Here is a 61290-nt window from a genome sequence, read left to right on the forward strand (position 1 = left end):
GTTTTCTTTCCCCTCTCGTTGTCATGTCGGTTGGCGTTCTCGGAGCAAGACATCAAGACAAAGATGGTGATTGAATCAACATTCATTTGAAGTGCAACCTGGATCGTGAAGATTGCGTTAGTTGCGTTCCCCCTTCATCTTACCCTACGCTTGAATCTCGGGTCGAGATTCTTGTTTAGTGGGGGTGAGCTATCACATCCCTAGTTCTGGTATGCAGTAGGCTAGCCCTTCATGTGTGCATCATGTTTAATTTTTTCAAATGAACTTGAAATGGGGATGCTTAAACCCTAGCACCAAATGATTTCAACTAGGGTCAAAAAATAATCTTTTTCATTGAACTCAAAATGCCCTCTAAAAATGTTCAACATTTCTAGTTTGAGGTGAAAGCATCTACAAAAAATGGTTTATATTTTTGCAGGACATATTGGGCTCTGAATTAAGTCGTACCCTATTTGCATTTGGGCATTTAAATGCTATAAAATATTTTAAATGCTCAAATAATCATAAACAAAAATGTTTACTGTTGGATATATTCTAAACAGTAGCCATGATTAGTTTCATGATTTTTGGATATGTTTAAGTATTTTTAATAAAGCCACACAGTTATAGAAAAATAGAAAATAGTAATTAAAATAGAGAGAGAGAAGGACTACCTGGCGCTTACCTACAGCCCAGATCCCCACTACTGTGCGGCCCAGCCCACCAGGCACCCCCCCCCCCTGTCGCCTTCCTCGTGCCAGTAGGCAGAGGAGGGACACCGCGACGCCGCCGAGCTCGCCACGCCACCAGGCTGCCTGCCTGCGTCGCCTGGCCACCGCGACGCCTCGCGTCATCTCCTCGGCGCCGCCCCGACCCCCTGGACCCCCTCGCGCTCTCCCTCTCCCTCGTTCCCCTCCTCTATCTCGCTCTCACACGCACGGCCGAACGCCGCCGCCGCCATTCGCCATAGCCGTAGCCGCAACCATCCCCGAGCCTCTCCGACATGCCCATGAGCTCCGCCTCGTCCCTCTCTTCCTCCTCACCGAGCCGCCCGACGCCGGAAGCCCCTGGACATCACAAGCACCGCCGATCCCCTCGTCGGCCACCGGAGATTGTCGCTGTCGATTTGCTGCCTCTGGTGCCTCCCCGACCTCGCTGGCCCTCCCGTTTAACTCACCGTGAGCCCCTTTTCCTCTCCCCTCTTCTCTCAAGCTCGCGCTCGTCCCCTAGCTTCATTTTGCACCGTGGCCGAGAGCATCTCGCCGCCAGCCATGGCATAGACGTGGCCACAGCCGCGCAAGCTCGCAACCGAGCGTGCCACCGTGATCAGCATGTTCCCAGGAGTCGACCGTGACCACCCGCAGCTCCTCTCGTTCCCTGCATCGCCTAACCCGCCGTGGGCCGAGCTCCGGCCACCGCGACCGAGCCCCTCGCCGTCGCTACCGACCACCCCAGCCGCTAACTTCAGTCCCGTTGGATGCGGAAGAGCGCCAGCTACGCGTAGAGCCTCTCCGCCGCTCGTTTGGCCGCCGGAGACGCAAACCCGAGCCGTTCCGCCGTGTCTGGCCTCGCCGGCGTCGAGTCGCCGGCGGGTTTGACTCGTTTGACCGCGGTTGACCACTGGTTTGACCTTCCCTGACATGTGGGCCCAAGCCCCTAATTAGTTAACTCGAGATTAATTAGAGCTAACTAATTTAGTTAACTAAACTAGACACTGACATGTGGACCCCGCCCTGCTAACAGCCTGGTTAGGGTTAGTTTAGCACTAACTAACTCAGTTAGTCGACCGAGTCACTGACCAGTGGGTCCCCAGGTCAGGTTTGACCTGGATGGCGCCTTTGACCTACTGAGGTCACCCCGACGTCAGGCTGACGCAGTAATTTATTTTTCTGGATTTATTTTTATACAGGAAATTCCAGAAAATACCCAAAACTTCTAAAAATCATAGAAATTCAATCGTAGCTCCAAATCAAATAATTTATATATGAAAAATTATCAGAAAAATCCAATCTATCCATTTGTACCATTTTCATGCATGTTAGAACAACTTATAGCTGCTTTTTATCACAAATCATATAAATGGCATTTAAACCTTCACATATGGAGTTTGAATTTGAATCTTGGATTCAAACCAACTTCATTTAATCTGGTTTTAGTTGCATTAGCACAAACCATAGCATATTGCCATGTCACATTGATGCATCATATTGTTGCATTGCATTGATTGTGTTCTCTCTTGATTGCCGGTGTTTGTCCCCTCTCGATAGACGTGGTTCCGACGATGAGATCGATGACACCGATGAAGAGCTATTTTATCTTCAGAAGTGCTAGGCAAGCAAAACCCCCTTGTTCATTCCGATAAAATCCCACTCTCTCGCTCTTGCTCTCTTTTACTGCATTAGGACAACAACGAGATATTTGTTATTTGCTGCGGTAGCTGAACCCCTTTATCCTTTGCATGACCTGTCATTGCCACAGTAAATAGATGAAACCCACTAGCATGAGTAGGAGTTATTTGAGCCCTGATGTGCCTACTCATCCATGTTTGTTTGTCATGCCTGCTACTGCTTAGAGTTGAGTCAGGTCTGATTCATCGTGGATGAATTGGAGGTGTGTGAACATGTCCTATTGTTGAGAGCTAAGTGTGTGAACACGATTTGGTAAAGGTAGCGGTGAGAGGCCATGTAGGAGTACATGGTGGGTTGTCTCATTGCAGCCGTCCTCAGGAACTGAGTTCTGTGTTTGTGATCCATGATCAGTTACTACCACACATTGGGCTCCGGGCACTCCAAGCTCTCTCGACTTATTAATCAACTTGATCTCTGTCCAGGAGTTGCAACTAGTTTCTGGTGTTTGTAGGTAGTGTTAGTAGTCTACCAAGTGGCACCCGGTACAGGTGGGCTTGGGACAGACTAGGCACAGTGGCCTGGTGTACCAAGTGGCACCCGGATGGTGGGCTTGGGAACCCTGCACACATCGTTTGGGGCCGTGAGCGACACCCCGGCCGGATCTCCTTTCAGATGGAACCCGAATAGGCGATAAACCTGGACGAGAGACTTGTGTGGTTAGTCAGGTCGTGGCCGACACCCTCGCTGGGCTTCCGCTTGAAGGTTGCCGAGTACATGTCGTGTAAACGGCGGTAAGTGGTGAGAGCGTGTGTGAAGAAGTACACCCCTGCATGGTTAACATTATCTATTCGAATAGCCGTGTCCGCGGTAAAGGACTTCTGGGTTGCCTATACAGTTCATAGACAAGTGAAAGTGGATACTCTAAAATACGCAAGATAAGCGTGAGTGCTATGGATGGCATTCTCGTAGGGAGACGGGAGCGGATCCATAGTGGTGTATTGATATGGTGAATATGTGGACTCGTGTGCGCCACCTCAAAAGAGTTACTTGCAGTCGTAGTTCAGGATAGCCACCGAGTCAAAGCTGGCCTGCTGCAGTTAAACCCCACCATCCCTTTGTTGATAATGATGCATATGTAGTTAGTTCTGATGTAAGTCTTGCTGGGTACATTTGTACTCACGTTGCTTGACTTATGTTTTTGCAGAGAGACTTCAGTCTTGCTAGTAGTACCGCGTGGACTTTGACGTTTAGCTTGTTACCTCAGCTACGATCTTGTGCCCTCGGCAGGATCTGGTAGATAGTCAGGCTTCTCAGCCTTTTTCATTTGTAGATGTCTGTACTCAGACATGTTAAGCTTCCGCTTGTGCTTTGACTTGTATGCTCTGAATGCTGGGTCGAGAGACCCATGTTTGTAATATCTCGCTCCTCGGAGACTATTGAATATACTTGAGTCGTAGAGTCATGTTGTGATGCCATGTTGTATGCGCGAGGGTGTCGGCCACGACCCCAAACGATGTGAGCAGGGTTCCCAAGCCCACCATCCGGGTGCCACTTGGTACACCATGCCACTGTGCCTAGTCTGTCCCAAGCCCACCTGTACCGGGTGCCACTTGGTAGACTACTAACACTACCTACAAACACCAGAAACTAGTTGCAACTCCTGGACAGAGATCAAGTTGATTAATAAGTCGAGAGGGGCACTTAAGCATTCCAATGCGTGGTAGTAGCTGGTCATGGATCACAAACACAGAACTCGGTTCCTGAGGACGGCTGCAATGAGACAACCCACCATGTACTCCTACATGGCCTCTCACCGCTACCTTTACCAAATCGTGTTCACACACTTAGCTCACACACAGTAGGACATGTTTACACACCTCCGATTCATCCCCGATGAATCAGACCTGACTCAACTCTAAGCAGTAGCAGGCATGACAAACAAGCATGAATGAGTAGGCACATCAGGGCTCAAACAACTCCTACTCATGCTAGTGGGTTTCATCTATTTACTGTGGCAATGACAGGTCATGCAGAGGATAAAGGGGTTCAGCTACCGCAGCAAGTAACAGATGAATCGTTGTTGTCCTAATGTAGTAAAAGAGAGCAGGAGCAAGAGAGTGGGATTTTATCGGAATGAACAAGGGGGTTTTGCTTGCCTGGCACTTCTGAAGATAGTATAGTTCTTCATCGGTGTCATCGATCACAACGTCGGAACATCGTCTACCGAGAGGGGACAAATACCGGCAACAGAGAAGAAATACAATCAATGCAATGCACAATATGATGCATGAATATGACATGGCAAAATGAGTGTGTTTTGGCTAATGCAACTTAGAACAGATTAAATGAAGTTGGTTTGAACCAAGGGTTCAAATTCAAACTCCATATGTGCTTATTTAAATGCCAATTATGCAAATTGTCATATATAGCAACCTTAGGTTGTTCAAACATGCATGAAAATGGTACAGATGGATAGATTGGATTTTTCTAATCATTTTTCATATATAAATTATTTCATTTGGAGTTACGGTTGATTTTATATGATTTTTAGAAGTTAGCACTATTTTCTGGAATTTCCTGTATAAGAATAAATCCAGAAAAAGGAGTTACTGCGTCAGCACTATGTCAGGGTGACGTCAGCATTAACCAAAGTCAAATCTGACTGGTGGGGCCTATTGGTCAGTGACACGGTGCTGGTCAGAGACACTGACATGTGGGACTGGTCAACGGCCACGTCATCAAAGTCAAAGCTGACACGTGGGTCCAGGTTGGATTAGTTCTAACTAATTTTTGTAGCTGGCTAATTGAACCGGTGGGGCCCATGTGTAAGTGGGTCAGGGGGTTAATTAGTGGGTGATTAGCCCTAACTAAGTGGCCACGTCAGCGCACCGGCGGTTAGCCGCCGGTGACCGAACAGGGTGGCGGAGGTGCTCGGGATTCGTCGTTCGGCGACCGTTCGACTCGGGGTTTGGCCCTACGGGCTGCTGGACGTGCGCCGCATCCAACGGAGCATGCGGCTAGGCGAGAGGAGGCCGGAAACGACGACTGCAACGACGGCTGGCGGCGGCCGGAGTTTGGCTTTGCACGGGCGAGGCGCTGCGCTTGGCTAACGGGCGAGCTAAGCGGCGGGGCGGATTGCTGGGAGCTCCAGAAGCACACTGGTGCCACTGGACTGGGCGGAGGTGCTCAGGAGCGAGGACCTCATCGGACATGGCGGACGGCGGGCTTCGGTCGTCAGTGAAGTAGGAGCTACAGCGTGAAAACGGAACAACGGAGAGGAGGGTTCGAGGGAGAGGCTTACGGCGGTTGCAACGATGCAGACGGCGAGCTCGGAGAAGGCCAGGAGCGGTCGGGGCGGCAAGATGGATCTCCGGTGACCGAGGAGGAAGAAGGGGTCGGGGACGATGAAGCAAGGCACGTCTGCTCGCGTGGCTTGACGGAGATGATGTAGAGGTCGACGGAGGAGCTCCTTGGCGCGTCGAGGAGGCGAGGGGAGCATGGTGGCTGCAAGCTTCACGGTGGCGAGCGCTCGGCAGCGTCGGCCATGGCGATCAAAGGAGAGGGAGAGGGCGAGGGGGGAGGTGTCCAGTGGGGTCGGGGCGTCTCCGTGGCGTGCGAAGGGAGCTCAGGAGCACGAGGCAGACAGGCAGGGAGGAGGTGGAGGCCTCGGGCGCGCAGGCGTTGACACGCCTCTGCCTACTGGCAGAGGCTGAAGACAGCGGTGCCCCTGGTGGGCTGGTGTTGACGCTGGAATGCGTCACACGAACACGTCGATGTGTACCCGCGGTGCCGAGGGAGATGCTCCGCAACTCACACCACGGGAGGCCGACTTCCAGCGCGATATGCAAGACAGCAAGCCGGCGCTTTTGGGACCCGAAACCCCACACGCCCGGGAGGGACCCCGTCTGGGCGCGCGACAGCTATGGGCTGCCCTAGGTGGACCTGATCGCCCCTAGGGCCTCGAGGTTCGCCGCCCTGCAATGAAGAAGAACGAACGAAGAACGAGAAAGAAGAAGAACAAGGGTTAAGGAGAAAAGATAAAAGATAAAAAGTGGTAGATTGATTGATCGATTGTGTGTTGTTCAATCGGCCGTCACCCGCAACATATATAAGAGGCGGATGGACTTCCCGTACAAGAAAAGGATTCATCTAGGCTTTCCTTACAATAAAATTGCATCAATTCACGTCCAAAACCCTAGTCAAATTCGGACTGGTTTTATCCGAACTTTCCAAAACGGTTCGGTTTACAACATGGCTGCACCTTGCGGGTCATGTTTGAGGCAGTAAACGACCTCGGATGGAAACGAGTCCAAAAGCAATCTTGACCGTTTCGACGAGAAGAAAAACTTTCATGTTGAAAGATTTTTTATCAGAGGTCATCTCGAGGATCAAATAGCTCGCGCGAAACGGACTGTGACGCAAAACATCCGTCACTCGCGCTACCCATCAGACATGGCGTCTGGTGGGGCGCGCCACACTTTGCCTCTTGGCAGGGCTACATTCCGATGGCTCTAACTTTTGCATACGAACTCGGATTTGAACGATTTTTATATCGAAATCGATCGTTTCGACGAGACAAAGACAATCCATGTAGATCATTTTTCCATACGAGGCTGTCTTGACGGCGTAATGAGCCGAATAGTGTTTTGAATACAAAATCTCAGTATTTCAAACACAACTTCGGCCTTCGAGATGAGATCGGATGGCGATGACCCAAACTTCAAAGATGTTTATATCGACAACACGGAACTTTTTTATGTAGATCACTTCTTCATTTGAGGGCATATTAATTAAGTTCTTGACCGTGCCAAAATCTGGTGTCAACACATGCCCCCCTGTTTTTCGGCAAAGCTAGCGTGCCGAAAAATAACTTGTACCATGTTTGTTCTCAGGACGATGTCAACACTCCATCGGCCATTTACAGTTTCTTAGGACGATAATTATATATCGGCCATGTTTATGCTAAGGGCGATAGTTATTTATCGGCCATGTCTTTCTTAGGACGATAGTGAATATATCGGCCATTGCCTATCTAGGCTTCTTGCCACACACTTGGGTGATATTTCTTTAAATATTTGCCATTGAGAGCTCGAGGTAATAATATGCCTTGTACGGATTCCACCAAATATGAGTTTCCGGGAACCACTCTTGTAATCTTAAAAGGACCTTCCCAACTTGAAGACCACTTCCCGAATTTTCTATCTTTTGAACCAATTGGTAGAATCACCTTCCACACAAGATCGCCAACTTGAAAATTTTTCAACTTGACCTTCTTATTGTAAGCTCTTGCCACCCTCAACTTATCTCTCTCTATGGCATTCAAAGCAGACAGACGTTTATCGGCGACCTCATCAATATTGTCCATCATCAAGTTATAGAAGTCCACCGCCGATAAATCATTTTGTTTGGCTATTCTCAAAGCATTCAAATTCACTTCCACTGGTAAAACGGCCTCCTGACCATATACGAGCTCATATGGAGTCACCTTTGTAGCACCATGCCTTGAGATCCTATGTGCCCACAAAGCTTCGGACAATAGCTCATGCCATCTCCTTGGATTATCCTCAATCTTCTTCTTGATGAGCTTGATTAATATTTTATTACTAGACTCAGCTTGTCCATTGGCTTGGGCATAATATGGAGAGGAATTGAGCAACTTTATCTTATATGGTTCGGCAAATTCTCTGACTTGATGTGACATAAAGGATGAACCTTGATCCGTAGTTAATGTTTGAGGAATGCCGAATCTATGAATAATATGCTCAGTTATGAATTGAATTACCTCTGTATGCGTCATATTTTTGAGTGCTATTGCTTCAGACCATTTAGTGAAATAATCAGTCGCCACCAACACGAACCGATGCCCCTTTGAATAAGAAGGATGAATCTCTCCAATAAAGTCTAATCCCCAACCTCTAAAAGGCCACGGCTTGATAATAGGATGTAACATAGCAGCGGGAGCCAACTGAATATCACCAAACTTTTGACAAGCTTCACACCCTTTATAATACCGGAAGCAATCATTAACCATCGTCGGCCAATAAAACCCAGCACGTCGTAATAGCCATTTCATCTTGGGAGCCGACTGACGAGTGCCACAAATACCTTCATGGACCTCTCCCATAGCAACTCTCGCTTGGTCCTCGTCCAAGCACTTTAAAAGAACATCATCAACCGTTCGGCGATAGAGACCATCATCTCTCATTGTGTATTTGAAAGCCATACGCCGAACAGTCCTGTCCACCCTTTTACTAGGATCACACAAATAATCAATAATGGGTTTCCTCCAGTCTTGACTTTCTCCTGCATTAAATTTTTCATTAGTGGCCGAAACGGTGGGCTCCGGTTCGGCCTCCCCTACGTTGGCAAGACTAGACATCGGCCTTTGAGAAATATGAAACATGCCACGATCAACATGATAGCCGGATGCTTGTTGTGCCAACTCATTTGCTCTCCAATTGTCATGTCTAGATATATGAGCAATGCTAAAATAATCCAAATCTGAAATTATATCTAGACATTTATCAAGATAAACATTAAGTGATTCGTCAAAACATTGAAAGACTTTGGATATTTGTTGCACTACTAATAACGAATCACCAAAAGCCTCAATATGTGTAGCACCTATGGCAAGCAACATCTCTAAGACGAATAACAATGCTTCATATTCGGCTTGATTATTTGTGCAAAAGTATTCTAAGCGGCATGAGGCTTCAAAAACAGCACCATGAGGAGATATATAAACAATACCAACACCTTGGCCATTGATACACACTGAACCATCAAAATATAATCTCCATGGTACTAATGAGACAAGGTTTATATCAATATCATGCTTGTCATCAATCCGATGCTCAACAATAAAATTAGCAACAATTTGGCCTTTCATGGATTTCAGAGATTCATAAGCCAAATCATATTCAATTAAAGCATAAGCCCACTTGCCAATTCTACCACTAAGAATTGGCCTATGCAACATGTATTTGATGACATCAGTTTGACAAGCTATAATGCAAGTACTAGGCACTAGATAATGTCTCAATTTTGTGCAAGCATAATATAAGCATAAGCATAGTTTCTCAATAAATGTATACCTTGTCTCGGCGTCCAAAAACCGTCGGCTCAAATAAGTAATAGCATGCTCCTTTCCTTCGGTCTCTTGAGTCAAAACAGCACCAATAACACCTTCCTCCGCTGCAATGTAAAGTCTAAATGGCTCCCTGTGCCTGGGCGCTTTCATAACTGGAGGAGTGCACAAATATTTCTTAATCATATCAAATGCCTCTTGCTGTTTTGCCCCCAAGTAAAATCAACATCATTCTTTAACCGAAGGATAGGAGTAAATGCATCAACCTTCCCTGATAGATTGGCTATGAACCTCCTCAAATAATTGACCTTGCCAAGGAATTTTTGCATATCTCTCTTGCATGTTGGAGCCCCTACTTTCTGTATAGCTTCTATCTTTTTGGGATCAATTTCCACGCCATCTTCATGAATAATGAAACCCAGAAACTTCCCAGCCGATACACCAAAGGCACACTTCAAAGGATTCATTTTCAGCCCATATTTCTTCATTCTTTCAAAAGCCAAACGCAAATCGGCTAAGTGAGATTCAGAAGCATCCGATTTGACAACAATATCATCAATATAAACCTCAAGTATAACACCAAGTAAATCATGAAAAATTAAATTCATAGCCCTTTGATACGTGGCACCGGGATTTTTTAATCCAAAGGTCATCACTGTCCACTCAAATAAACCAAGAAAACCGGGACATCGAAAAGCCGTTTTGGACATGTCCTCTTCGGCCATAAAAATCTGGTTATACCCCACATTACCATCAAGAAAGCTAATGACCTTATGTCCAGAAGCATCATTAATAAGCATATCGGCTATTGGCATGGGATACTCATCTTTAGGTGTAGCTCTATTCAAATCTCTGAAATCAATGCACACCCTCAACTTGCCAGAGCCTTTCTTCTCTACTGGTATAATGTTAGAAATCCACTCGGCATACCTGCAAGGTCTAATAAAATTAGCTTTAAGCAAACGACCGATCTCTTCCTTGATCCAGTCATACGTTTTTGGATTAAACTTTCTGGCCGATTGCTTGTATGGTCTAAAACCGGCCTTTATAGGTAACCGATGCTCCACTAGCTCTCGGCTTAAACCCGGCATCTCATGATATTCCCATGCAAAGCAACAAACATATTCTTTCAATAGCTCGGTCAACTTAGCCTTATGATCGGCTCTTAAATTTTCGTTTACAAATGTCGGCCTAGGAATTGAACCATATCCTATATCTATCTCTTCTAATGGATTGGCCGATGTAAAACCTTGTCCTAACTTATCCATGTCATCTAACTCCTCTATGGACTCATACATATCGTTCTCATTGGACCGATATTCTACAAGACGCTTTTGTAACCACTCTGAGTTAGGATCCATTTAAATACATCATACCTTGGAGCCGATTATCGCCAACCGGCTTTAAAGAAACGGGCACGAAACCACTTTTTGTGGCGCTAAGAAAATCATATTTTGATAAGTCACGCCCCGTCAAGCAAGTAGCATTGGGATGTTGCCAATCCACCGATGCATCGGCCAAAGCGACACAAGCCGAATTATCCGCATGAATGACTTCTACTTCATCATCAACCCATTGAATCGAAAAATGGTGCATAGTAGATGGCACGCATTGGTACGCATGAACCCAATCGCGGCCTAATATCACATTGTAGTTACCTTGCACCTCGGCGACAAAGAATGCGGTAGCCAAAGTTTTGCTTCCCACCGTAAGCTCCACATACATCACACCTTTGGCTTCAGTTTTTGCTTTGCCTTCAAATCCATTAAGCACCATGTTGGTCTTTATTAACTCTTCATCATGCAGACCCAATTTTTTGAAGACCGAATATGGCATAAGATTCACCACAACACCACCATTGACAAGCATTCTAGCAACCGGCGATCCATTAATATGACCTTTAAGGAACAATGGCTTCAAGTGCGTCACCGGTTCTTTTGGCTTCTCGAATATAGCATTTTTAGGACCAAAATCTAGCTGAGCTACTTCCCCTTCTTCATCTATAGCACGAAATTCAGCGGGTAAGTAATACACCATATTAATATCCATACCTTCATGAACTGGTGTAGACTCATAATCAAGCATTTCATCTCCTTCCGCAAGCATGTCCACTGACTCCGAAATATCTTCAAGGGAAGAGGAAGTAGTAGGCAAAGTGGACGATGTAATAGTAGCCGCATCGTCCTCCGTTGGTGGTGTAGGTGTTGCTATGATCAATGCAGAAGCTGCAATGTTTTCCTTTTGCTTTGGCCTCCACACTTGTTTTGGGGGTACCATGGGACGGCTTTCATTGAATAATTTATCCCTTAGATTTTCTGCTTCTTGTTCCTCCTTCTCATGACTCCTCATGCGCTGCAATCTCCTTTTTTGCGCCTTAGTCAAACCGGAAGGACACCACTTAGGCTGAGTATATTTTGGATCCCTCGACTTGGCCTTGCTTATGCTAGCTTCCTGATCATTAGCCATGGGGCCTTGCTGGACCGTAGCCACATCTTTATTAGAATCAGCCGGATTATCAACAATAATCGGCTCTTTGATTATCAATTCTTTAGTGCCTATCATAATAGTTTCACCACTAGCATTCTTCTCCTTTTGCTTGCTAGGCTCTAAAATTTCAGCACTTGGTGATTTGGCACGCCACACTTGCCGGTTGACCCTTTTTTGATTATCTTGCATTGGCCGATTGACACCATTGTTCAAACAGCCTCGTGTGGGATAAGAAAGTCTCTCATGAATGGGCCTCCTTGGTTCTGCCCAACCCAGATGAAAAGCATAAGGGGCCATTGGGGGCTGCCCCCATCCCCCATTGAAGCCTCCCATGTAGTATGGCGCATAGGGAGGCGGCACCATCCATGGTCCTGGTGCCCATGACCCATATGGCCTTGCGTGATGATGAGATTCTTCCCTCGGAGGTGATCTCAAGTGCTTCAAATTTGATGACCGGTTAGAGCTAGAACCGGCCGCTTGATTGGCATACTTGGACAACAGCATATCAAAAGTTGGCTTGGCTCTCTTGCGCTGCACTTTAGCTTCATTCGTCTTCCACTTGCCAACCTCTGGACTCTTGGGCTTAACAAATTTGACATGAGTGTTCTCTTGCACTTGTGGTTGCCCCCCGAGTGTAGGATTCTTGATGGTGATTTTGATTATCTCCTTGCCACCGGGTTGCTTGTCAAGCACAACCTGTCTCCCCAAGACCTTGTCGTCCTCCTTGTCTTTCCTGGGCTCACCAACAATGACATTAGCTTTATTAGCAGATTCGGCAACCTCCGGCCAAATGAGTAGTTTCTTCCCCTCCAACTCCATGGTATTCATTGGAAAGGGCTGTTTATCAACTTGCATCTCAGAAAAGTTCAATCGTCCGTCATTAATGGCCGATTGTATCTTCCGTCGAAAAACATTTCAATCATTAGTAGCATGAGAAAGAGAATTATGATACTTGCAATAAGCGCGCCGTTTCAGCTCTTCAAACGGCGGTAAAGTATGAGATATTCTAATAATCTTAGCCTGCAGCAAAGCATCAAATATTCTATCACACTTAGCAATGTTAAAAGTAAACTTCATCTCTTCATCACGATTCTTATGAATCGGTTTCAGATCATTGCAAGTAAAGGGTTTGGCCTTAGACGGACAAACAAATTCAGTAGCAAAAACATCACCCTCGTCGTCCGAGTGATCACTATCATATTCCACCATATTCATCTTTGGACGATCGGTTTTGTATCTATGCACTTCTCTGAGGTCTTTGTTTCGGCTTTCCTGAGCCAAAGCCCTTTGTAAGACTTGGTTGATATTTAAGAACTCATACCCTTCTAGCTTTTCTCTAATGGGAGTCCTCAAACCACTCAGCACTAGGTCTGCTAAGTCTCTCTCGGTTATCACCAAACTAAAACACCGGTTTTTTGTTTCTCTGAATCTCTTGACGTAATCGGAGACCGATTCATCATGCTTCTGTTTAACCGATGTTAGATGTGATAACTTGAGTTCGTTGTCGCCGCTATAAAAGTGATCATGAAATTTCTGCTCTAGCTGCGACCAAACCCGAATGGAACCATGTGGTAAAGAAGAAAACCATGAAAATGCGGTACCAGTTAATGATAAAGGAAATAAACGCACTTTCAATTCATTCAATGAGCCTGCCTCACCCAATTGTGCTAAATATTGACTAACATGCTCCCATGTGGTTTTTGTGCCTTCTCCACTAAATTTAACAAAATCTGGAATTTTATATCCTGGAGGGCACTGGATGGCATCAAAGTACTCGGGGTACGGCTTTTGGTAAATCCGATTCCGAGGTAACTCAACTCCAAAATTCTCTCGAAGCATCTTAGCCATCTCCTCTCTAAGATTAGCTAGACCATCATCCATCGTGGACGATGAAGCTTGTGGCAGTGGCATAGGAGGAGTAGGGTTACTAGTTGTAGGTAGGAATTGTGGCATGTATGTCGACCCATAATTTAGTAGTGGTCGAGTGGTTGTAGCTGTAGGTAGGGTTTGGTTCGGTGTTGCCACCGAACCTGGCATGCTTATAATAGGGTTGATGGGTGCAGTCACAATCTGATTTGTTTGGGTAGGATAATAAGCCATCGGCACGGGAGGCGCCGATGCAATAGGTAAAGCCAGATTAGGGTTTTGCACACTAGCAGCTACACCATCATTACCACTAGACGATTGAGATGTATTCTTCTGAGCATTAGTATTTTCTACGAAAGTTTGATAGACTAGATTGTTACCATCAGCAATACGACTTTCAATCTCAGCCCACTGCTCAGGAGAAAAGGCAGTACTTACAGAGGGTTTAACCTGCTCGGCTTGAAGAGGAGGGAACTTGATTTCTTCAATCGGAGTGATGTTGCCTTGGCAATCCTTCTTGAACTTTGCAAGGAACTCCTTCAAGTTCGTCTCCTCGCGCACCTTCTTGTACTCCTCATAGACTTGGCGATGATCGGCCGATATCTCATCAAGACTGGGCTTAATGATGTTATCGGCGTCTACCTCAGATGGCTTGGGAAGATCAGACATGGTGGATGATAAGGATTGATCTTGAGTCCCCAGCGGAGCCGCCAAAAAGTGTGTTCGCACATGAACACGTCACCATGTACCCTCCATGCCGGGGGTGATGCACCGCAGCTCACGTCGAAGGAGACCCGACCGGAAGCGCGGTACGCAGGCAATCCGGCAGGTGCTTTTGAGGATCCGAAACCCCACACGCCCGGGAGGGACCCCGTCTAGGCGCGCGGCGGCTATGGGCTGCCCTAGGTCAACCTGATCGCCCCTAGGGCCTCGAGGTTCGCCGCCCTGCAATGAAGAAGAACGAACGAAGAACGAGAAAGAAGAAGAACAAGGGTTAAGGAGAAAAGATAAAAGATAAAAAGTGGTAGATTGATTGATCGATTGTGTGTTGTTCAATCGGTCGTCACCCCCAACATATATAAGAGGCGGCTGGACTTCTCGTTCAAGAAAAGGATTCATCTAGCCTTTCCTTACAATAAAATTGCATCAATTCACGTCCAAAACCCTAATCAAATTCGGACTAGTTTTATCCGAACTTTCCAAAACGGTTCGGTTTACAACCTGGCTGCACCTTGCGGGTCATGTTTGAGGTAGTAAACGACCTCGGATGGAAACGAGTCCAAAAGCAATCTTGACCGTTTCGACGAGACGAAAAACTTTCATGTTGAACGATTTTTTATCAGATGTCATCTTGAGGGTCAAATAGCTCGCGCAAAATGGACTGTGACGCAAAACATCCGTCACTCGCGCTACCCATCAGACATGGCGTCTGGTGGGGCGCGCCACACTTTGCCTCCTGGCAGGGCTACATTCTGATGGCTCTAAATTTTGCATACGAACTCGGATTTGAATGATTTTTATATCGAAATCGATCGTTTCGACAAGACGAAGACAATCCGTGTAGATCATTTTTCCATACGAGGCTGTCTTGAGGGCGTAATGAGCCAAATAGTGTTTTGAATACAAAATCTCAGTATTTCAAACACAACCTCGGCCTTCGAGATGAGATCGGATGGCGATGACCCAAACTTCAAAGATGTTTATATCGATAACATGGAACTTTTTTATGTAGATCACTTCTTCATTTGAGGACATATTAATTAAGTTCTTGACCGTGCCAAAATCTGGTGTCAACAGCTGAGCCGCCAAGTGGACTGGCCAGGTGGGCTGCCCAGGTGAGTGCTAGGTAAAACTCTCTCCCTCTTAAAATTTGTTTCTGTTTTCTATTGTTTGCCTCTGTTTTGATTTAGTTTAACACCAAATTATTTTTATATAATTCTAAAAATATTTTTGGGCACTTTTTAAATTATTCCCAACAGCCCTCAACTAGTTTCAGAATTATTAGAGCATTTAAAATATTTATAGGATTTAAATGCCCCAATTCAAATACAATATGAGTTAATTCAATAATCCAAATGTCATGGAAAAATGTGCAACATCTCTGGTTACTGTTTCCAGTATTTCCAAAAATGGTGAACATTTTTGAAGGCCATTTGGATTCACTGAAAATATTTTTAGGTTGAACCTATTTGAATTCCATTTGGTACTAGGGTTTGGACATCCCCATTTCAAGTTTCTATCAAAGTTTAAACATGATGCACACATGAAGTTAGCCTAGTGCAATGCCAGAAGCTAGGGATGTGACACACTCACTGTTCATCCAATCGATCGGCTTCAGTTAGCAGCAGCAGCAAAGGAATCGCTCCACCGGGTTCAGTTAACAGCCATCGATCGATCGCTCGGGTTCAGTAACGCGTAGCCTGTAGTGCAATTGCTCGGGTTCAGTTAGAGCCCAATGTCTCGCTCGGGTTCAGTTAGAGCCAACGCCACGCACACACGCGCGTACGTGTACGAGAGAAACGCGCATCGCTCGGCCCCCAACCTCCCACCGTAACCGGCAACTCCATGAAATTTTCCTCCCCCTCGCTTCTACCACAGTTTTTTCCGTCATGGACGGCCCAAAGAATGTCATGCAGCTGCGTCTCTGGCCCGCCCAGGACGAAAAGCCCATTTTCTGTCATGATTTTTTGTCATAGAAGTAGGAGCCCACCACATCTATGATGATACCGGGTTTTGTCACAATTATCGTCATAGAAGTGTCATATGTATGACAGAAAAAATTCGTTCGGCCCAAAATGTCACGGATGTGTCTTTTTTTGTAGTGATGTGAGAAGTCGTCGACTGTTGTTTTACCATGGTGAAAACCAAAAGATTTCCCGCTCCTCGGCTGGCTCCCTCTGCCTTCCCGTAGATTGCATTGCCTTTTAGCCATTTCGCCCCCTTTGCTTCCTCTCCCCATTGCTTCTACCTGGTGCCATGGCGGTGCAGCAGATCACGGAGTCCGAGGTGAGGCACCTGACACAGGAGCTCCAGGCCAAGGATGCGGAGCTCAGGGCCAAGGACGTGGAGCTCCGTGAGCTCAAGGAGGAGAGGAGTGCCATGCTCCTCCATTATGTGCGGCAGTTCACGGAGCTTCAAAAGCGACAGGCGTCCACCACAAAGATGCTCGAGGCATCGGCGGCGTTGCTGCAGAAAGCGGGAGGTACGATAGGCCGTCAGGGGAGCTGGCTGGAGCGCGAGCGGGCCGATCGTGACGAGGTCCAGGATCGCCTCAGCCACTTGGTGAACCAAGTTGCCACATAGGTGTTGTGGTTGCGCGATGCCTACCGTCGTGTCAGCGCGACCATGCCGGCCGTCAGGCTAAACCCGTTCGACCACCTAGTCGACTTCAACGAGCTGCGGCTTCCTGACCTGGTCTCCTTCTTTACCTATATCTTCGAGGAGCTAAGCCGTCTCCGCGCGATGGTGGGGGCAGAGCTGGACAAGGAGGGGTTGCAAGCTACCGTCGCCGTTGCCGGGCGAATCCTTTTAGGGCTCCGTCACCGGAATCCATTCGTGCCATTGGACGTCGTCTTTGATGAGCTGGCTCCCATCGATTGGGAGTGGGCTTTGTGGGCGGTTGCACCCTGCATCACCAACGTCGTGCGCCTCGAGAAGCAGATGGACTTCGGTAGTGTTTAGGCGCCCTCTGCATGGGCATGTCCATATCTCGGTGCAACATGACCGTTGGATCAAACTCAGATGGTGCAGATCAGTCACTGTAGCACAAAGCGTGTGGGTGTGTTTGGTTGCATTCTCATCTCAATATAGTTGTTTCCTCTTCGTGTATTTGTGTTAACCTACTAGTGTGGACTCATGCACCCTTCATGCACTCTACCAAACACCCAAAAGTGGGTGAAGAAGGGAACTTTTGCTCCCATCTCGTGCACCCTTCATACACCCTGCCTAACACTATTCGTGCTTCATATGGTTCATGTTTCGTGGAGTACTGTAGCACCATACTCTCTATGCGTTGTAGACCTAGTTCTGTTAACATTGATCTCACCGTTCATTCTCGACCGGACAGTCGAAAAAGTGTTACTATGTTACTACATTACTGTTCATATAGTTGGCATGCGCACAACATCATTTGTTATCGTCATATCTTACTACACTAGCAACAAGATTATGTAGTACTGACGTATGAACCACTGCACATGCCTAGTAGTAGGAGCACTGTGTATGTTCAAGTGGCTGCCGTGGTTCACACTCCTCCGTCGTAATAGTGGAAACGCTTGTTGTAATCATTTTTTCTTCAAAAAAATAGTGGGCACGCTCTACTGTGCGGATTCTCCTCCAGCCATGCACTAAATTACTCACTTTCGCCAACGTGTGGGACAGCCAGCATCGGGGTCCACCAGCCATGCACTAAATTACTCCGTAGTAGAGTGATGGTAGACTACCCCGATCGAAGCGCCGCAGTAATGCCCAATGAGCCGTCAAATCACAAAAACCCCTTCTTTCTAGCAGTAAGTTGGACGGACAAAGCAACCATCATCTCACTCTTCTCTCTCAGCTTCCTCTCTTGAAGAAAACCCCCACTCGCTTCGCTTCTCCCTCATCTCGTTCCTCATTTCACTCTTCTCTCTCAGCTTCCTCTCTTGGATGGACGCCGGAGCACCGGCCGACATGATGTCTATGGCTCTGGCCAAAACCGTCGAGGCTCATGGTACGAAGAAGCGCAAGCAGCCCGCCGAGGCAACCGTGGACAAGCTCGAAGCCATCGCCCTGTCCAAGCCCCCCTCTCCTGGATCCCTCATTAAGAAAGTCCAAGTAATATCTCTTCTTGACGATCTTTTTCTCGATCTTGATCATGTTTTTTCATCTAACACGCAGTACTAGTACTAGTAGTACAACTTTTTGGGTGATCTTGCATGTGATTTTTGTGTGCCAAATGATGGTTCTAAATTCCTCTTTTGACCAAAACATGTGAGAGGTTGACACTAATTTCTTATAGATTATTTTCAACTACTCCCTCTGTCCCAAATTTCTTGTCTTAGATTTGTCTAGATACGGATGCATCTAATACTAAAATGTGATACATCCGTATCTAGACAAATCTAAGACAAGAATTTTGGGACGGAGGGAGTACTTTATGAACATCAATGCGACCTTTGAAGAGGGTATATTTGCCTCAGTAACTTGTGTTATTTATATTGCAAGTAATCCCTCTGCTCTCATGCCTTTGAAGACATGTTCTAGTGTCTTTGTTCACTCATTTCTGTGCGTATATGGAGTATAATATCGAAAATCATCTTATATTTCAGAACGGAGGTAGTGATAAAATATGCTTTCTATTTGAAGTAGAACCAGGTCCGCGGTGGAGATGAAGTTCTCAAAGTCATGCCGTGTGAACTGGAAGACCTGAGGATGAGTTCTACTGCTAAACTATCCAGCTGTTGTGTCCTTGTCGCCACGTGTCCTGAACTAGTGTTTTCCTGTAGCATTGTTGTCAGGCGTGTTCTCGAGGCTGTACTTGACCACAACAATTTCCTGTCTATGCCTTCGATTATGAAGGGTGTGGTTCTTGTAAAGCTTCCCAACAAATCTGATGCAGCATGTCTTCATCATCATGTTTATGAGTGGAAAGACCACTCTGTTAGGTTCTCCAAGGTTGACGAGATGGTGATGGTGCATGTAGACATCTCTCACGAAGTCCATGGCCTAGTCAGTTATGCGGGGTTCATCCCGTAGGTCGGTGGCAAAAATAGTCTGCAGAGTTTACTTAGTGCAACTTTGCTTGTCTGTAGTAAGTACTATTGTTCAATACTTGATTTGTGTTTGTGAACCCTGTATTGTTTATTAGTACTGCCGCTTTTGGTGTGTGGTCAGTCCTGAGAATGGTCTATGTTAATGTATGTCCACTCAATTCAGTCTGTATATTTTGAAGTATCCAGATCATCTTTTTGTGAGGACGGTTTATCATTTATGGTTACACTCCAATATCTATATGCATTGCAGGGTTTATTGCACCCACCAGGATTTCCAGTCCCATGGATGTTCGGTCCATACTATTTGTCACGACCTTTGGACTGTCCTGCTTGTGGGAGTAGGTGGGGCCCCTGCATGCCACCCGTAGTTGGACGATCAATCTTTTGTTTAGTACTTCAACATAGTGATTTCCTGGTAAGGATTCACTCATGTCACATCAAGTAAATCTTACTGATTTAGTGTCTAAATCTTATTGATTTAATGTCATGTTTTCTTTCTTTTCCTCCAATTTTACGATGCAGGTTTTTCCATGTGACATTCATCACAAAATAAACCATTTGGTTTGCTCTACGATGGCTATTTTTGCTGGTTTCACTTCTTATGGTGTGTCAGTAACGAAGGCACTGTCCATCACTTATATTACTGGAAAAAATTGGATCAGTTTGTTGTCTGAGTACAAGCTGAATCCCTATGATGAACTGCAGTTTGGTTTAACAAAAGCGCCACAATTAGTCCTTCTCGCGTTTAAAAGAAATGAAGAAAAAAACTGGATCACGGTCACGGATCCTAGTCAAGTTAGAAAGCTGATCATAGCATACCAGACACGATCACCGCTGTCTCGCACATCGGTACCACCTTCAGCAACGGATCGAGCACCGGCAGTTGCTCTAGCACTGACAGCGGCAGCAGCTCAGTCTGATCCAGCTGAGGATTGGGCACCGACTGCGGGCTGATCTACCGAAGGATCGGGCATTGACATCGGCACCTGCTCCGACACCGGCACCAGCTCTACAAGGAGCACCATCTCCGGCAGCAGCAGCGGCTTCGGCACCTGCACCAACACTTGCACTTGCATCTGCTCCGGCCCATGCAGCGGCAACCGAACGAGCAGCTGCACCGGCAACAGACTGGGCTGCGGTTCACACTTCATATACCAAAGTCCTTACAAAAACCGACATGTCCGCCTTCTTGGTAAGCATTGGCCGCCCAAGTGCTTCGTTCTTTTTTCTTTCCATGTTGTTTCACATGATTCACTGTGTTGATCTAACTATTTGGGTATGTCTTCTTGTTTGCAAACAGAGAATTCCTAGAGCAACAAGGGAGTCGTTCAACAATTTGGGCGACCGCGGCCAAGTTTCTCTTACCATGCACGGCCTTGGTGTGAATGAACCTGCTCAATATACTGTAAGTACAAAGGATTGTCGCATGATGATTGATGCTAAAGGATGGTCAAGGTTCAAATCTAAATCATATATTGATGTAGGGATGATGTCAAAATCGAACTTTCTCGGCAAGGAGAGCTGGTCCAAATCAACTTCGAAATTCTTCAGTAGCAGCACGCAACTGCCGAACTGATCTATCCTCCGAGAGATTTTGATGTAATAATCTGGCATGGTGAAACAAGTGTCCTATGTGTATAAGTAGTACGACAGTATTATTTATCACATGGTATATCGTTGATAGAATTGCAACTCTCATTGATGGTTAGGAACTATCGTTCGATTTCATTCCAACAGCTGCTGAGCTTTATTCAATTTTGTGTATTTGCCTTGTGATAGCATCTAAAACCAGCACCGTACCGATCGCTTGCAATATGAAAAGCGCTGAGGTAGAACACATGGGCCCCCAAACATGCAGGGTGGGCCTACGGCCCAAAGTCCAGAACCGTGAGCCTGTCTGAGTATTATATTCTCAGCTGAACCCCCATAATGCCCTTGCATTGCACGTAACATCAAGATGCATTTGTATGAGTATTTTATCTTGTGAGAGAAAAGGATGAACGAGGGAAGGCCTTATTTGCAAATGTGGAGAGGTGTGTGGGTACCTTTTTGCAAAATTGCCATAGTTTCCTTCCTATCCGTCAGATATAAATCGGACGGCCTATATTGCAGGATGGCAGGCACACCATCATCACCAACTCATCTATAATGTGTTAAAAACAACTCTGTTTTTATAATTATATATGTTATATATATATTCCCCTTGATTTTTCTTATGTATAAAGTTGTGACATAGAAGATTTGTATATTTCTTTACACAGGGAGTATCTCTCTGTCAAAAATATATTTATGTGTAACTAGTTACTCCTGTCTTTCTACTTCCTTTCCTGATATGTGGGGCATCCGGCAACGGGGTCCACGTGCCATATGCACAAATTAGAGTGCACAACTGCATGGTAGACACACCCCGGTCGTAGCGCCGCAGTAATGCCTAATGAGCCGTCAAATCACAACCCCCCCTTTCCAGCTTTAGCAGTAAGCTGGACGGACGAAGCGGCAATATTTCACTGGGCCTGAATGACTGAATCCCCTTCTCCCTCGTCTGCTTGTTCAGAGAAAACCCCCTCTCGGCAATTGATACGTCTCCAACATATCTATAATGTTTGATTGTTCCATGCTATTATATTATCCATCTAGGATGTTTTATATGCATTTATATGCTATTTTATATGATTTTTTGTACTAACCTATTAACCTAGAGCCCAGTGCCAGTTTATGTTTTCTCCTTGGTTTTGAGTTTTACAAAAAAGGAATACCAAACCGAGTCCAATTGACGTGCCAATTTTTGATGATTTTTTGTGAACCAAAAGAAGCCCCTGGAGTGAAAGAGTTGGGCCAGGAGAGTCTCGGGCTGCCCACAAGGGTGGGGGGCGAGCCCACCCCCTGGGCGCGCCCCCTACCTCGTGGACAGCCCGGAGACCCCCCTGACGTGAGACCTACGCCAAAAATTCCTATAAATATTGAAACCTCCAGAAAATAACCTAGATCGGGAGTTCCACCGCCGCAAGCCTCGGTAGCCACCAAAAACCAATCGGGACCCTGTTCTGGCACCCTGCCAGAGGGGGGATCCCTCACCGGTGGCCATCTTCGTCATCCTGGCTCTCTCCATGACAAGGAGGGAGTAGTTCACGCTCGGGGCTGAGGGTATGTACCAGTAGCTATGTGGTTGATCTCTCTCTCTCTCCCTCTCTCTCTCTCGTGTTCTTGATTTGGCATGATATTGATGTATCGCGAGCTTTGCTATTATAGTTGGATCTTATGATGTTTCTCCCCCTCTACTCTCTTGTAATGGATTGAGTTTTCCCTTTGAAGTTATCTTATCAGATTGAGTCTTTAAGGATTTGAGAACACTTGATGTATGTCTTGCATGTGCTTATCCGTGGTGACAATGGGATATTCACGTGATCTACTTGATGTACATTTTGGTGATCAACTTGTGGGTTCAGTGACCTTGTGAAATTATGCATAGGGGTTGGCACACGTTTTCGTCTTGACTCTTCGGTAGAAACTTTGGGGCACTCTTTGAAGTTCTTTCTGTTGGTTGAATAGATGAATCTGAGATTGTGTGATGCATGTCGTATAATCATGCCCACGGATACTTGAGGTGACAATGGAGTATCTAGGTGACATTAGGGTTTTGGTTAATTTGTGTCTTAAGGTGTTATTCTAGTACAAACTCTATGATAGATCAAACGGAAAGAATAGATTCATGTTATTTTACGACGGACTCTTGAATAGATCGGTCAGAAAGGATAACTTTGAGGTGGTTTCGTACCCTACAATAATCTCTTCATTTGTTCTCTGCTATTAGTGACTTTGGAGACTCTTTGTTGCATGTTGAGGGATAGTTATATGATCCAGTTATGTTATTATTGTTGAGAGAACTTGCACTAGTGAAAGTATGAACCCTAGGCCTTGTTTCATAGCATTGCAATACCATTTGTGCTCACTTTTATCATTAGTTACCTTGATGTTTTTATAATTTCAGATTACAAAAACCTATATCTAGCATCCATATTGCACTTGTATCACCATCTCTTTGCCGAACTAGTGCACCTATACAATTTACCATTGTATTGGGTGTGTTGGGGACACAAGAGACTCTTTGTTATTTGGTTGTAGGGTTGTTTGAGAGAGACCATCTTCATCCTATGCCTCCCACGGATTGATAAACCTTAGGTCATCCACTTGAGGGAAATTTGCTACTGTCCTACAAACCTCTGCACTTGGAGGCCCAACAATGTCTACAAGAAGAAGGTTGTGTAGTAGACATCAGCGATTGCATAGGGTTTTCTCATGGAGAACCAGGTACGAATTCTTCATCCATCCCAGATAAATCCAAGTCCCTTGGTCGCGAGTAATCCTAGGATGGCAGCCGCCGCCGTTGATGCATTTTTCTTCCTACTGAATCTAGTGTGTTTCATTTGCAGTGCCCAAAGTGCGAGGACCCTACAGGTTTCTGCGCCCTTGGCGAGACGCCACACTTGTTCCTTCTCATCCTAACACAGGATTTTAAAACGCGCACAGTATGTTCCAAGAATCCTCTTTTCTATTCGGGAGGGTGAGGGTTTTTTGAACATGTTGTCGACTAATTTAGAAATTTGGATTGCTATATTTGGATAAAAGGTACTACTAGTACGATGGTCAACACTGACGTGAAGGAGGAAGTTATTTCTAGATTTGGATAGGGAATACATTGTGTTCTCATATTATTTTTCCTGCAGTGCATTATTTGCTCTGCCAGAACACATGTACTCAAGATGCTCGGCCTTGCCATAACTGAATACACCAGTTTAATGGTCACAGTGAAGACAAGCCATGGATATAAGTTCCGAGTTGGGTTCATGAACCAAGAAGAACGCTGCTTTTTTTATGGCCGAACTTGGATAAACTTTCTCAAGTGTTACACACTGAAAGTTGGCGCACGAATGTTGATGGAAATAGCAGAACCTGGTCTCATCTTCACTATGATCTTCCACCCCGACGTTGTTCCAATTGTTCATCCATGTTAGTTTTGTATCTGGTTCTTGCTTGTTGCCTCGATTACTTCTTAATCCACCTATTCTGTCTAACCAATCACAATTTAACTTTAGAAGTAGCAACGAATCTCTCATGAAGATGCCACTTCTAACTAATATTTTCTTATAATTGGTGGCACGTGTAGGTTTTTTCAGAGTTAAGCAGGCTGCTCGTTTGTTATTCTGTAATAACTTGACTATTACTGAAGGCACTGAAGTTGACTGGGACGACATCCACAAGTTTCTACACTTTGTTGATCGTCTTGAGGTCCTTGTGGGGCATTTCAATGGTGGAAGGCCACGTGGGATATGTGTGCCACTGCTGCACTCGTTGAATAGGTCCAACTGTGTCAAGAAACTTATGGTACGAGCTGTTTTCTGTTATATATGTTGTTCATAAACTATTGCTTATACACAGTTTTACAGCTGTGATCTTCTTGAAAAAGAAACTGCCCAGTTCTATTGTTTCTATACAGATGCCTGACCATGGTCGGGTCAGACTTGCACTTGGTCACAACATGATGTTTATGTCGACCTACTCCATTCCCCTTGGAGGTGAAAAGATACTTATTCATGAGTGGTCTCAAATAATGAAGGCCCGTCCATCTTGGAGAATAGGACAGAAGATTATGTTCCTACTTTTCCATGGCTCTAAAGCGAATATCCTATTTATTGACCACATTGCGAGATGAAGCCGCTTTCAGAAGGTTGTGGATGCGCGGGGTGGCGCCTGGGCCTTGTCCTGGGGCTTGGCGGCCTCACCCTTGGTTAACTGTAGGCAAAGTAGCACTGTTCGAGGCGTGCTTTGTACGGTTGAATCTATATAAGTACTCATACTACTTTCAGCTATGGTTGTTAAGTGCCCCTGCTGGTTTCAGCTAAGGTTGTTAAGTACTCCTGCTGCTTTTATAGTCTGTCGTGTTTCTTTAGTCTTGTCTTCCTCCAGCCGCCAAAACCAAACCAGCGCTAGCGGGACCGCCTGCTTCCACCACCCATGGCTGGCTGCGCCTCAGCGCATGCATCACCGCCCCACCGTCTCCTAAATCGTTAACGCCGACGTCCGAGGCCTCGTCGTCGTCTTCCGTGCGCTTTGGTGCACTCGCCGCGGTGCCGCCCTCTCGCGTTGTCAGCATGGTCAACAAACAACAGGAATCGACAGAAGTACGTGGAGAGGATGACAGTAGGGGCCCACCATGTCAGCATATGGAAAAATAAAATGCTTCATCCTAGTGTTTTCCTGACATCTGGGACCCACGACATTGTGAACGTATATAGTCAATAGACAAGAGAACAACACAAGATCGGCTGACACCTGGGACGTAGCTGCTCGAGCAGTATTTTTTTTGTTATTGTTGATACGGAGCAGGGTTTGAACTGGGTTGTGGCCCGTCTAGCCCAGGCTTATATTTTATGTCCACCATGTGACCAGCCCAGCTATTTTTTCTTTGTGAAAATGAGCCCAATTTATTTTTTTGAAGAATACCCAATCCAGACCTACTTATTTTTCTACGCCCTAATGGGATGCAACTCTTTCAAGACGCCTGCAAATCTTGAAAGTAATATGAAATGGGTTGTAAATATAAAAACAGATGACAAATTGGCAATTACTTTATAATTTCTGAATTTTTTCACATTTTCAGATTCCTATTTCACTGGGCATTAACCTAATTTAAATATATCTTCAAAGTACTTTAAATCTAGCTCGATATTTCGGTATTAAAAAAAGTTTGGAACCCACAGAAATATGCGAAATTGTCCCTCGCCAACCAAAAAAAACTGGACTGCAATAAATTGCATAAGAAGTTGCAATGAGCTATATATAAATTATTAAAAAAAGAGGGAATGATCTGACTTGTGAGCCCATTAAGTTGACGTGTATGCAAGATTTTTTTAGTTATTATATACGTCAACAAATGATTCTAGCAGACGTAACCGTTGGATGTCAATCCAACGGCCATCGTGTTTCTTCAATCTCTGATCTTCTTGCTCCAGCCGCCAAATCCAGCACCGGCGGGACCGCCTGCTCCCGCCTCCCGTGGCCGGCTGTGCTGCCGCGCAGGCCTCACCGCCCCCTACTACTCCCACCATTGGCCAGGGCATCCCTCTACTCACCCACACCCCCAGTTATTCTGCGGCGACGGCAGCCTCACACCGCAATCGAACCAATGAACCCTTGTACTCCTCTCCGCGCGGGCTTCCACTACCGCGTCTTCCCTGGCTCTGCGTCGTCCCCTTCCTAGGCCTCGCCGTCGTCCACTGCCTTGGTGCTCTCGGCGCGGCGTGGTCAATGTGGTTAACGACCGACTTCCATCAGAAGAGTATTGTACGTGGAGAGGCTGACAACTGGATCCATGGCAGCCGCAAGGAAGTGCCTCCTTATTACGCGCAAAATAATTAGTCCTCCACCTGACAGCAGGGACCCACCGGACGGGCCACCGTATTTCGTGAAAAAAACATTTCCCCCTGACTGCTCGGACCCACCGGACGGGCCACCGTATTGCGTGAAAGAAAGTTCCCCCCACTGTCAGCTCGGACCCACCGGAAGTGCCTCCTTATTACGCACAAAAAAATGAATAGTCCCCCTGCTAGCTGGGACCCACCTTAGTGGGAGGATGACTTGTGGGCCTACTAAGTTGACGGGGACAGAGGGCTTTGTAAACTTAGTCAATATGAACGATTCTAGCTCCAGTGACCGTACGATGTCCATCCAACGGATGTAGTGCTTCTTCAACCTCTCGTCTTCTTGCTCCAGCGGCCCAAACCAGCGCCGCTCGTGCCACGTGCTCCTGCCTCCCGTGGCCGGCTGTGATGCCACGGAGGCCTCACCGCCCCCTACTACTCCCACCGCTGGCCAGACCATCCCTCTACTCACCCACACCGCCTGTTATTCTGCGGCGACGGCAGCCTCACACTACAGCCGAACCAGTGAACCCTCATACTCCTCTACGCATGGGCGTCCACTGCCGCATCTTCCCCGGCTCTGCGTCGTCCCCTTCCTCGGCCTTGTCATCGTCCACCGCCTTGGTGCTCTCGACGCGGCGTGGTCAACATGGTCAAGGAACGACTTCCATCGGACGTGGACTGTACATGGAGAGGCTGACAGCTGGGTCCACGGCCACATCAAGGAAGTGCCTCCTTATTACACGGAAAATAATGATTCCTCCACCTGACAGCAGGGACCCACCAGACAGGCCACCATATTTCACGAAAAAACATTTCCCCCTGACTGCTGGGACCTATCAGCTACATCTTCGCACACAAGGAAGTGCGTCCATATTACGGGCAAATAAATGATTCACCCCCTGACTGTTGGGACACACCAGCTACATCTTCACACGCAAGGAAGTGCCTAGCAGTCGGGACCCACCTGGTCAAAGCGTACGTAGCATTGTCATTATGGTCGCGAACGTGTACGTACATACTGGTCAATGTAGAGGCGCACATGTGTTGTAGTAGAGGTGCGCACGTAGCATATACACGTATGTACAGCGGCCAGGGTGCAAGAAAGTAAATATGGCCACGTACGTACGTACTGGTGGGGTCTCGAACACCTACTCATGCATACGTACGGCCAGGGCTCGTGTACATGGCTGGGTCGGAACGAAGAAACTGCATCGTCATCGTGTTCATGGGGAACCAACCGGCTGGGTCGGAACGGAATGCATCATCATGTTCATCGGGAGGGCTTGGAGGGGACAGCCGATGGAAATGAGACCTGGCATACCGCAGAACTGAGGAAATGGCCTTGTGTTCGACCGGCCACGTTCGAAACAGGATCCTGTTCATCAGAAGGGGTCTGGAGTACCGCAAAACGGAGGAAATGGACTTGTGTTGGACATCCTACGGTCAAAACGGGGTCCTGTTGATCGGGAGGGGTGTGGCGTACCGCAAAACAGAGGAAACAGACTTGTGTTGGAGCGCTACGGTTGAAACGGGGGTCCTCTTCATCGGGAGGGGTGTGGCGTACCGCAAAACAGGACTCCATGGGATACTGTTCATCTCCACCGTCAACCTCCTCCAGCCTCCACAGGTTACTGTTAATACACCATCGACCTCCTCCAGCCTCCACCTGCGACTGTTCATCCATGGGCTCCTGTTCATCCAGCCTCCACCGCGCGCTACTCCACCGGCTACTGTTCAACCAGCCCTCTCCATGGGCTCCTGTTCAACCACCCCTCCACGGGCTACTGTTCATCCAGTCCTCCACTCTCTACTATTCATCCAGCCCTCCATGGGGTCATCCTGTTCATCTAGCCCTCCACGGGTTCCTATTCATCTAGCCCCAACCGGCTCGATCGATCAGGGTCCTGTTCATCCAGAGGCAACACCACGGGGTCCTGTTCATCCACCCCCACCGGGAACTGTACATCCAAACTCCTCCTGCAACACTCACTGTTCATCTAGAGGCAGCATCGAACCGCTTCAGTTAGCAGCAGTAGCGAAGGAATTGCTCGATCGGGTTCAGTTAACAGCCATCGATCGATCGCTCGGGTTCAGTAACGCGTAGCCTGCAGTGCAATCGCTCGGGTTCAGTAGGTGAACGCCTCGCTCGGGTTCAGTTAGAGCCCAACGCCTCGCACCCACGCGTGATACGTCTCCAACGTATCTATAATTTTTGATTGTTCCATGCTATTATATTACCCGTTTTGGATGTCTATGGGCTTTACTTTACACATTTATATCATTTTTGGGACTATCCTACTAACCGGAGGCCCAGCCTGTATTGCTGTTTTTTTGCCTATTTCAGTGTTACGAAGAAAAGGAATATCAAACGGAGTCCAAACAGAATGAAATCTTCGGGAGCGTGATTTTTGGAACGAACGTGATCCAGAGGACTTGGAGTGCAAGTCAAGAAGCAGTCGAGGCGGCCACGAGGGTGGAGGGCGCGCTCCCCTATCTCGTGGGCCCCTCGGGCGTCCACCAACCTACTTCTTCCTCCTATATATACCCATGTACCCCAAGAACATCAAAGGCGACCACGAAAAACTATTTCCACCACCGTAACCTTCTGTATCCGCGAGATCCCATCTTGGAGGCTTCGGCGGCGCTCCGCCAGAGGGGGAATCGACCACGGAGGGCTTCTACATCAACACCATAGCCCCTCTGATGAGTTGTGAGTAGTTTACCACAGACCTTCGGGTCCATAGTTATTAGCTAGATGGTTTCTTCTCTCTTTTTGGATCTCAATACCATGTTCTCCTCGATCTTCTTGGAGATCTATTCGATGTAACTCTTTTTGTGGCGTGTTTATCGAGATCCGATGAATTGTGGGTTTATGATCAAGTTTATCTATGAGAAATATTTGAATCTCCTCTGAATTCTTTTATGTGTGATTAAGTTATCTTTGCAAGTATCTTTGAATTATCAGTTTGGTTTGGCCTACTAGATTGATCTTTCTTGCAATGGGAGAAGTGCTTAGCTTTGGGTTCAATCTTGCGGTGTCCTTTCCCAATGACAGCAGGGGCAGCAAGGCACATATTGTATTGTTGCCATCGAGGATAAAAAGATGGGGTTTATATCATATTGCATGAGTTTATCACTCTACATCATGTCATCTTTCTTAATGCGTTACTCTGTTCTTATGAACTTAATACTCTAGATGCATGCTGGATAGCGGTTGATGTGTGGAGTAATAGTAGTAGATGCAGGCAGGAGTCGGTCTACTTGTCACGGACGTGATGCCTATATACATGATCATGCCTAGATAATCTCATAATTATTCGCTTTTCTATCAATTGCTCGACAATAATTTGTTCACCCACCGTAATACTTATGCTATCTTGAGAGAAGCCACTAGTGAAACCTATGGCCCTCGGGTCTATATCTTATCATATAAGCTTTCAATCTACTTTTATTTGCATCTTTACTTTTCCAATCTATTTTATAAAATACCAAAAACATATTTATCTTATCATACTATCTCTATCGGATCTCACTTTCGCAAGTGGCCATGAAGGGATTGACAACCCCTTTATTGCGTTGGTTGCGAGTTCTTTGTTTGTTTGTGTAGGTGCGTGGGACTTCTGAGGAGCCTCCTACTGGATTGATACCTTGGTTCTCAAAAACTGAGGGAAATACTTACGCTACTATTGCTGCATCACCCTTTCCTCTTCAAGGAAAACCAATGCAAGCTCAAGACGTAGCAAGAAGGATTTCTGGCGCCGTTGCCGGGGAGGCTTCCACCAAGTCAAGTCAAGATTTGACCTCCTGCCAACGTGCGATTTCTGGCGCCGTTGCTGGGGAGGCTTCCACCAAGTCAAGTCAAGATTCGACCTCCCGCCAACGTGTGATTTCTGGCGCCGTTGTCGGGGAGGTCTTCGCTCAAGTCAAGACATACCAAGTACCCATCACAAACTCATCTCCCTCGCATTTACATTATTTGCCAATTTGCCTCTCGTTTTCCTCTCCCCCATTTCACCCTTGTCGTTTTATTCGCCCTCTCTTTCCTAATATTCTCCTCTCTCTTTTGCTTGTCCTTTTTGCGTGTCTACTTGCTCCTATGGCTTTGCCTAAGAACACCGACCTTCATCTTAGAAGGTTGGAAGAGATTGAATCAAACGTTAGAAGTTTTATGACTTTATAATTTGAGCATAATAATTTCTTCAGAAAAGAGCTTAAAGAACAAAAAAAGTTTGTTGGGGTTTATTAACAAAGAGCTTGATGATATGTCTAAAGAATTTTATGGTTTGAATGCCCAAATTACTCGGCTTGAAAATTCTATAGCCCGAATTTCTGATAAGCAAGCTACCTTAGTCAATAAGATGGCTGCCAAACCAGAAAAGTTAGGTGAAAATAATGATGAAGATCTTAAAGTTATTGATGTGTCCCCTATTAGATCTTTGATTTGCAATATGAATCTTAATAATAATGGGACTGGAGATGAGTCAACTTTAGTTAAAAGGCGTCCCAATGATTCGGAGTTTTTAGATCTTGATGCTAAATTTGGTAAAAATGGGATTGGAGAGGTCAAGATTTTAAATAGCATTGAACCCACTATCTTGTATTTCAAGGAATTTGATTATGATAATTGTTCTTTAGAAGGTTGTATTTCCTTGTTGCAATCCGTTGTGAATTCTCCTCATGCTTATAGTCAAAATAAAGCTTTTACCAAACATATTGTTGATGCCTTGATGCAATCTTTTGATGAAAAACTTAATTTGGAAGTTTCTATACTTAGAAAACTTAATGATGAGTGGGAACCTACTATAAAGATTAAAATTAAAGATCATGAGTGTTATGCTTTATGTGATTTGGGTGCTAGTGTTTCCACGATTCCGAAAACTTTATGTGATATTCTAGGTTTCCATGATCTTGATGATTGCTCTTTAAATTTGCACCTTGCGGATTCCACCATTAAAAAGCCAATGGGAAGGATCAATGATGTTCTCATTGTTGCAAATAGAAATTTGGTGCCCATAGATTTTATCGTTCTTGATATAGATTGCAATCTTTCTTGCCCTATTATTCTTGGTAGACCTTTCCTTAGAACGATTGGCGCGATTATTGATATGAAGGAAGGGAATATTAGATTCCAATTTCCATTAAGGAAAGGCATGGAGCACTTTCCAAGAAAGAAAATTAAATTACCTTATGAATCTATCATGCGATCTACTTATGAATTGAGTGCCAAAGATGGCACTACTTGAATCTATCCTCGCTTTTATGCCTAGCTAGGGACGTTAAACGATAGCGCTAGTTGGGAGGCAACCCAATTTTATTTGTGTTTTTGTTTTTGTTCCTGTTTAGTAATAAATTTTGCATCTACCTTCTGTTTAGATTTGTTTTATATTTTAATTAGTGTTTGTGCCAAGTAGAACCTATAGGATAACCTATGGTGATAGTTAATTTGATTCTGCTGAAAAACAGAAACTTTGCGCGCATGAAATTAGTTTTGTTAAATCATAAAAACGTGATTTTGCGTTGATTCTTTTTTCTGTAGATCAATAGACAAATTTCCCATGACTTACTATTTTGGTAGGATTTTTAGAGTTCCATAAGTATTCCTAGGTTACAGATTGCTACAGACTGTTCTGTTTTTGATAGATTCTATTTTTCGTGTGTTGTTTGCTTATTTTGATGCATCTATGGCTAGTATTAAGTGGTATGAACCGTAGAGTACTTGGAATACAGCAGGATTAACACCAATATAAATAAAGAATGAGTTCATTACAGTACCTTATGTGCTGGTTTTGCTTTCTTTCACTAACGGAGCTTATGAGATTTCCTGTTGAGTTTTGCGTTGTGAAGTTTTCAAATTTTGGGTAAAGATTTGATGGACTATGGAATAAGGAGTGGAAAAAGACTAAGCTTGGGGATGCCCATGGCACCCCAAGATATTCAAGAATAGCCAAAATCCTAAGCTTGGGGATGCCCCGGGAAGGCATCCCCTCTTTCGTCTTCGTTCATTGGTAACTTTACTTGGAGCTATATTTTTATTCGCCACATGATATGTGTTTTGCTTGGAGCGTCTTGTATGATATTAGTCTTTGCTTTTTAGTTTACCACAATCATCCTTGCTGTACACACCTTTTGGGAAGAAGCCCACTTGATTAGAATTTATTAGAATACTCTATGTGCTTCACTTATATCTTTTGAGCTAGATAGTTTTTGCTCTAGTGCTCCACTTATATCTATTAGAGCACGACGGTGGCTTAATTTTGAAGAAATTGTTAGTCTCTCATGCTTCACTTATATTATTTTGAGAGTCTCTTAGAACAACATGGTATTTGCTATGGTTATAAAGTTGGTCCTAGAATGGTAGGCATCAAAGTTGGGTATAATAAAAACTATCATAGAAAGTGAATTGGATGCTATGATCAATTTTATGCTTGATAATTGTTTTGAGATATGGAGGTAGTGATATTAAAGTCACGCTAGTTGGGTGATTATGAATTTAAAGAATGCTTGTGTTGAATTTTGTGATTCCCGAAGCATGCATGTATGGTGAACCGCTTTGTGATGAAGTTGGAGCACAATTTTATTTATTGATTGCCTTCCTTATGAGTGGCGGTCGGGGACGAGCGATGGTCTTTTCCTACCAATATATCCCCCTAGGAGCATGCGCATAATACTTTATTTTTGATGACTTGTAGATTTTTGCAATAAGTACATGAGTTCTTTACGACTAATGTTGAGTCCATGGATTATACGCACTCTCACCCTTCCACCATTGCTAGCCTCTCTTGTGCCGCGCAACTTTCGCCGGTGCCATACACCCACCATATACCTTCCTCAAAACAGCCACCATACCTAGCTATTATGGCATTTCCATAGCCATTCCGAGATATATTGCCATGCAACTTTCCACCGTTCCGTTTATTATGACACGCATCATCATTGTCATATTGCTCTTTGCATGATCATGTAGTTGACATCGTATTTGTGGCAAAGCCACCTTCATAATTTTCATACATGTTGCTCTTGATTCATTGCATATCCCGGTACACCGCCAGAGGCATTAATATAGAGTCATATCTTGTTCTAAGTATTGAGTTGTAATCTTGAGTTGTAAGTAAATAAAAGTGTGATGATCTTCATTACTAGAGCATTGTCCCAGTGAGGAAAGGATGATGGAGACTATGATTCCCCCACGATGAGACTTCGGACTTTATAAAAAAAAGAAAGGCCAAAGAAAAAAAAGAAAACAAAAAAAGAAAACAAAAAAAGGAAGAAAAGAAAGAGAAAAAAAGAAAAAAATGAGAGAAAAAGAGAGAAGGGACAATGCTACTATCCTTTTTACCACACTTGTGCTTCAAAGTAGCACCATGATCTTCATGATAGAGAGTCTCCTATGTTGTCACTTTCATATACTAGTGGGAATTTTTTATTATAGAACTTGGCTTGTATATTCCAATGATGGGCTTCCTCAAAATGCCCTAGGTCTTCGTGAGCAAGCGAGTTGGATGCACACCCACTTAGTTTCTTTTGTTGAGCTTTCATACATTTATAGCTCTAGTGCATCCGTTGCATGGCAATCCCTACTCACTCACATTGATATCTATTAATGGGCATCTCCATAGCCCGTTGATACGCCTAGTTGATGTGAGACTATCTTCTCCTTTTTTGTCTTATCCACAACCACCATTCTATTCCACATATAGTGCTATGTCCATGGCTCACGCTCATGTATTGCGTGAAAGTTGAAAAAGTTTGAGATTACTAAAGTATGAAACAATTGCTTGGCTTGTCATCGGGGTTGTGCATGATTAAATACTTTGTGTGATGAAGATAGAGAAACAGCCAGACTATACGATTTTGTAGGGATAACTTTCTTTAGCCTTGTTATTTTGAGAAGACATGATTGCTTGCTTAGTATTCTTGAAGTATTACTATTTCTTATGTCAATATGAACTTTTACTTTTAATCATTTGGATATGAACATTCATGCCACAATAAAGAAAAATACATTGATAAATATGCTAGGTAGCATTCCACATCAAAAATTCTATTTGTATCATTTACCTACTCGAGGACGAGCAGGAATTAAGCTTGGGGGTGCTTGATATGTCTCCAACATATCTATAATTTTGATTGTTCCATGCTATTATATTACCCATTTTGGATGTTTATGGGCTTTACTTTACACATTTATATCATTTTTGGGACTAACCTACTAACGGGAGGCCCAGCCCATATTGCTGTTTTTTTGCCTATTGCAGTGTCTCGAAGAAAAGGAATATCAAACGGAGTCCAAACGGAATGAAACCTTCGGGAGCGTGATTTTTGGAACGAGCGTGATCTAGAGGACTTGGAGTGCAAGTCAAGAAGCAGTCGAGGCAGCCATGAGGCTGGAGGGCGCGCCCACCCCTACAGGGCGCGCCCCCTATCTCGTGGGCCCTTCAGGCCTCCACCGACCTACTTCTTCCTCCTATATATACCCACGTACCCCGAGAACATCAAAGGCGACCACGAAAGACTATTTCCACCACCGTAACCTTCTGTATTCGTGAGATCCCATCTTAGAGCCTTCATCGGTGCTCCGTCGGAGGGGGAATCGACCATGGAGGGCTTCTACATGAACACCATAGCCCCTCCAATGAGTTGTGAGTAGTTTACCACAGACCTTCAGGTCCATAGTTATTAGCTAGATGGTTTCTTCTCTCTTTTTGGATCTCAATACCATGTTCTCCTCGATCTTGTTGGAGATCTATTCGATGTAACTCTTTTTGCAGTGTGTTTGTCGAGATCCGATGAATTGTGGGTTTATGATCAAGTTTATCTATGAGAAATATTTGAATCTCATCTGAATTCTTTTATGTTTGATTAAGTTATCTTTGCAAGTCTCTTCGAAATATCAGTTTGGTTTGGCCTACTAGATTGATCTTTCTTGCAATGTGAGAAGTGCTTAGCTTTGGGTTCAATCTTGCGGTGTCCTTTGCCAGTGACAGCAGGGCAGCAAGGCACATATTGTATTGTTGCCATTGAGGATAAAAAGATGGGGTTTATATCATATTCCATGAGTTTATCCCTCTACATCATGTCATCTTTCTTAATGCGTTACTCTGTTCTTATGAACTTAATACTCTAGATGCATGCTGGATAGCGGTCGATGTGTGGAGTAATAGTAGTAGATGCAGGCAGGAGTTGGTCTACTTATCACGGACGTGATGCCTATATACATGATCATGCCTAGATAATCTCATAATTATCCGCTTTTCTATCAATTGCTCGACAGTAATTGGTTCACCCACCGTAATACTTATGCTATCTTGAGAGAAGCCACTAGTGAAACTTATGGCCCCCGAGTCTATCTCTTATCATATAAGCTTTCAATCTACTTTTATTTGCATCTTTACTTTTCCAATCTATATTATAAAATACCAAAAACATATTTATCTTATCATACTATCTCTACCAGATTTCACTTTTGCAAGTGGCCATGAAGGGATTGACAACCCCTTTATTGCGTTGGTTGCGAGTTCTTTATTTGTTTGTGTAGGTGCGTGGGACTTTTGAGGAGCCTCCTACTGGATTAATACGTTGGTTCTCAAAACCTGAGGGTACTTACGCTACTATTGTTGCATCACCGTTTCCTCTTCAAGGAAAACCAACGCAAGCTCAAGACGTAGCAACGCGCGTGTGTACGAGAGAAACGTGCAAATCTCCGTGCATCGCTCGGCCCCGACCACCAACCGTAACTGGGAACACCCCAATATTTTCCTCGCCCTCGTTTCTACCACGGTTTTTTCTGTCATGGACGGCCCAAAGAATGTCATGCAGCTACCTCTCCGGCCCGCCCAGGACGAAAAGCCCATTTTCTGTCACGATTTTTTGTCATAGAAGTAGGAGCCCACCACATCTATGATGATACCGGGTTTTGTCACAATTATCGTCATAGAAGTGTCATAAGTATGACACAATTTTTTTCGTTCGGCCAAAATGTCACGGATTTGTCTTTTTTGTAGTGAATCACCCTCGAAGACCATGACCGATTAACTACACTACGGAGTTAACATTAGAAGTGCTATACGAGGTATCACCCTCGGCACTCAATAGTAACCCTGCAGTGTCATACAACTAAGGGGGTGTGATGTGATGTGTCAGGTGAAGGAAATATGCCCTAGAGGCAATAATAAAGTTATTATTTATTTCCTTATATCATGATAAATGTTTATTATTCATGCTAGAATTGTATTAACCAGAAACATAATACATGTGTGAATACATAGACAAACATAGTGTCACTAGTATGCCTCTACTTGACTAGCTCGTTTATCAAAGATGGTTATGTTTCCTAGCCATGGACAAAAGAGTTGTCATTTGATTAACGGGATCACATCATTAGGAGAATGATGTGATTGACTTGACCCATTCCGTTAGCCTTAGCACTTGATCGTTTAGTATGTTGCTACTACTTTCTTCATGACTTATACATGTTCCTATGACTATGAGATTATGCAACTCCCGTTTACCGGAGGAACACTTTGTGTGCTACCAAACATCACAACGTAACTGGGTGATTATAAAGGAGCTCTACAGCTGTCTCCGAAGGTACATGTTGGGTTGGCGTATTTCGAGATTAGGATTTGTCACTCCGATTGTCGGAGAGGTATCTCTGGGCCCACTCGGTAATGCACATCACTATAAGCCTTGCAAGCATTGCAACTAATGAGTTAGTTGCAGGATGATGTATTACGGAACGAGTAAAGAGACTTGCCGGTAACGAGATTGAACTAGGTATTGAGATACCGACGATCAAATCTCGGGCAAGTAACATACCGATGACAAAGGGAACAATGTATATTGTTATGCGGTTTGACCGATAAAGATCTTCGTAGAATATGTGGGAGCCAATATGAGCATCCAGGTTCAGCTATTGGTTATTGATCGGAAACGTGTTTCGGTCATGTCTACCTTTTTCTCGAACCCGTAGGGTCCGCACGCTTAAGGTTTCGATGACAGTTATATTATGAGTTTATGAGTTTTGATGTACCGAAGGAGTTCGGAGTCCCGGATGAGATCGGGGACATGACGAGGAGTCTCAAAATGGTCGAGACGTAAATATTCATATATTGGATGATATGGTTAGGCAAAGGGGTCAAGCCCATGAGGCTTTAGGTCAGGTGCAAAAGGAGTTTTGCGGAGGCCAGGGGGCCAAACGCCGGAGACCCTGGCGTCTGGCCCTGGGCCAGATGCCAAGGCCCATGGCGTCTGGGCCAGACGCCAAGGATTGTGGCGTTTGGTCCTGGAGTCCGAGTGGGACTCTTGCCTTTCGGGCAAAACCGACTTTGAGGAGGCTTTTGCTCCAAGTTTCGACCCCGGGGCTCAACATATAAATAGAGGGGCAGGGCTAGCACCAAAGACACAACAATTGATCCCTTGGATCTCTTAGCCGTGTGCGGTGCCCCCTCCACCATAGTCCACCTCGATAATATCGTAGCGGTGCTTAGGCGAAGCCCTGCGATGGTAGAACATCAAGATCGTCACCACGCCGTCGTGCTGACGGAACTCTCCCTCGTCACTCGGCTGGATCGGAGTTCGAGGGACGTCATCGAGCTGAACGTGTGCTAGAACTCGGAGGTGTCGTAGTTTCGGTGCTTGATCGGTCGGGCCGTGAAGACGTATGACTACATCAACCGCGTTGTGCTAACGCTTCCGCTTACGGTCTACAAGGGTATGTAGACAACACTCTCCCCTCTCGTTGCTATACGTCACCATGATCTTGCGTGTGCGCAGGATTTTTTTTGAAATTACTACGTTCCCAACAGTGGCATCCGAGCCTAGGTTTTTTTGCGTTGATGTTATTTGCACGAGTAGAACACAAGTGAGTTGTGGGCGATACAAGTCATACTGCTTACCAGCATGTCATACTTTGGTTCAGCGGTATTGTTGGATGAAGCGGCCCGGACCGACATTACGCGTACGCTTACGCGAGACTGGTTTTACCGCCGTGCTTCGCACACAGGTGACTAGCGGGTGTCTGTTTCTCCAACTTTAGCTGAATCGAGTGTGGCTACGCCCGGTCCTTGCGAAGGTTAAAAAAGCACTAACTTGACGAACTATCGTTGTGGTTTTGATGCGTAGGTAAGAACGGTTCTTGCTAAGCCCGTAGCAGCCACGTAAAACTTGCAACAACAAAGTAGAGGATGTCTAACTTGTTTTTGCAAGGCATGTTGTGATGTGATATGGTCAAGACGTGATGCTATATTTTATTGTATGAGATGATCATGTTTTGTAACCGAAGTTATCGGCAACTGGCAGGAGGCCATATGGTTGTCGCTTTATTGTATGAAATGCAAACGCCCTGTAATTGCTTTACTTTATCACTAAGCGGTAGCGATAGTCGTAGAAGCAATAGATGGCGTAAACGACAACGATGCTACGATGAAGATCAAAGTGTCGCGCCGGTGACGATGGTGATCACGACGGTGCTTCGGAGATGGAGATCACAAGCACAAAGATGATGATGGCCATATCATATCACTTATATTGATTGCATGTGATGTTAATCCTTTATGCATCTTATCTTGCTTTGATTGACGGTAGCATTTTAAGATGATCTCTCACTAAATTATCAAGAAGTGTTCTCCCTGAGTATGCACCATTGCCAAAGTTTGTCGTGCCCAGACACCACGTGATGATCGGGTGTGATAAGTTCAACGTCTATCTACAATGGGTGCAAGCCAGTTTTGCACACGCAGAATACTCAGGTTAAACTTGACGAGCCTAGCATATGCAGATATGGCCTCATAACACGGAGACCGAAAGGTCGAGCGTGAATCATATAGTAGATATGATCAACATATTGATGTTCACCGTTGAAACTACTCCACCTCACGTGACGATCGGACATGGTGTAGTTGATATGGATCACGTAATCACTTAGAAGATTAGAGGGATGTCTATCTAAGTGGGAGTTCTTAAGTAATATGATTAATTGAACTTAAATTTATCATGAACTTAGTCCTGGTAGTGTTTTGCAAATTATGTTGTAGATAAATAGCTTGCGTTGTTGCTTATGTTGTAGAGAAAATTGTGTTAAAAGATGTTAGTAGCAATGATGCGGATTGGATCCGTGATCTGAGGTTTATCCTCATTGCTGCATAGAAGAATTATGTCCTTAATGCACCGCTAGGTGACAAACCTATTGCAGGAGCAGATGCAGACGTTATGAACGTTTGGCTAGCTCAATATGATGACTACTTGATAGTTTAGTGCACCATGCTTAACGGCTTAGAATCGAGACTTCAAAGACGTTTTGAACGTCATGGACCATATGAGATGTTCCAAGAGTTGAAGTTAATATTTCAAGCAAATACCCGAGTTGAGAGATATGAAGTCTCCAACAAGTTCTATAGCTAAAAGATGGAGGAGAATCGCTCAACTAGTGAGCATGTGCTCAGATTGTCTGGGTACTACAATCGCTTGAATCAAGTGGGAGTTAATCTTCCAGATAAGATAGTGATTGACAGAGTTCTCTAGTCACCATCACCAAGTTAGTAGAACTTTGTGATGAACTATAGTATGCAAGGGATGACGAAAACGATTCCCGAGCTCTTCGTGATGTTGAAATCAACGAAGGTAGAAATCAAGAAAGGGCATCAAGTGTTGATGATTGACAAGACCACTAGTTTCAAGGAAAGGGAAAAGGGAAAGAAAGGGAACTTCAAGTAGAATGACAAGCAAGTTGTCACTCCCGCGAAGAAGCCCAAAGCTGGACCGAAGCCTGAAACTGAGTGCTTACACTGCAAAGGAAATGATCACTGGAAGCAGAAATGCCCCGAATATTTGGTGGATAAGAAGGATGGCAAAGTGAACAAGGGTATATTTGATATACAGGTTATTGATGTGTGCCTTACTAGTGTTTATAGTAGCCCCTGAGTATTTGATACTTGTTCGGTTGCTAAGATTAGTAACTCGAAACAGGAGTTACAGAATAAACAAAGACTAGTTGAAGGGGAAGTGACAATGAGTGTTGGAAGTAGTTCCAAGATTGATATGATCATCATCGCACACTCCCTATACTTTCGGGATTAGTGTTAAACCTAAATAAATGTTATTTGGCGTTTGTGTTGAGCATGAATATGATTTGATCATGTTTATTGCAATACAGTTATTCATTTAAAATCAGAGAATAATTGTTGTTCTGTTTAAATGAATAAAACCTTCAATGGTCATACACCCAATGAAAATAGTTTGTTGGATCTCGATCGTAGTGATACACATATTCATAATATTGATGCCAAAAGATGCAAAGTTAATAATGATAGTGCAACTTATTTGTGGCACTGCCGTTTGGGTCATATCGGTGTAAAGCGCATGAAGAAACTCCATGCTGATGGGTTTTTGGAATCACTTGATTATGAATCATTTGATGCTTGCTAACCGTGCCTTTTGGGCAAGATGACTGAAACTCCGTTGTTCGGAACAATGGAACGAGATACTGACTTGTTGGAAATAATACATACTGATGTATGCAGTCCAATGAGTGTTGATGCTCGTGGTAGGTATCATTATTTTCTGACCTTCACAAGATGATTTGAGCAGATATGAGTATATCTCCTTAATGAAGCACAAGTCTGAAACATTTGAAAAGTTCAAAGAATTTCAGAGTGAAGTGGAGAATCATCGTAACAAGAAAATAAAGTTTCTACAATCTGATCGTGGAGGAGAATATTTGAGTTACGAGTTTGGCCTTCATATAAAACAATGTGGAATAGTTTCACAGCTCACGCCACATGGAACACCATAACATAATGGTGTGTCCGAACGTCATAACCACACTTTATTTGATATGGTGCGATCAATGATGTCTCTTACCGATTTACCAATATCGTTTTGGGGTTATGCATTAGAGACAACTGCATTCACGTTAAATAGGGCACCATTAAATCCGTTGAGACGACACCGTATGAACTATGGTTTAGCAGTAAACCTAAGCCGTCGTTTCTTAAAGTTTGGAGTTGCGATGCTTATGTGAAAAAGGTTTTCAACCTGATAAGCTCGAACCCAAATCGGAAAAGTGTGTCTTCATAGAATACCCAAAGGAAACTTTTGGGTACTCCTTCTATCACATATCCAAAGGCAAAACATTCGTTGCTAAGAATGGATCCTTTCTAGAGAAGGAGTTTCTCTCGAAAGAAGTGAGTGGGAGGAAAGTAGAGCTTAATAAGGTAATTTGTACCTTCTCCCGAATTGGAAACTAGTTCATCACTGAAATCAGTTCCAGTGATACCTACACCAATTAGTGAGGAAGCTAATGGTGATGATCATGAAACTTCAAGATCAAGTTACTACCAAAACCTCGTAGGTCAACCAGAGTAAGATCCGCACCAGAGTGGTACGGTAATCCTATTCTAGAAGTCATGTTACTAGACCATGATAAACCTACGAACTATGAGGAAGCGATGATGAGCCCAGATTCCGCGAAATGGCTTGAGGCCATAAAATCTGAGATATGATCCATGTATGAGAACAAAGTATGGACTTTGATTGACTTGCTCGATGATCAGCAAGCCATGTTAAATAAATGGATCTTCAAGAGGAAGACAGATGCTGATAGTAGTGTTACTATCTACAAAGCTAGACTTGTCGAAAAAGGTTTTTGACAAAGTTCAAGATGTTGAATACAATGAGATTTTCTCACTCGTATCGATGCTTAAAAGTCTGTCCGAATCATGTTAGCAATTGCCACATTTTATGAAATCTGACAAATGGATGTCAAAACTGCATTCCTTAATGGTTTTCTTAAAGAAGAGTTGTATATGATGCAACCAGAAGATTTTGTCAATCCTAAAGGTGCTAACAAAATGTACAAGCTCCAGCGATCCATCAATGGATATACGCTTTGATGTGTTGATCAAAGCATATGGTTTTATACAGACTTTTGGAAAGGCCTGTATTTACAAGAAAGTGAGTGGGAGCACTACAGCCTTTCTGATAAGTATATGTGAATAACATATTGTTGATCAGAAATGATGTAGAATTTTTCAGGAAAGCATAAAGGAGTATTTGAAAGGAGTTCTTTACAAGAAAGACCTCAGTAAAGCTGCTTACATATTGAGCATCAAGATCTATTGAGATAGATCAAGACGCTTGATAAGTTTTTCAATAAGTACGTACCTTGTCAAGATTTTGAAATAGTTCAAAATGGAACCGTCAAAGAAAGAGTTCTTGCCTGTGTTACAAGGTGTGAGATTGAGTAAGACTCAAAACCCAACCATGGCAGAAGATAGAAAGAGAATGAAAGTCATTCCCTATGCATCAGCCATAGGTTCTATAAAGTATGTCATGCTGTGTACCAGATCTATTGCATACCCTACCACTAAGCTTGGCAAGGGAGTGCAATAGTGATCTAGGAGTAGATCAATGGACAGCGGTCAAAATTATCCTTAGTGGAATAAGGATATGTTTCTCGATTATGGAAGTGAAAAAAGGTTCGTCGTAAAGGGTTACGTCGATGCAAGTTTTAACACTAATCTAGATGACTCTGAGTCTCAATCTGGATACATATTGAAAGTGGGAGAAATTAGCTAGAGTAGCTCCGTGCAGAGCATTGTAGACATAGAAATTTGCAAAATACTTACGGATCTGAATATGACAGACTCGTTGACTAAAGTTCTCTCACGAGCAAAACATGATCATACCTTAGTACTCTTTGGGTGTTAATCACATAGCAATGTGAACTAGATTATTGACTCTAGTAAACCCTTTGGGTGCTGATCACATGACAATGTGAACTATGGGTATTAATCACATATAGATGTGAATATTGGTGTTAAAACACATGGCGATGTGAACTAGATTATTGACTCTAGTGCAAGTGGGAGACTGAAGGAAATATGCCCTAGAGGCAATAACAAAGTTATTATTTATTTCCTTATATCATGATAAATGTTTATTATTCATGCTAGAATTGTATTAACCGGAAACATAATACATGTGTGAATACATAGACAAACATAGTGTCACTAGTATGCCTCTACTTGACTAGCTCGTTTATCAAAGATGGTTATGTTTCCTAGCCATGGACAAAAGAGTTGTCATTTGATTAATGGGATCACATCATTAGGAGAATGATGTGATTGACTTGACCCATTCCGTTAGCCTTAGCACTTGATCGTTTAGTATGTTGCTACTACTTTCTTCATGACTTATACATGTTCCTATGACTATGAGATTATGCAACTCCCGTTTACCGGAGGAACACTTTGTGTGCTACCAAACGTCACAACGTAACTGGGTGATTATAAAGGAGCTCTACAAGTGTCTCCGAAGGTACATGTTGGGTTGGCGTATTTCGAGATTAGGATTTGTCACTCCGATTGTCGGAGAGGTATCTCTGGGCCCACTCGGTAATGCACATCACTATAAGCCTTGCAAGCATTGCAACTAATGAGTTAGTTGCAGGATGATGTATTACGGAACGAGTAAAGAGACTTGCCGGTAACGAGATTGAACTAGGTATTGAGATACCGACGATCAAATCTCGGGCAAGTAACATACCGATGACAAAGGGAACAATGTATGTTGTTATGCGGTTTGACCGATAAAGATCTTTGTAGAATATGTGGGAGCCAATATGAGCATCCAGGTTCAGCTATTGGTTATTGATCGGAAACGTGTTTCGGTCATGTCTACATTGTTCTCGAACCCGTAGGGTCCGCACGCTTAAGGTTTCGATGACAGTTATATTATGAGTTTATGAGTTTTGATGTACCGAAGGAGTTCGGAGTCCCGGATGAGATCGGGGACATGACGAGGAGTCTCGAAATGGTCGAGACATAAAGATTCATATATTGGATGATATGGTTAGGCTAAGGGGTCAAGCCCATGAGGCTTTAGGTCAGGTGCAAAAGGAGTTTTGCGGAGGCCAGGGGGCCAAACGCCGGAGACCCTGGCGTCTGGCCCTGGGCCAGACGCCGAGGCCCATGGCGTCTGGGCCAGACGCCAAGGATTGTGGCGTTTGGTCCTGGAGTCCGAGTGGGACTCTTGCCTTTCGTGCAAAACCGACTTTGAGGAGGCTTTTGCTCCAAGTTTCGACCCCGGGGCTCAACATATAAATAGAGGGGCAGGGCTAGCACCAAAGACACAACAATTGATCCCTTGGATCTCTTAGCCGTGTGCGGTGCCCCCTCCACCATAGTCCACCTCGATAATATCGTAGCGGTGCTTAGGCGAAGCCCTGCGATGGTAGAACATCAAGATCGTCACCACGCCGTCGTGATGACGGAACTCTCCCTCGTCACTCGGCTGGATCGGAGTTCGAGGGACGTCATCGAGCTGAACATCTGCTAGAACTCGGAGGTGCTGTAGTTTCGGTGCTTGATCGGTCGAGCCATGAAGACGTACGACTACATCAACCGCGTTGTGCTAACGCTTCCGCTTACGGTCTACAAGGGTATGTAGACAACACTCTCCCCTCTCGTTGCTATACGTCACCATGATCTTGCATGTGCGTAGGAATTTTTTTGAAATTACTACGTTCCCAACATCAGGCTCTTGATGTCGATCACATTAATGGAGTCATCAAAGGTAAAGCGACACTACTGCAGGATGCTGCTAACGCGACACTACGATCAGAGACCCTTTGACAAAACTATGTGCGATGGATTAATCGCAAACGCGGATGTAAAAAAGCTGTAAAAAAAGATGCAAAATGTTTGCGATGGCGGAGACATCAAACACAGTTCAGATTTTAGTTACGTGTGCGATGCGGGGCATACGGTTGATCCATATGAACTATTTGCAATTAGACAGAACAACAGAAACGGGTAGCCATATCAATGTGTGTGTGATATATGACATACAGTTTGCTCCGATGAACTATTTGCTATTAGGGAATGCAACAGAAACGGTCAGCCAGATCAAGGTGTGTGTAATATACGGCATATGGTTCACTCGGACGAACTGTTTTCGATTAGGGAACACAACAGAAACGGTTCAACTTAACAAGATGTGTGTGTGATATATATATGCGGTAGACAGTTCACATAGATGAACTATTTGTGATGAGCCAAAAAAACACAAACGATTCGTGTAAACAAGATGTGTGTGATACGCGGCAAACAGCCCACTCGAATGAACTATTTGCGATGAGAAAATATAACACACACGGTTACTAGAGTTAATTTGTGTGTGATTATGTGTGTACTAAAAACTTTGAAAATGCGTACTAGTTGCTTGCGATGGCTAGGAGTATCGCACATGATGTGTGTGTGAGTACTCATGTGCGATGATAAGTAGGTTACACATACGTTTCCTTATGTTAACACGTGCCCGGTAACATGTGACAATGCATATGATTATGGGTTGTGTGCTCAAGTCTTCCCGCGCTCCAGCGAAGGCTTTCCATGCTCCACATGGGTGAATTGTAAAATCCCCAATCCCCTAGCCAGCTGCTAGCTATAAATAACCACAGCAATGGCCGCTGCCAGTGACTCACTACTGATCCACTTGCTAGCTAGTTACCCACACATACCGGCATACCCCCAATGGCCAACGACAGGATGGAGTTGCACGACGGAAACGGGCGCCGGAGATCATAGTTTAGCTTAATTAATTATACCTCCAGAACCGGATGATTTCGGCTCTGGAGGTATAATTAATTAACATAATCTAAGATCAAATGACTAAAGTTTCCTCAACCGCTAGCAGAGCGCGCGCAGAGGGACGACAAGACCCGAGCGAGACTTGGCGCCTAAACGACGAGCAGAGCGCAGAGGGACGCGACCCGAGGGCGCCTAAACAACGAGTAGAGCACGTGGAGGCACGCAAGCAGAGCACGCCACGGCCGCCTAAACGGCAAGCAAGCACATGCATAATTATTGCAGTAAATAGGGCACCATCTAAATCCGTTGAGACGACACCGTATGAACAATGGTCTTGCAAGAACCTAAGTTGTCATTTCTTAAAGTTTGGGGATGCGATGCTTATGTCAAAAGGCTTCAGCCTAATAAGGTCAAACCTAAATAGGAGAAGTGCATCTTCATAGGATACCCTAAATAAACTATTGGGTACACCTTCTACCACAAATCCGAAGGCAAGATCTTTGTTGCTAAGAATGAGTCCTTTCTAGAGAAGGAGTTTTCTCTCGAAAGAAGTGAGTGGGAGGAAAGTAGAACTTGATGAGGTAATTGTACCTTCTCTCGAATTGGAGAGTAGCACATCAAAGAAATCCGTTCCCATGATGCCTACACCAACTAGAGAGGAAGCTAATGATGATGATCATGAAACTTCGGATCAAGTTACTACTAGACTTCGTAGGTCAAGCAAAGCACGTTCCGCACCAGAGTGGTACGTTAATCCTGTCCTAGAAGTCATGTTATTAGACCATGGCGAACTTACGAACTATGAAGAAGCTATGATGAGCCCAAATTCCAATAAATGGCTTGAGGCCATGAAATCTGAGATAGGATCCATGTATGAGAAAAAAGTGTGGACTTTGATGGATTTTCCCAATGATCGGCAAGCCATTGAGAATAAATGGATTTTCAAGAGGAAGACGGACGCTGATGGTAATAATTATCTACAATGCTCGACTTGTCACAAAAGTGTTTTTGATACGTTCAAGGGGTTGACTACAATGAGATTTTCTCACCCGTAGCGATGCTTAAGTCCATCTGAATCATGTTAGCATTTACCGCATTTTATAATTATGAAATCAGGCAAATGGATGTGAAAAACTGCATTCCTTAATGGATATTAAAGAAGGGTTGTATATGATGCAACAAGAAGTTTTTGCCGATCCTAAAGGTGCTAACAAAGTGTGCAAGCTCTAGTGATCCATCTATGGACTAGTGCAAGCATCTTAGAGTTGGAATATATGCTTTGATGAGGTGATCTCAGCATACCGTTTTATACAGACTTATGGTGAAGCCTGTATTTACAAGAAAGTGAGTGGGAGCTCTGTAGCATTTCTGATATTATATGTGGATGACATATTATTGATTGGAAATGATACAGAAATTCTGAATAGCATAAAAGGGATACTTGAATAAGAATTTTTCAATGAAAGACCTCAGTAAAGCTACTTATATATTGGGCATCAAGATCTATAGGGATAGATCGAGACACTTAATAGGACTTTCACAAAGCACATACCTTGACAAGATTTTGAAGAAGTTCAAAATGAACAGTAAAAGAAAGGGTTCTTGCTTGTGTTGCAAGGTGTGAAGTTGAGTAAGACTCAAAACCCGACCACGGTAGAAGATAGAGAGAGAATGAAAGTCATTCCCTATGCCTCAACCATAGGTTCTATAAAGTATGCCATGCTGTGTACCAAACCTGCTGTGTACCTTGCCATGAGTTTGGCAAGGGAGGACAATAGTGATCCAGGAGTAGATCACTGGATAATGGTCAAAATTATCCTTAGTTACCTAAGAGGACTAAGGAGATATTTCTCAATTATGGAGGTAATAAAGAGTTCGTCATAAAGGGTTACGTCGACGAAAGCTTTGACACCAAATCAGATGACTCTTAGTCTCAATCTGGATACATATTGAAAGTGGGAGCAATTAGCTAGAGTAGCTCCATACAGAGCTTTGTAGACATATAAATATGCAAAAATACATACGGATCTGAATGTGACAGACACGTTGACTAAACTTCTCTCACAAGCAAAACATGATCACTCCTTAATACTCTTTGGGTGTTAATCACATGGCGATGTGAACTAGATTGTTGACTCTAGTAAACTCTTTGGGTGTTGGTCACATGGCGATGTGAACCATGGGTGTTAAATCACATGGTGATGTGAACTAGATTATTGACTCTAGTGCAAGTGGGAGACTGAAGGAAATATGCCCTAGAGGCAATAATAAAGTTGTTATTTTATATTATATTTACTTATTCATGATAAAGGTTTATTATTCATGCTAGAATTGTATTGGCCGGAAACTTAAATACATGTGTGAATACATAAACAAATATCGTGTCCCTAGTAAGCCTCTACTAGACTAGCTCGTTGATCAAAGATGGTTAAGGTTTCCTAACCATAGACATGTGTTGTCATTTGATAACGGGATCACATCATTAGGAGAATGGTGTGATGGACAAGACCCATCCGTTAGCTTAGCATAATGATCGTCTAGTTTATTGCTATTGCTTTCTTCATGTCAAATACATATTGCTTCGACTATGAGATTATGCAACTCCCGGATACCGGAGGAATACCTTGTGTGCTATCAAACGTCACAACATAACTGGGTGATCATAAAGATGCTCTATAGGTATCTCCGAAGGTGTTTGTTGAGTTGGCATAGATCGAGATTAGGATTTGTCACTCCAAGTATCGGAGAGGTATCTCTGGGCCCTCTAGGTAATACACATCATAAGCTTGCAAGCAAATGACTAAGGAGTTAGTCACAAGGTGATGTATTACGGAACGAGTAAAGAGACTTGCCGGTAACAAGATTGAACTAGGTATGAAGATACCGACGATCGAATCTTGGGCAAGTAACATACCGATGGACAAAGGGAATTACATATGTTGTCATAACGGTTCGACCGATAAAGATCTTTATAGAATATGTAGGAGCCAATATGGGCATCCAAGTTCCGCTATTGGTTATTGACCGAACAGGTGTCTTGGTCATGTCTACATAGTTCTCGAACCCGTAGGTCCGCACGCTTAACGTTCGTTAACGATATAGTGTTATATTAGTTATATGTTTTGGTAACCGGATGTTGTTCGGAATCCTGGATGAGATCACGGACATAAGGAGGAGTCTTGAAATGGTCGAGAGGTAAAGATTGATATATAGGACGATGGTATTTGGACACCGGAAGTGTTTCGTGACTTACCGAGAAGGAATCGGGTCACTAGAAGGGGTTCCGGGCACCCCCCGGGCAAATTATGGGCCTTATCGGCCAAATGAGGGGACAGACCATCCCACAAGGGGGCTGGTGCACCTCCTCCCTTGTTTGTACAGCCCTAGGGAAGGAAAAGGGGGAGGGCTAGCCCCTCCCGCCTTTCCCTCTCATGGGAGAAAGGAAAGGGGAGGGGGACGCCACCCTCCCCCGCCTTTCCCCGCACTTCAAATAAGGAAAGGGGGTGCGGCTTGGGAGGGACCCCAAGTAGGGTTCCTCCTACTTGGGCGCCTTCTTTGGCTGCTCCTCCCTCCCTCCCACCTATATATATGTGGGAGAGGGGGGGCTAGCACACAACAGACAATTGCCTAGCCGTGTGCGGTGCCCCCTCCACGGTTTACACCCCGGTCATATCTTCGTAGTGCTTAGGCGAAGCCCTGCGGAGATCACTTCACCATCACCGTCACCACACCGTCGTGCTGTCGGAACTCATCCACTACCCCGTCGTCTGGCTAGATCAAGAAGGTGGAAGAAGTCACCGAGTTGAACGTGTGCAGAACACGAAGGTGCCGTGTGTTCGGTACTAGATCGGTTGGAGCATGAAGAAAGTTCAACTACATCAATCACGTTGTGAAATGCTTCCGCTTACGGTCTACGAGGGTACGTAGTCATACTCCCCCTCGTTGCTATGCATCTCCATGGATAGATCATTGCGTGTGCGTAGATTTTTTTTTATTTTCCATGCAACGTTTCTCAACATGATTTGTGGATAGTGCTTGATTTTCATTTTATTGCAAATGGCTTAGAATGCACCTATCTCACAATTGGATGTTTATATAAAATTTGTTGAATACAGTTTTAATATTTCCTATTGAGAAGAGATGAACACACCAAGTTTTCGAGGACAAGTTTTTTGTTTTTGAAGAAAAGGGGTTCCCCCACCCCATTTTATTGGAAGGAGGCAACAAAAGACATAGTTTGTTCACAACTCTTGAATGAGCCAATTGGGTTTGTGCTAACATCTTAGAGACATCATCTTCCACAATGACTCAATGAGAGTTAACATATCACACTTGTTAAAAATTAATTACCATACCAAACAAATTGTCAAACCAGGAAAGGAGCCACTTAACGTTTCTAGCATTGTCTAAACTAGGATCCAGAAAAAGGAAGGCAACATTAGCATATTGTCAGCTAATAATCCCTCCAGACACAACACTGGGGAGAACCCTAGATATAATATTGTTATGAGAGGCTTTAATTAACATTTTGGAGAAAACATCAGCAACCAAGTTGAAAAGAATGGGGGAAAGGGGATACCCTTGTTTCAAACATTTACAATTGAAAAATAAAGAACCATTAATATCATTTAGCCTAACATAAAATGAACATTTTTGGATAGTGCTCATGACCCAACTAATCCATTTGTTACCAAAACCTCTAGAGGAAAGCAGTCCCACAGGGAAATCCCGATTTCTTTGTCTCAAGCCTTTTCATAGTCTAATTTAAGGATAAACCCAGGAATTGTAGAATGATGAAGCTCATGCATAGTTTCATGAGCAGTGACAAGACTCTCAAGATGGTACTTCCCATTAACCAAGCTGATTGACATGAGGATATAAGTCTATCAAAATTAGGAGAAACCCTATTAGTCATAACTTTGCCGAGGATTTTAATAGAGTAATTGCTCAGACTAATTGGCCTAAATTGCCTCATTTCTTTAGCATTGAATTATTTAGGAATTAGGTTAATAATAGCATAGTTAAGTCTAGAGATGTCCAAGGCACCATTTTCAAAATCTCTCACTAAAGCTATAAGATCCTTCTTAATAATGTCGCAAAAAATTTGGTAGAAAATAAAAGATAGCCCATCAGGTCTTGAAGCACCATTGGAATAAGAACCCATGATAGAATTTTTAATCTCTTCCTCATAATAAGGTTTTTCCCGGGCTTCAGAAGAAGTTATTTTTCTTATTCAGACCAAAAAGATCATCTAAACGTATATTAGGTTTTGTTCAAAAGCAAAAAGTTTTTTATAAAACTTAGTAGCAACATTTAGCATGTCAATACTGAAGGTCACACGCCCCTCACCTCCATCAACAAGGAAAGATGATTTTCCTCCTTCTTTAGTTAGCCAGAGCATGAAAATAGGCAGTGTTTTTGTCCCCTTATAAAATTTTCCTGGTCCTAGATCTTTGCCACATGACAATTTCCTCCTTTTTCCGAATGTTCCTCAACTCATTTGAATATCATTCATTCTCTAATGATTTACACCAATAACTAAGTTTTGTTCAGAAAAAAAACATCTACGATGTCAAACTCCAAGAATAGGTCCTTTTTCTTTTTCTTAATAGCATCATCAATATTGATGCTCCACCCCTTAACTTTTTCCCATAAAGTTTGGTTTTAGATTGCCAAGTATCAAGAGGAACTGAGTAAGGAGATGGGGTAGACCAAATCTCCTCCACCAACTTTTAAACTCAGAATGAGAGAGCCGCCATTTCTCAAGCATGAAGGATCTGACCAAATTATTTTTACTACCACCATAATTGTAAAAGTGGGGCATGATCACTCCCAACCCTTGGTAAAGCATGTGAGGTGGTCATGAAAAAGTGAGCATCCCAGTTAGTAGAAGAGAGAACTCTGTCAATTATAGAAAAACATGATTTTAATTGATTATTACTCCAAGTAAAAGCTTTGTTGGCCAGTTTTGCTTCCATTAAAGCCCATTTATTTATCCAATCATTGAACAAAAATGTCCATATAGCATTAATATTGCCACTAGATTTATCTCTAGCTTCTCTAACAAGATTAAAATCTCCTGCAAAAAGGTCAGGATAGGTCAAAATATCCATCACTTCATGTAACTCAGCAATAAAATCTAGCTTAAATTCAACATAAGATGTACCATAAACAGTACCATCTTTATTTTTAATAGAAGCAGTAAGGCAATAAGTCTTGGTGATACACTCAATACATTCAAACATGTCAGCATGTAAACCTAATAAAATACCACCAGTGTTAATAGAAAGCAGCATGTGCCAAAAAAGTTACTATTGCCACCAATAGTTTTGTGAAAACCCTCAAAAAAACGATCTCTCTTAGTTTTTGGAACCCAATAGAATCAGGCTTATACTAACACACTAAGTTAGAAAGTTACAGTGTTTTTCCATCTTGCCTAGGACCTCTAATATTCCAAAAGATTCTTATCATGACATTTTAAGTGGGTGTAAAAGACCACAATGTCTGGATTTAGCAGTATACTCCGGTTTAACATCAAAACCAGCAGTGCCACCTGATTTGAGGTTACCAGAAGTACAAGAAGATGGAGTGTAAACTCCAATATCATTATCATCTAGCTTCAAACTAGAAGGTAAGGAGATTTCATTATTTTGATTAGCAAAGTTAAGACAATTATGTTTCTCAGCTACCACCATGTTATCAATAATTTATTTGCACTCGGACTAGTTATATTCAATAGAAATATTAACAACACAAGCATGATTATGAAGGGTAGAAGTGGGAAGCTCAGGGAATGACTTTCTTTTGAAAGTTTGAGGAACTTTCAAAATTTTCTTTATCTTATAGGCTTCAACTTTGGCTATCATGTTTTCCCTGCCCTCGAGCCTAGTGTTATTTCATCTTAGCAGGTAGACCTATGACATGAAATTCGGCCCTGCATGGCGTATAATTGTAATAAGCTTTTGTTTAATTAATCAATATATGGAGTGTCTTTTTCTTAAAAGACATGAAACCTATACATATAATTTGAATAGATTTTACTTTGTCAAAAAAAATCAGCCAGAATGGTCAAATGAGGCGTCGCGGCCTGCACCTGCTAGTGCGAGCGCAAAGATCCCCTTCTCTCGTCGTTGGGTCGTTCCGTGCGGCTGCGCCCGTCTTCTTCCTCCGGCCAAAACCAACGAAATAATAAAACACCAAAAATACCGAGTCAAAAACGCCCCCGCGACAAGGTCCCTCGGGCCACCTCCGCGTCCAGCGTCCTCCAACCCCCACCCGCCTTCCCGACCCAATCCGGAGAGCCCGATCCCGCCATGGCGTCGGAGATCGAGGTCCTCGAGGACACGACCGCCGCCGCGGCCGCGGTCGCCTCCACTGCCGGGGCCGGCGGGGCGGCCGCCGCGGGGGAGGCGGAGGCGGCGGAGGAGTCGCTCAAGGACGACGTCTACACGGGCGCCGCCTACGGGGACCTCGAGAAGCTGCACCGCCTCGTCGAGCTGGAGGGCCGGTCGGTGACGGAGCCCGACGGCCTCGGCTACCACGCGCTCCAGTGGGCCGCCCTCAACAACCGCGTCGCCGCCGCGCAGTACATCCTCGAGGTCCGCCATTTCCCGAGCTCCCCAATACGTAGCTTCCAATTACTGCGTTATAAACTGTGACGATGGAGGGGTGCCTCCTGCTGCTGCAGTTTAATCGTTTAGCAATCCAATTCGATAGCTGGCCTACTTGATCAGCCCCCAATTTCGCAGCCGAGGTGTAGTGTAGCTCCTGCTGAATGTTTTGTAATGTCCACACCCTTTGTCGCACTTATTGTTGAATATTTGTAATTGCCATGGGCCGATGTGTGATTTTGGTTCGTGCCTTGTAGTGACAGGAAAGTATAATGCTATCCTTTTGTTGTGGGGTTCTTGGGGTTTGGTGATGTATGCACGTGATCATTGGGAAGCTGGTGTAGGGTTTGGGCTTGCCTTTATGCTGTTTTGGCATGTATCTGGTGAATGCCATGGTAGTATGGTTGGTGGGTAGCTCTGAGCAGGGCCAGTCCAAGGCTTCTTATATCTGCTTGATTAGTGCTTAGAGGGCCCTCTGAACCTGCCATTTTCCATATCTGTTGGGCATACAAACTTTTCTGAGTTATAATCCCACTGGACCAAACTGGATCATATACCATGTTGGTTGGTTCGTTTCAATTGTATACACACAGCTGTTACGGTTTATTACAACCAACCTCTTTGACATCAGCTTTCTCAACTTAACCTCCTGAATATCTGTGGGGTTAATCATAGATGTAAGTGCCAGCTTCAGGATGGTTACCCATAGCACCGCTTTGCCGATCTTGACCTAATTTATCACAATTTTGCTATGCACTCCTTTACTGTTATACGCCTTTTGTTTGCTATATGGTGTGATGATGGTTATTTGCTTGTTATCTGGACAGCACGGAGCAGATGTAAATGCTATAGACCATACAGGGCAAACAGCGCTTCACTGGAGTGCAGTGCGTGGTCATATTCAAGTTGCAGAACTACTTCTAAAAGAAGGAGCTAAGGTTGATGCTGCTGATTTATATGGATATCAGGTTTGTGTACTAACTTATCTGTTGTACCCATGGCACTTGTCAACTCTAATGGTCCTTGCTATCTAATATGTTTTGGTTAGTTGACCTGAGGTCGATTTTGTGTGTGTGTGCGCGCCCGTGTACGTTTGTTTGAGGAGATTACTACCTCTTGCACAAAATAAGTGAACTTTTTATTTCGCGGTACACAGATACAGGTTAAGAAATGATGTAGCACTGCCATCGTCTCTCTGTTAGTTGCCCTAATAACCTCTGTCTCTTACCGTAGTACGGTTTTGGCATGATAGATTTACAAGTATGAGCCATTTTTGTTCCTGATAATAGTTATTATGGCTTTATCTTCTTTGTACCAACCCAATTTTGCTCTTCTAGCATGCAAATTTGACAACTGTGTTACATAGCATTGCCACTAAGCACATTTTGGATGGAGATGACTGGTTTGGTTTACGTTAACTTTGAATTTTCGTCCAAATGCCAACCTGCAATATTTGTACTAACATTATTTATGTAATATGTACATTAGTTACTTAGTTATTTGTAGCACATACAAGTTTCAACAGAAGAATAAGTCAACGAGCCAGTGTTAGCTTTGTTTATGGAGTACTTTTTATATGGTTCCTTAATCAATCTACTGTAATGTCACAGACCACACATGTTGCAGCACAGTATGGTCAGACAGCATTTCTTTATCACATTATTTCAAAATGGAATGCTGATCCTGATGTCCCTGACAATGATGGCAGAAGTCCTCTTCACTGGTCTGTACTTTCTCCTTTTTTTTTACATGTGTGCCCTTCTAAATATGCTTTGAAACATGACTACATGGTAGCTCTATTGACGTGTCAATATTCTTAACATTTGTAGGGCTGCTTATAAGGGATTTGCAGACTCCATACGCCTCCTTTTGTTTTTGGGCGCTTATAGGGGGCGGCAAGATAAAGAAGGCATGTATTCACTTTTTTACAAGCCTTCCTACCACCTTAAGATGAATCACGAAAGCATGAATTCTCCTCACTATTGGTTTCTTTGGGAGCTTGGTATTCATTCCGTACATAAATACTTTCCATAGGTTGTACTCCTTTACATTGGGCTGCCATTCGGGGGAATATGGAGTCATGCACTGTGTTAGTTCAGGTTGGTAAGAAGGAGGACCTTATGGTGCAAGACAATACTGGGTTAACTCCGGCCCAACTTGCTGCTGATAAGAGTCACCGGCAAGTTGCATTTTACCTTGTGAGTATTATGAATTTTAAATGCGTTTTTTGTTAACATACTTGAGTAACTTTCTAGCATCTCAAGAGTCGTTCTATCTCTATGGGTAATCAAATAGATTTGTTGATTAAACTGCATGAAACACATAACTGATGGCTGCACTTTGTGTAGTTGCATGTTGCATGTGTTTGTCCTTGAGAATTATTGTACAGTCATCATAGTTTTTAAGGCGGTAAGGCGACCTAAGGCGCTGGGGGGGCGCCTTATCGCCTAGGCGACGCCTAAGCGCCTAAGGCGGACGCCTAAGCGCCTAAGGCGGGCATATTTGTAAGGCGCTGGGGGGGCGCCTTATCGCCTAAGCGTCGCCTAAGCGTCCAAGGCGGGACGCCTTAAAAACAATGACAGTCATGATTGCAAGTAGTTTCCAGTATTAGTGGAGTAAGTGCGTTCCATGGCTCCTGCTATTTTCCAATAGATTTTCTATATGTTCTGCTACCCAACATTAGTTTTTTACCCCAAAAAGTGAATATCTGTGTTTATAGAGCACTAGTGATACTGAAAAGGAAGGACCAAAGCGGAAAATTGTGACCACTGCTCAAATTGCTTATCTATAACTTCCGTGGATTGTGGAGAATATACTTTGGCCTATTGCCAGTCTAGATTACAGACTTACAGTGGTCATTAGTACCCTCAATGCAAGATATCTTCTGGTACAGCAGGCAAATGCTGAAGATCGACTTGATGGTTTGTTTGGTTTTATGCAGGGGAATGCTAGAAAAGTGCATGAAAGAGGATGTGGTGGGAACAATTATTTTGGGAAACTATCAAAATTAGGACTCGCCCCTGTGCTTTGGTGTATTATTATTGGCTTAATTGTTGCATATATACATTCAGTTATCGCAGGTATATTACTATTTTGACTCTCTTGAGACTCCTTAATTATCCAGTACTACATGACAATGATTATTTCCTTCTATGCAGGACAATACAACTCGAATATGACACTACTATTTGGTTTCTTTTCATGGTTGGGAGTTTTCCTTGCAATTGCTGGACTAGTTATGTTTTATAGATGTAGCAGGTAAACATTTGGTCAGGGTTTCTTATGTATTATTCTTACAAATATTACATAGTAACCTTTTGTCGGGACATGAGGTTTGGGAGAATAAGCATTCGTATCTTCTGTTTTGGTATCGTATGCAATTTTGATCTTTTTTTAGTGGAAAAGTAATTTTGATCATTTGAAATTTGTTTGGAATGTGTATGATCATACTTGTTATGCAGGAAAGATCCTGGTTACATCAACAAGAATATAAGAGACTCGCAAACTCAAAGAGATGATGTAAGCATGAAAGATTTGGGTAGCCACTGTGGCATCCTATCGATATGTTGATTTCCTATTTATTAGATCGTCACCTTGAAAACTTGAAATATTATGCCATAGTACAAAGTGTGCAATGTTAATCTCGTGTGTTTGATCCCTCCAGGAACCTTTGTTGAAGAGGGGTCTAGATAACCCGGAACTTCTGGCTGGCAATTGGTCTCAACTATGTATTACTTGCAAAGTAAGTTATTTATCTTTTCATTGTGTAATCACCAATCAGCAATCGAGTCATTTTTCCTTTTTATCTTCAGCCTCAAATAATTATTATTTTTGTTATTTCAATAGATTGTGAGGCCCATACGCTCAAAACACTGCTCTACATGTGATCGCTGTGTTGAGCAATTTGATCATCACTGCCCTTGGGTTTCAAATTGCATCGGAAAGGTACTGATTCAGTCTTTTTGTATGTGGAACTTCATTATTTTTGTAATCAAATACTACCTCCATTCTGGCTGAATTCCTAGAAGGCATGAAATCAGACTTTTCTAACTTGATTGTTAACATATAAAAAATATTTAGTTTGGTAAGGGAAAAATAGCATCATTAGACTTGTCATGAAAAATACTTTTTGTTGTACCCTTTTTTGGTATGTTCTAGATATATGCCTACGAAAACTAATGGTTAAAGATGCATATTGGAGACCGTGTCAATGTCTAAAAATGCCATCAATTTACAAGCGGAGGGTGTATATTAATAATTTTGGATTAAAAAGTTGCATGTTTCAGCCCAGCATTGATAACTGAACTTGGTGTACACACCCAAGCTGAGGCCAAGGAGCAAGAAAAGACTGTTCTGCGCCTAGTTGATGAATTGCAATTTCTTTTGTTTACTTTTTATTATTTATTATATATAAATTTGCGGCATCGTTCAGTCTAAGCAACAATTGGTTTCAATTGCAGAAGAACAAATGGGAGTTCTTTATGTTTCTTATCCTAGAAGTTTCTGCGATGATCATTACTGCTGCAACGGCTGTCATAAGTATGTATACATCTTCTTTTCTTTTGCCTGTACAATTTGTCGCATGGAAAATATCCTAATCTTTTATCATTTTTGTTGCTGCAGGAGTAGCAGGTGATCCAGGCTCTCCAGCATCGTTTGGTGGATGGCTTAACTATTCAGCTACGAACCATCCTTGGGTGGTGTCTTTTGTTATAATGGATCTCTTCCTTTTCTTCGGCGTTATAACTCTAACAGTAGTTCAAGCATCACAGGTAAGAACCATCTCTGCGTTTACCTTTTCATCATCTATCAGTAGTTCATTCCACCCTTTGAGGACTGTGCCCCAGATCGAATCCATGCCTAATACGTAGAACCAAATCTCCTGCTTTTTTGTTCTGGTTGTGAAATCTGCAAGTGGTCCATCAGGTAAGGACATGTCTCCTGTCATGGGCAACCAACTGAGATCATCTAGAGTCTAGACTCCATCTAAGGATCTAGCAATTCCTTTTTGTATCTTTTTGTCACTGGCACAGCGTTGACGCAGTTTCTAAACCACATGTCGCATTCTTTGATGACATCTATATGGCATTACATTGTTTTATCCATTCCAACGCTGCTATGTTTCTATTATCCTTCTGGTGCCAGGTGCCAGCTATACTTTGTCTGCATTTCCTCTAGTCCAGTACTGATATGGACACGGCTTTATTCTGCTTATCCACATGCTTGTGTTGATATATAACTGTAGAGATTATAGCTTCTGCACATGACATGATTCATCATATTTTTCATTGCTTATGTATTCCTTCTTTCGTACTTGAAATAGTTGGCTTCTTCTTGTGTCTGTTGAGATATGCAAATACGTGCTTGTATATAGCTTATGTTCAAGCCACTCTTCTGCACGGTATCGATCATTTATAAATTCCTGCCTTGCAGATATCTGGGAATATAACAACAAATGAGATGGCAAATGCCATGAGGTACAGTTATCTCAGAGGCCCAGGTGGTCGGTTCAGAAATCCATTTGATCACGGGGTGAGGAAGAATTGTTCTGACTTCTTCCTGAAGGGGTACAATGAGGATATTGAGAAGGTAGAACAGACGTCGCATCCTGACGAGGAAATGGCAATTATTCACATGACAAGAAGTGCAGTCTCGCAGAACGGTGAGAGCGTGCCACTTCATGCTAATGGTGCTGACCATGTTTGTGCTGACTCACAAACCAACTCAAAATCGCATCGCCAAGTTAGTTCGTCTAAATGTTGCGATCACAGTAAGAAGACTGACAAAACCCCTTTGGGCCTAGGGTTGGGCCTTGGACGAAACAATCCCTCTAGCCGTTATGCACGGAATCTTCTTCCCTTATGACTCATTTGGAGAATGGCCCCTTGTTCCCTTGCGATTCATTTGTAGAAGGCAAGTGTTCTCTTATTTTAGTTGTTTGTGTTCGTTACACCACGACAGTTGGCTGGCTATTTCTTCATATTGCGATCGCTTCTTTCTGGCTGCACTGATATCGTCAAGGTCGATGACTAGATGCAGAGCCACAGATTCAGTGAGTACTGAGATGGCAAGAGCACAAAAGGAGGTCGAAGTTGTATGAGAGCTCCAAGCGGCAGAAAAATTCTGAAGGCATAATATTCTTTTGCGTGCAAAAAATGCACCAGTGTACATTATGTTTGACATTTTGTATGTACATGAAGGGTTGATAGTTCAGATGCTGTCCTATTTTGGAAAATACAGTTGTACATTGGAAGAGCTGTAAATTACGAAGTAACCTAATGCTGGAACGTGATTTTTCCTGTTTCTTTTTCGTTTCAGTGTTGCTCTATTGAGCGAGATGTCGGCTTCATTACCACTTTTTATGTAACCATGAAACGAATTCGTGTGAGTGCGAGTGTCATATGAGACGGTGTGATCTCAAATCTGAAATCACCTTATCCAGCTCTCTGGAGATGAAATGTATTGAATTGAACCTTGATATGGCGAGGGAGTTTGCTGCGCCCTTGAGTATAGTGTGCAAGCATTTTTTTTCTTTCAAACAAACCATTAATTTGCGATTCGTCTGCACCCATGCGGTATTTTATAAAAGATTTTGACCAATGCTTCCTTTGGCGATGATCTGATTGAGGAAGTTTGGCAGGCGGTAAATAATTGCAAGATTCTGGATGGATGGAATAATACTTCAATGATCCCTTAGGTAAACTCTCCGAAGATGGTTACTCAGTTTAGGCCAATCAGTTTATGCAATGTGGTACACAAAGTAATATCAAAGATGGTGGGAATGGTGGAATGAAAGGAACATAGTGAGGAAGGAGAAGAGACTAGTGCGGAACAAATCGTTCACTCAACTCAGGTGGCCACTATGGAGTAATGGGAAGTACTCCCTTCGTTTCTAAATGCAAGTCTTTGTAGAGATTTCACTATGGACCACATACGGATGTATATAGATACATTTTAGAGTGTAGATTTACTCATTTTTCTTCGTATGTAGATCCATAGTGAAATCTCTACAAAGACTTGGGAGTAGTAGGGAAACACCAACAACATGTGCGGAAGCAGAGAATGAAGTGGCAACTGGCAGCCACCCGAGGCAGACATGCTGAAACTGAATATTGGCGGAGCGCATATGTCGGGAAGCTCACAATCTCCCTCTCTC

The 61290-nt window shown here is 43.8% G+C and overlaps 1 protein-coding gene across 3 annotated transcripts; it reads left to right on the forward strand.

Annotated features, from left to right (window-relative positions):
* The first annotated feature begins 53673 nt into the window (after positions 1-53673).
* Positions 53674-60575, forward strand: LOC119322608 (protein S-acyltransferase 24-like). Of its 3 annotated transcripts, XM_037596095.1 has the most exons (14): positions 53683-54122; positions 54962-55102; positions 55745-55857; positions 55964-56043; positions 56169-56332; positions 57076-57214; positions 57293-57392; positions 57596-57653; positions 57799-57876; positions 57981-58079; positions 58595-58673; positions 58758-58906; positions 59568-60047; positions 60168-60575. In XM_037596095.1, exons 1-13 carry the CDS (start codon positions 53838-53840, stop codon positions 59997-59999), a joined length of 1917 nt encoding a protein of 638 aa, XP_037451992.1. In that variant the 5' UTR covers positions 53683-53837; the 3' UTR covers positions 60000-60047; positions 60168-60575. The 3 variants fall into 3 exon arrangements, with proteins under 3 accessions (XP_037451993.1, XP_037451992.1, XP_037451991.1); XM_037596094.1 differs by having other exon boundaries at positions 53684-54122; positions 59568-60575; XM_037596096.1 differs by lacking the exons at positions 58595-58673; positions 58758-58906; positions 59568-60047; positions 60168-60575 and adding an exon at positions 58421-58570 and having other exon boundaries at positions 53674-54122.
* The last annotated feature ends 715 nt before the right edge of the window (positions 60576-61290 follow it).

The sequence above is a fragment of the Triticum dicoccoides genome, chromosome 6B, assembly GCF_002162155.2.
Source record: "Triticum dicoccoides isolate Atlit2015 ecotype Zavitan chromosome 6B, WEW_v2.0, whole genome shotgun sequence".
Lineage (NCBI taxonomy): Eukaryota > Viridiplantae > Streptophyta > Magnoliopsida > Poales > Poaceae > Triticum > Triticum dicoccoides.

What these genes read in the sequence shown, in the direction of transcription:
- LOC119322608 (XM_037596095.1), top strand. Translation starts at nt 53,838, where the DNA reads ATGGCGTCGGAGATCGAGGTCCTCGAGGACACGACCGCCGCCGCGGCC. An exon ending in TTTCAAATTGCATCGGAAAG is followed by an intron (nt 58,080 to 58,594) that starts GTACTGATTCAG and finishes TTTCAATTGCAG; the next exon opens with AAGAACAAATGGGAGTTCTT. An exon ending in CAGTAGTTCAAGCATCACAG is followed by an intron (nt 58,907 to 59,567) that starts GTAAGAACCATC and finishes CCTGCCTTGCAG; the next exon opens with ATATCTGGGAATATAACAAC.